The 52,623-nt window shown below is 46.4% G+C and overlaps 15 pseudogenes; 9 read left to right on the plus strand and 6 right to left on the minus strand.

Moving 5' to 3' along the window:
* Positions 1–13,401: 13,401 nt before the first annotated feature.
* Positions 13,402–13,521, minus strand: LOC143957458 (5S ribosomal RNA; annotated as a pseudogene).
* Positions 13,522–13,616: 95 nt separating this feature from the next.
* On the minus strand, positions 13,617–13,735 carry LOC143957405 (5S ribosomal RNA; annotated as a pseudogene).
* Positions 13,736–17,753: 4,018 nt separating this feature from the next.
* On the minus strand, positions 17,754–17,872 carry LOC143957317 (5S ribosomal RNA; annotated as a pseudogene).
* Positions 17,873–20,497: 2,625 nt separating this feature from the next.
* On the minus strand, positions 20,498–20,616 carry LOC143957620 (5S ribosomal RNA; annotated as a pseudogene).
* Positions 20,617–20,717: 101 nt separating this feature from the next.
* Positions 20,718–20,836, minus strand: LOC143957328 (5S ribosomal RNA; annotated as a pseudogene).
* A 322-nt stretch (positions 20,837–21,158) lies between these two features.
* LOC143957362 (5S ribosomal RNA) lies at positions 21,159–21,277 on the minus strand (annotated as a pseudogene).
* A 3,342-nt stretch (positions 21,278–24,619) lies between these two features.
* Positions 24,620–24,738, plus strand: LOC143957392 (5S ribosomal RNA; annotated as a pseudogene).
* Positions 24,739–25,059: 321 nt separating this feature from the next.
* On the plus strand, positions 25,060–25,178 carry LOC143957333 (5S ribosomal RNA; annotated as a pseudogene).
* Positions 25,179–25,277: 99 nt separating this feature from the next.
* LOC143957633 (5S ribosomal RNA) lies at positions 25,278–25,396 on the plus strand (annotated as a pseudogene).
* Positions 25,397–26,761: 1,365 nt separating this feature from the next.
* Positions 26,762–26,880, plus strand: LOC143957422 (5S ribosomal RNA; annotated as a pseudogene).
* A 95-nt stretch (positions 26,881–26,975) lies between these two features.
* LOC143957459 (5S ribosomal RNA) lies at positions 26,976–27,095 on the plus strand (annotated as a pseudogene).
* Positions 27,096–40,728: 13,633 nt separating this feature from the next.
* Positions 40,729–40,847, plus strand: LOC143957530 (5S ribosomal RNA; annotated as a pseudogene).
* A 695-nt stretch (positions 40,848–41,542) lies between these two features.
* LOC143957552 (5S ribosomal RNA) lies at positions 41,543–41,661 on the plus strand (annotated as a pseudogene).
* Positions 41,662–45,144: 3,483 nt separating this feature from the next.
* Positions 45,145–45,263, plus strand: LOC143957349 (5S ribosomal RNA; annotated as a pseudogene).
* Positions 45,264–45,587: 324 nt separating this feature from the next.
* On the plus strand, positions 45,588–45,706 carry LOC143957516 (5S ribosomal RNA; annotated as a pseudogene).
* The last annotated feature ends 6,917 nt before the right edge of the window (positions 45,707–52,623 follow it).

Consider the following 52,623-nt stretch of genomic DNA (forward strand, 5'->3'; position numbering starts at 1 on the left):
ATGTCCTATTGGTCGCCTATATTATACAACAATATGTAGAGAATAAAACTAGTCTTACATCTTAATAAAACAGTTTTATTGCTCAACCAGTATCAGCTGTCATGACAAATAAACGTTTCCACTGTTTTTTTTTTTTTAAACTCCGTTTTTTATTAACAATAGTTGGCACAGACATATATAATTAGTCAGACTGTATACATCTTTGTGTGATATAAACAAGACATGATAAACATTGGCAAGTCATACTACAGTAATTGCCCTGTACCTCAGTTATACCAAAATCGTATACCAATTGTATTTTTTAACGTTTCCACTGTTTGACTCTATTTTCTGTATTACTTCTTTTTCTCCACACCTTATCTGTCACAGTTAAAACACAGTGACAAAACATTTCTTTTTACCGCAGCAAAATGTGAGAAAAGCAGTGTAAGCCGTCTTTCTGCCATATGCAACCATCTCTCGCTACCTCTATACAATAGGTTTCTCTTTCCAGTGGAAACGGAAAACAGTCAGTGTAAGCCGTCTTCGTGCGTAACAAAATTAATGGAACGATTTACACGTTGGAATTTGCAAGCTACGTCAATTTACTCTTAAATAATGTACCTTTGCATTTATCCCTTGACTTTGCAACTTTGACAATACTATCCCTTGATCCCTTTTGTGTATTCACGTTATCTCGACCTATATATACTGCCTCAATATTTTCCTAATTTGTTTTGCTATACTTATTATTATTATATTATAGAGATTACTAACTCTAAATCATTGTAAACCTAACCATAGTTATAATGTCCACAGCTAATTTTACGTTAAAGAAAAATTCACACAAAACCATCTTTTTAAAACCTTTACACATTAAGAGTAATGCAACCATCTCTCGCTACCTCTATGCAATAGGATTCTCTTTCCAGTGGAAACGGAAAACAGTCAGTGTAAGCCGTCTTCTTGATTTACACGTTGGAATTTGCAAGCTACGTCAATTTACTGTTAAATAGAGTACCTTTGCATTTATCCCTTGACTTTGCTACTATCCCTTGATCCCTTTTGTGTATTCACTATATCTCGACCTATACATACTGCCTCAAAATATTCCTAATTTGTTTTGCTATACTTATTATTAATATTTTATAGAGATTACTATCTCTAAATCATTGTAACAAGTTATAATGTCTACAGCTAATTTTACGTTAAAGCAAAAGTCACACAAAACCATCTTTTTAAAACCTTTTACACACTGCACATTAAGATTAATGCAACCATCTCTCGCTACCTCTATGCAATTGGATTCTCTTTCTGACTCTATTTTGTGTATTACTTCTTCTCCACATTAACTGTCACACTGATAACCAAATGGTAACACATAACACTTGCAACACATTTTTTAACAGCGGCAAAATGTGAGAAAATCAGTGGGACGGTTTACTTGATTGAGAAGTGGTTGCAGTAGCAAAGCATAACAATACAGTTTGATTACATTAATAACACATAATGCAACTATTTTACATTCATTTTACATTCACATCATGCATACATCCTAATGTAAGCTGCCTATCACTATTAATGTTCATGGTTACTGATACATTATGCCGATGACCAGTGGAAACGGAAAACAATCAGTGTAAGCCGTCTTCGTGCGTAACATAATTAATGGAACGATTTACACGTTGGAATTTTCAAGCTACGTCAATTTACTCTATTGAACAATGTAAAGGTAAGCTAGATATTTTGTGTATTTCCACTTAAACTCGACCTGTATATACTGTCTCAATATTATCTTTTCTAATTTTGCTAAATTAGATTATAGAGTTTGCTATGTCTAAATCCAGGTTACCTACTCACCTTTATTACGTATACTGCTAATTTTAGGATAATACAAAACCATCTTATTGCTTCTTTACACGCTGCACATATTAAGAGTAATGCAATGCTACCGTGAACAGTTTAATTGCTCGTCTCACATTTAGCTGGTATCTCTCTGCTATAGGAAACTGAATTTGTACTAGAACGATCACTCATCTAATATCAGTCCACTCAGTGCTACCGGGATAACTTTTACATTTAGAGTAATGAAATGATTTCTCAGTCATTTTGGAGCTACTGCAACTAACGCTTCCGATCTCATTTCGACTGCAATACTTAATCTCTGCTATTGCAGAATATTTAGCTGCTTAGCTCACACTTTGCTGTACGTAGCCGTGGCGATTGGCATTTCAACTCTAATTCATATTCACATTTCTAATGCAGTTTGTCTTTTTGCCATGTCATCCTCTGTTAGTTATTATGCTTTCTCATCCTTGTGCTCCAATATTGGGGTATATTCACTACATGATTAAAGACACGTAATGAACTTGATTGATAAAAACCTACACACGTTGTTGCTGTTATTTCGTGTATTTTCACTTAAACCCGTTATAGTTATTTTGCTATATTTATTACTAGTATAAACAGATTACTATCTCTAAATCCTGGTAAACCAGCTCACACTAAACCATCTAATTTCTACCTTACACGCAGCACATATTAACATATTAACATTTAGCCGGTATAGTGAAATAGTAAACGAAATGTGTAGATCACTCATCTAATATCGTCTTTTCAGTGCTGCCGGAACATATTTTAAATTTAGAGTAATGCAACGATTTCTCAGTTTTATGAAGCTACTGCAACTAACGCTTTGAATCTCTTTCCTGATAAATTACGCTCTGCAATATTAAGCCATGTAAATTGTCCTATTGGTCTGCTAACAATGCTATGTATAATAATACAAATCTTTTAAAAGCAATATCGTCTCACTGCAATACTTACACTCTGCATAATATATATGAATAATGCGAATAATGCTAATAATAAAGTCGTCTAAAACACGGCTATAAGTAGAGAATAAAACTATCTTACATCAAAATAAACCATGTACTGCCAAACCAATAACGGCCAATTACTTAACGTCTATCAGTCAATGACTTAACAAAATAAACTTAGCACTCTTTTGCTCTATTTTGAATAGTTGTAGTTCTCCACATTAACTGTCACATTGATATCACCACTGACAACACACCACTTTTTAACAGCACTAAAATATGAAAAAAGCACTTTCTATGTTTCAAAAGTAGTTGCATTAGCAAAAAATAAAGTCCTGTCTTCTTTACACGCTAGCTTTTCTGTATACATTAATCTCTCTGTGTACACCAGCCACTCAATATAGACTAGCCTCTCTGTCTTCTGTATACAGGTGCCCGTAATCTATATACACTAGCCTGCCTTCTTTTTACAATAGTCTCGGTGTCCCAGCCTCTCTGCATACACTAGCCTCACTGAATTCCCCAGACTGTCTTCTGTATACACAAGCCTATCTGTAAAAAAAAATAGCCGGTCTTCTGCATACTCTAGCCTCTCTGTGTAACACAGTCTCTGGATTCCCTAGCCTACATCTCTGCATACCCAGGACCTTCCTCTGTATAATCTAGCCTATCTGTATACACTAGCCTGTCTTTTGTACAAATTAGCTACTCTGTAGCCTGTCTTCTGCATACACTAGCCTCACTGAATTCCCCAGACTGTCTTCTGTATACACAAGCCTATCTGTAAAAAAAAATAGCCGGTCTTCTGCATACTCTAGCCTCTCTGTGTAACACAGTCTCTCTCTGGATTCCCTAGCCTACATCTCTGCATACCCAGGACCTTCCTCTGTATAATCTAGCCTATCTGTATACACTAGCCTGTCTTTTGTACAAATTAGCTTCTCTGTAGCCGGTCTTCTGTGTATACACGATCCTCACTGTCTACTCTTAGTTGTCTTTTGTATACACTAGCATCTCTTTAAACATTAGCTCTCTGTATACCCAAGCCTCTCTGTATACACTAGTCCACCGGTATACACTAGCAAGTCTGCATACACTAGCCTCTCTTTGTAACTCAACTTCTCTCTCTGTATACCTTAGCCTCCATCTCTGCATACCCAGGACGTTCTTCTCTATAATCTAGCCTATTTGTATACACTAGCCTGTCTTTTGTACACATTAGCCTCTCTGTATAAACTAGCCGGTCCTCTGTATACACTAGTCCATCTGTATACACTAGCAAGTATGCGTACTCTAGCCTCTCTCTCTGTATAACTTAGCCTCCATCTCTGCATACCCAGGACGTTCTTCTGTATAATCTAGCCTGTCTGTATAATCTAGCCTATCTGTATACACTAGCCATCCATCTCTGCATACCCTGGACGTTCTTCTGTATATTCTAGCCTATCTGTATACACTAGCCTGTCTTTTGTACACATTAGCCTCTCTGTATAAACTAGCCGGTCCTCTGTATACACTAGTCCATCTGTATACACTAGCAAGTCTGTGTAACCAAGCCTCTCTCTCTGCATACCCTAGCCTCCATCTCTTGCATAAACCAGGACCTTCTTCTGTATAATCTAGCCTATCTGTATACACTAGCCTGTCTTTTGTACACATTAGCCTCTCTGTGTAAACTAGCCGGTCTACTGTATACACTAGTCCATCTGTATACACTAGCAAGTCTGCATACTCCTGCCTCTCTTTGTAACCCAGCCTCGCTCTCTCTCTCTGTATACCATAGCCTCCATCTCTGCATACCAAGGACGTTCTTCTGTATAATCTAGCCTATCTGTATAAACTAGCCTGTCTTTTGTACACATTAACCTCTCTGTATAAACTAGCCGGTCCTCTGTATACACTAGTCCGTCGGTATACACTAGCATCTCTTTATACATTAGCTCTCTGTATACCCAAGCCTCTCTGTATACACTAGTCCACCGGTATACACTAGCAAGTCTGCATACACTAGCCTCTCTTTGTAACCCAACTGCTCTCTCTGCATACCCAGGACGTTCTTCTCTATAATCTAGCCTATTTGTATACACTAGCCTGTCTTTTGTACACATTAGCCTCTCTGTATAAACTAGCCGGTCCTCTGTATACACTAGTCCATCTGTATACACTAGCAAGTATGCGTACTCTAGCCTCTCTCTCTGTATACCTTAGCCTCCATCTCTGCATACCCAGGACGTTCTTCTGTATACTCTAGCCTATCTGTATAATCTAGCCTATCTGTATACACTAGCCATCCATCTCTGCATACCCAGGACGTTCTTCTCTATAATCTAGCCTATTTGTATACACTAGCCTGTCTTTTGTACACATTTGCCTCTCTGTATAAACTAACCGGTCTTCTGTATTACACTAGTCCCCCTGTATACACTAGCAAGTATGCATACTCTAGCCTCTCTCTCTGTATACCCTAGCAAGTCTGCATACTCCTGCCTCTCTGTGTAACCCAGCCTCACTCTCTCTCTGTATACCCTAGCCTCCATCTCTGCATACCCAGGACGTTCTTTTGTATAATCTAGCCTATCTGTATAAACTAGCCTGTCTTTTGTACACATTAGCCTCTCTATATAAACTAGCCGGTCCTCTGTATACACTAGTCTGTCTGTATACATTAGCAAGTCTGTGTAACCAAGCCTCTCTCTCTGCATACCCTAGCCTCCATCTCTTGCATAACCAGGACCTTCTTATGTATAATCTAGCCTATCTGTATACACTAGCCTGTCTTTTGTACACATTAGCCTCTCTGTATAAACTAGCCGGTCTACTGTATACACTAGTCCATCTGTATACACTAGCAAGTCTGCATACTCCTGCCTCTCTGTGTAACACAGTCTCTCTCTCTCTGTATACCCTAGCCTCCATCTCTGCATACCCATGACGTTTTTCTGTATAATCTAGCCTGTGTTTTGTACACTTTAGCCTCTCTGTATAAACTAGCCGGTCTTCTGCATACACGAGTCTCTCTTTATACCCTTGGATGTCTTTTGTATACACTAGCTGCTCTTTATACATTAGCTCTCTGTATACCCAAGCCTCTCTATACACTAGTCCGTCTGTATACACTAGCAAGTCTGCATACACCAGCCTCTCTGTGTAACCCAGCCTCTCTCTCTGCATACCCAAGATGTTCTTCTCTATAATCTAGCCTATTTGTATACACTAGCCTGTCTTTTGCACACATTAGCCTCCCTATATAAACTAGCCGGTCTTCTGTATACACTAGTCCGTCTGTATACACTAGCAAGTATGCATACTCTAGCCTCTCTCTCTGTATACCCTAGCCTCCATCTCTGCATACCCAGGACGTTCTTCTGTATAATCTAGCTTATCTGTATACACTAGTGTATACAGACAGACTAGTGTATACAGAGGACCGACTAATGTGTACAAAAGACAGGCTAATGTGTACAGATAGGCTAGATTATACAGAAGAACGTGCTGGGTATGCAGAGCGCTCAGCTTCAAGGTATGGCCAACGTGAGTAATATGAGGGACACTCCTCACCCCCGCCCCCACCTACCAGATCTGAGTTTCATCCCCTTGCCCTCTCTGCCCCGGTCATCTGGTGGCAGTTTTATGCACTCCCTGGCCCCCACCCATTCATAATCCTTACCAACCTTTCTTTCCGCTGCTCACAGGAACACACTGGATGACTTGTCTAATTAACCAACTTGTACAAGACACAGCTATCCTCCTGTCTGACACCGGTCCCCCTTGGAGGCTTTACCCCTCACTGTTTGGGTGGTCCCTGCCTCTCCCTGGATGCTCCACATACAGTGCCTACAAGTAGTATTCAACCCCCTGCAGATTTAGCAGGTTTACACATTCGGAATTAACTTGGCATTGTGACATTTGGACTGTAGATCAGCCTGGAAGTGTGAAATGCACTGCAGCAAAAAAGAATGTTATTTCTTTGTTTAATTTTTTTTTTAAATAGTGAAAAGTTTATTCAGAGGGTCAATTATTATTCAACCCCTCAATTCAACAGAATTCTGTTTGGTTCCCCTAAAGTATTAAGAAGTAGTTCAGGCACAAAGAACAATGAGCTTCACATGTTTGGATTAATTATCTGTTTTTCCAGCCTTTTCTGACTATTTAAGACCCTCCCCAAACTTGTGAACAGCACTCATACATGGTCAACATGGGAAAGACAAAGGAGCATTCCAAGGCCATCAGAGACAAGATCGTGGAGGGTCACAAGGCTGGCAAGGGGTACAAAACCCTTTCCAAGGAGTTGGGCCTACCTGTCTCCACTGTTGGGAGCATCATCCGGAAGTGGAAGGCTTATGGAACTACTGTTAGCCTTCCACGGGCTGGACAGCCTTTGAAAGTTTCCTCCCGTGCCGAGGCCAGGCTTGTCCAAAGAGTCAAGGCTAACCCAAGGACAACAAGGAAGGAGCTCCGGGAAGATCTCATGGCAGTGGGGACATTGGTTTCAGTCAATACCATAAGTAACGTACTCCACCGCAATGGTCTCCGTTCCAGACGAGCCCGTAAGGTACCTTTACTTTCAAAGCGCCATGTCAAGGCTCGTCTACAGTTTGCTCATGATCACTTGGAGGACTCTGAGACAGACTGGTTCAAGGTTCTCTGGTCTGATGAGACCAAGATCGAGATCTTTGGTGCCAACCACACACGTGACGTTTGGAGACTGGATGGCACTGCATACGACCCAAAGAATACCATCCCTACAGTCAAGCATGGTGGTGGCAGCATCATGCTGTGGGGCTGCTTCTCAGCCAAGGGGCCTGGCCATCTGGTCCGCATCCATGGGAAGATGGATAGCACGGCCTACCTGGAGATTTTGGCCAAGAACCTCCGCTCCTCCATCAAGGACCTTAAGATGGGTCGTCATTTCATCTTCCAACAAGACAACGACTCAAAGCACACAGCCAAGAAAACCAAGGCCTGGTTCAAGAGGGAAAAAATCAAGGTGTTGCAGTGGCCTAGTCAGTCTCCTGACCTTAACCCAATTGAAAACTTGTGGAAGGAGCTCAAGATTAAAGTCCACATGAGACACCCAAAGAACCTAGATAACTTGGAGAAGATCTGCATGGAGGAGTGGGCCAAGATAACTCCAGAGACCTGTGCCGGCCTGATCAGGTCTTATAAAAGACGATTATTAGCTGTAATTGCAAACAAGGGTTATTCCACAAAATATTAAACATAGGGGTTGAATAATAATTGACCCACACTTTTATGTTTAAAATTTATTAAAATTTAACTGAGCAACATAACTTTTTGGTTTGTAAGATTTATGCATCTGTTAATAAATCCTGCTCTTGTTTAAAGTTTGAAGGCTCTAACTTATTTGCATCTTATCAAACCTGCTAAATCTGCAGGGGGTTGAATACTACTTGTAGTCACTGTATACCACAACGACATTGTCAGAGGGGCACCACTTGACAGGACACGGGGCTTTCATTCCGGTGGCATCTCCCATTGGAGGAAGGGATGATGGCCCCAACCCCTTGGCAGCAGGTTCTTTCATGTACAGACCAGGGCGGCTCATCTTCCCTTCTGGAGTCTTCACCTTAGATGGGGGAGTTGCACTTTGGGGGGTCTGAGTGATACCTAATGCGCTGTACTGGAAGGGCTTGACATTCCCGCATATGTGTCCCCTCCCCCTGGATGCGCCCCTTGTCCCCCCCTCTGGCTCCCACCTACTCTTTGCCGACATTGCCTTCTGCAGCTTTCGGGGACCCTGGATGACTTATTTATTGAGCCTATTGGTATGAGACACTGCTTCCCTCCAGGATGACTCTGGACCCCCCTGGAGGATTTACCCCTTACTGTTTGGGCGGTCCCAGCCTCCCTCTGGATTCTCTACACAGCCCCCGATGGCGATGCAGGAGAGACACTAATTGGCGGGCCCCAGGACTGCTGCTCGGGTGAAGCCTCCCATTGGATGGAGGGATGGTGGCACCAGCCCCTTGCCTGCCGGATTTTCCATGCACCGACCAGGGCTGCTCCTCTTTCATCTTGATGTGGTGACCATGGAGGGGAGGAGTTGAAATTTATGGGGTCCGGGTGTTTGCTGGTGGGAGTGCGCTAAAGGACTTGACATTTCTGCATGTTTGTCCCCTCTCCCCTGTTTCCCCCCTCCCTTCCCCCCCTTCCCACCCTTCCCTTCCCTCCTTTCCCTCCCCCTTTCCCCCTTCCACTCCCCCTTTCCCCCCTTCCACTCCCCCTTTCCCCCCTTCCCTGCCCCTTTTCCCCCCGGGGCGTGGACGGGGGAGAGGGGGTAAGGAGAGGACAATCTGCCAAAGGGAGAAATGCATTTGTTCGGGGACTGCATGTACTTTAGGGGTATGGGACGGGGGGTGGTGGATCCCATTCTGTGATGCCTTTTCTGTTGTGACGGGCTCCCTCGTGCATGCCTATGTTTAGGGCGAGCCGAGGAGACCCCTCAGTGCTGACAGTTATATGCTCTACCTCTGTTTTGGTTATACTATTGTTTTTTGTTTCTTTGATGTTACTGATTGTCTTTTATTTGCATACCGGTATCAGACGTGACATTTACCACTGCCGGGACTGGGGGGACTAGGATTCGGGGGCTCCCTCTCCGACCTGTCTACCCAATAACCCAAGTAGGACAGCGCTTTAAACCCAGTGTACATCTGGTAAGCGCTATAGCATAATTGTGCTGTTTTAGTATACCCTTCCTGTACTGTTGAGTGCGGACAACCCTTAATTTCCCTCTCCCCCTGGGGTTGAGGTGCCCGGCCTCTTTTTCCCTTTACCTTTCCTTCCATTTGCCCTTCCTTTCTCCCCCTTAGTTCCCGCCATGCATTACCTACCCAAAACCTACCTTGGTTCAACTTTCTTTGCTTTTCTCTGACGTCCCCCTCCCCCTCCCCGAGGAGCGATGGGAGACTCAGTCAAGGTCACCTCTCTAAACGTTAAGGGACTGAACTCCCCTGAAAAACGGTGGATCCTCCTGGGAAAACTGAACACATCCTGTACTGATGTGGCCTTTATACAAGAAACACATTTTAAAAATACTAGCCTCCCCTTTCTATGGTCGAGATCCTTCCCTAAGGTCTACCACTCTACTAACCCCTCCTCTCCATTCTGATCTCTAGCAGGCTCCCCTGGGTTCTCCAGGATTCTCTGGTGGACCCTGGGGGCCAATATCTTTTTCTTAGGGGCCACATTGGAGAGCGCCTTTTTACATTTGCCACTGTGTACGCTCCCAATGATCACCAAGACACGTTCCTCAGAACTACCCTGCACAGATTATGTGACTTTCGGGAGGGCCAATTGATATTAGGTGGGGACTTTAATGTCCCCTTTCGCCATCGGTTGACACTTCTGCCTCTTGCTCCTCGCTCCCTACCCCTCACCTAGGTCTCTATTCTGGCACCTTAATGAGAGCCTCATCCAGATACCGGAAGTTTTAGCAGATGTGACCAGGGAATTGGACCTTTATTTCCAAGAAAACTAAAGCAGGACTGTGACCCGGGGATAATTTGGGAGGCTCACAAGTCAGTACTCCGCAGGGTACTTATCAGGAACAGCTTGCTAATCTGTTTCGTGAACTTGCCTCTGTGGAAGCGAAACATAAACATACTCCCTTACGGACCTTAGAGATTGAATTGGGGACACTCCATACCCATATTGCTGTCCTACTCCATTATAAAGCGAAAGCGGCACTCCAGTTTTGTCGTAAACTGACGTAGGAGTCAGAGGACAAATGCAGAAAAATCTTAGCCAGGTCGGTAAAGGAGTTGAAATCTGGCTCTTACATACCACAGTTGATAGATGAGAATGGCCAGAGGGCCTCTACCCCAACCCAAATAGTTGAAGTCTTTGAAAAATGTTACTCTGATCTCTACAACCTGCCCGATTCAGGGTCTGGACAGGACTATATAGACAGATATGTAACCGGTTCTGGTCTACCAACCCTCTCATCGGAATCACGGGAGTACTTGAAGGACCCGATCACACTGGAAGAAGTCCAGACGGCCGTGGGACCTCCGAAGGTGGGTAAGGCTCCGGGCCCTGACGGATATACCGCACAATACTTTAAGACCTTCCTCCCTATTCTCGGCCCGCGCTTGGTGAATTTATTTAATACTCTGAGCTCAAATGGGGATTTTCCTGAGGATACCCTTAGAGCCCACATCTCGTTGATACCTAAGGAGGGCAAAGACCCGGGCCTATGTGGGAGCTACAGACCCATTTCCCTCCAAAATTCGGACCTAAAACTATTCTCTAACTCCTCACCACGTGATTGGCACATCACTTGTAGTCCCTTATACATATTGACCAGTTAGGTTTTATTCCCACCAGGGAAGATAGAGACAACACCACTAAGGTGCTTACCCTGATCCGTAAAGCAAAGTCATCTGGGACCCCTTGTCTTTTCATGAGTACTGATGCCGAGAAGGCTTTTGATCGGGTCAAATGGACATTAATGTTCTCGGTCCTTTGCCATATAGGTCTGAGTGAACGGATGCTGGCATGGATAAGTAAGATATACTCACGTACTTACATTCCACCGGACATCGCGCGTACGTTTATGTTGAAATTCCCCCCACCCCTTGTCACTAAGATCCGCAGTTTGCTTCACGGGTGGCATTCTGGCCTCCATTCCTGGTTCAGCAGATGCAATCTCATTAAAATGAACATACTCCCTAAATTTACTTATCTTTTCCAAGCTCTCCCGATCCAGATTCCAGTCCTGTTTTTTAAGCAAGCTCAATCCTTGCTCACTCAATTTAACTGGGCCCACAAAAATCCCAGACTTAAGCGGTCACAGCTGACATTGTCTAAACAACAGGGAGGGTTGGTTCTCCCTAACTTGCGACGCTACTACCTGGCCTCCCATCTGGGGCGTGTATTGGACTGGAATCGAAACAAACTTTCTAAGCTCACTCCCGAATCCCGCTAAGAAGCGCCATGTGGTGCTATAAGTATTTACCCACAGAATTTATGTCACATCCCACTATAGGGGCTTAGTTGAAAGTCAGTCACCTGATCGCTACCCAAAACACACTCACGTCTTTGACTTCCGCCCTATTCCCTATACGTGGCCATCCAACCTTTGAACTGGGGACCCACTTAGAAATTCCAACCTAGACAATGCGTCTAAATTCGTCATTGATGGAAAATGGCCTTCTTTCTCAACCCTAACAGATCCGACAGGGCTTTTCCAACTGCCTTTTTGGAGAGCGGCGCAACGACATCATTTTCTCCTTTCCATCCCCAATCCTCAAACGTTCGCCCGCCCTCAGACGGAGTTTGAGACTCTATGCAGGAGCGAAGGCCCTTTGGCCCACATTCTCTCTCAAACAGATTACCCACACTTAACCTGTCTGGCCAACTGGGAAAAGGACCTTAATTGCTAATTTTCCCCAGCACAGAGACAACGCATTATCACTTTGGCTCTCAAAATGTCGCTGTGCACGAAGATACAGGAGACAAATTTTAAACTTCTCACCAGGTGGTATTTGACACCATCAAAGCTGCAGAAATGTTTCCCCTCTTCCTCGAACATATGCTGGAGGTGTGGATAAGAAGAGGGCACGTTGCTGCACATTTTTTGGTCCTGCCTCAGCTTGGTGGACTTCTGGACAGAGATCCGATGCATGACACAAAAATTCACAGACTTCTCCATCCAGGAAGAGGCTGCATTCTTTCTCTTGTACCATTCACAGATTCCCATTAAGAAGTACAAAAAAATCTATTTTACGGCATGTGATTAATGCGGCGAAATCCTGCATCCCTCTCTATTGGAAAAAATGTTCCCCCCCTTTCATTACTCACTGGCTTAGGAAAATAGAGGACATTAAAAAAAATGGAGGACTTGATCCTCACATCACAAGGTAAACAAGAATTTTTTAAACAAACCTGAGACATCTGGAATACCTTTATATTCTCGCTAGAAGGATGTCGCCTGCTATCGCCTTAGTGCTCTGAGCTTTCCTTGACTGGCCCCTTGGACAGTGGCTGCCATCGTGTCTCGTCCCCTCTTCTCCTTTTCTGATCTTTCAACCCTTCTCTTTTCGGCCTTCCTCCCCTATCTCTCACCCCCTCCACCCCCTCTCTCTTTTGGAAAGAGTGGAAAATTGGGAATGACGGCCCCACACCCCCCTCTGGATGGATTATGCCGGAGGGACCTGGGGTTTGTGTGACCCTGGATCTTGGTACAGTACTTTATCCGTGCCTCGAATCATTGTGATTGATGGAAGGCAGACTCACAGTTGCGAATATACCTGTATCAAGTATTGTTCAGCTGCTTTTTGCTCTGTATTTCTCTGTTGCATTATGTACTTGGGGGACCGTCTTCCCCTATTTGGAGAAAAAATTATATTTGAAAAAAAAAGAAGCCTACGACACCTGGTATTCCCAGGCGGTCTCCCATCCAGGCATTAACCAGGCCGGACCCTGCTTAGCCTCCAAGATCAGATGAGATGGAACAGATTCAGGGTGATGTGGCCGTAGCCAATATCTTCAGGCACTCTCAACTCTCTTGACAAACACCAAGATGGTCACCTTGGAAACAAGCGGAAAAAAATAGGTCAATGGCCACAACATAAAAAGAAGCCTACGGCATCTGGAAATCCCAGGCGGTCTCCCATCCAGGTACTAAACTGGTCCCAACCCTGCTTAGCCTCTGAGATCAGATGAGATTGGGCTCTTTCAGGGTGGTGTGGCCGTAGGAGATTTCTTCAGGCACTCTCAACCTTGACTAACGCCAATATGGTCACCTTGGGAAACAAACAAAAAAATCAAGTCAATGCCAACAACATGAGAAGAAGTCTACAGCACCTAGTATTCCCAGGTGGTCTCCCATCCAGGTATTAACAAGGCCTGACCCTGTTTAGTCTCTGAGATCAGACGAGATCTGGTGCTTTCAGGGTTATGTGGCCATAGGCGAGCTCTTCAAGCACTCTCAACCCTCTTGACAAACACCAAGATGGTCACCTTGGTAAACAAAAAAACAAAAAAACAAGTCAATGCCAACAACATAAAAATAAGCCTCCAGCACCTAGTATTCCCAGGTGGTCTCCAATCCAGGTACTAGCAAGGCCCGACCCTGTTTAGCCTCTGAGATCAGAGGAGATTGGGGCGCTTTCAGGCTTATGTGCCCATAGGCAATCTCTTTGGGCACTCTCAACCCTCTTGACAAATGCCAAGATAGTCACCTTGGGAAACAAGCGAAAAAAAAACAGGTCAATGTCAACAACATAAAAAGAAGACTACGGCACCTGGTATTCCAAAGCCATCTCCCATCCAGGGACTAACTAGGCCCAACCCTTCTTAGCCTCAGAGATGAGAAGAGATAGGGCTCTTTCAGGGTGATGCTGCTGTAAGCGAACTCTTTGGGCACTCTCAACCCTCTTGACAAATGCCAAGATGGTCACCTTGGGAAACAAGCGAAAAAAAAAAAAACGAATCAAGGCCAACAACATAAAAAGAAGCCTACAATAACTGGTATTCCCAGGTGGTCTCCCATCCAGGTACTAACCAGGCCTGACTCTTCTTAGCCTCCAAGATCAGACGAGATTGGGTGCTTTCAGAGTGCTCGGACTCTTTCCCCATCACTAATGGGATGAGGCAGGGGTGCCCTCTGTCTCCCCTAATTTTTATTCTGACACTGGAACCACTTATGTGTCACGTTCGGAATGACCCGAATATTACTGGCATATCCAAACCCTCGGCACACCACAAAATTGCGGCGTACGCTAACGATCTAATTTCTTTCGTCTCCAATCCACACATTTCGCTTCCCAATATACTCGCGGCTCTCCGGCGATACGGCAGCCTATCAAACTATAAAATCAATTGCACCTTTGGCTGTATTGAATATATCGGTCCCGGATGGTGAGGCCAAGAGGCTACGCTCCGCTTTTCCATTCTACTGAGCTGAAAAATCTATACGTTACCTGGGCGTTGACATCGCAGCGGATTTGGCGCAATTGTACCCGCTTAATTTTGTCCCTCTCCTGAATAGACTGAAATCTGATTTGGGAAACTGGCATGCTTTAACACTGACCTGGTTCAGGCGCTGTAATGCATTCAAAATGACGGCCCTCCCGCGGATTTTATACTTGTTCCAGACATTACCGATCCGGTTACCCCCAATTTTTTTCAGACAACTGCAGGTGCTGCTCCGGGACTTTATTTGGCCGCGCAAACTGCCCAGAGCCCGTTTGCAATTGCTTGCCAGACCAAAGGACAAGGGGGGTCTGGGTCTCCCAGATCTGAGACAATACTACAGAGTGACTCTGCTAGCGAGAGTCGTTGATTGGCATTGTAATGGCCCACACAAGCAGTGGGTGGAGATGGAGATTGAGGATGGATCCATTCCCCTATTGACCTCCCCGTGGCTCCTGTCCTCCCTACCAAAAGACCTCAGAGATCACCCCGTAGTGGGAGCTACGTTGGCTGTTGTGCGGAGGTTGTTCCGCTGCACACACATTGCTCCCCTGCCGTCACCAATGACTCCGGTTATAGGTAATCCAGACTTCCCACCGGGATTTACCAACAAGAAACTGCGACAGTTGACAGTGGTGGGGAAACAGCGTCTGGGAGAGGTGTGGCCCTCGGGAGGGCTCCCGACCACGCAAACTGTCGCCAAGCTTTCTGACCCTCCGCTTGACTTGTTTAGTGCTTATCAACTTCATCACTTTCTTCTGGCCATACAAAGGGCCCCCTACACTCCTAGAGACCTGACACCCTATGAATCCATCTGTCACAAAAAGGAACCTGTGCGACACACCCTCTCCCTCCTGTACAACCTATTAAGTAGTCAGGAGGAGGAGTCGACCCCACCATTTATCCACAAATGGGAGAGGGACTTTGGCATCACATTTACCCCACAACAGATAGGCAAGATCCTGACATTAGTACATAAAGCTTCCATCGCAAACCAATATCAAGAATCAGGATACAAGATAGTCTCACGCTGGTATAGAGTCCCATACCTTCTGAATAAAATGAATAGATTGATCCCGGATGTTTGTTGGAGGTGCAATTCAGATACGGGGACCATGGGACACATTTTCTGGGCATGCCCGGACTTGAGGAACTTTTGGGTGGAGGTGACCGAGACGATAAAAACTCTCAGAAATGTAGATATCGCAGACAACCCAGCAGCGTGCCTTCTACACTTGACCGAACAGCCTGTTCGAAAATACAAAAAAAACCTCCCGATGCAACTCCTGAACGCCGCCCGGGCCTGCATTCCCACACTGTGGAGGCAGCCTCAGCCCCCCATCCAAGGTGCTGTGGTATTCCAAAGTCACGACCGGCTCATATTTTACTCTGGTTCACATAGGTCATGATAAGCTGGCTCGCTGTGGTCCCAGTTGCTCTCCATGATTACATTTGTCCGAACAGGGCTGCATTAGTTATACTGTACTACATGTCCGAGGTGGGGTTTCTCTCATTTCTGCATGAAACTCTAGGACTCCCCTCTGAGAACCCAGAGTTATTTGGCTGCCTATTTTTTGTTACCATGTAATTGTGACCCTGGGTCATGCTGTATGGTTGACTGTTATATTTATTTTGTTCTACTTATACTTAATAAAAGAATAAAACAAAAAAAATAAAAATAAGTCAATGCCAACAACTTAAAAAAAGCCTATGGCATCGAGAAATCCCAGGCGTTCTCCCATCCAGGTACTAACCAGGTCCCAACCCGGCTTAGCCTCTGAGATCAAATGAGATTTGGCTCTTTCAGGGTGATGCAGCCATAGTAGATTTTTTCAGGCACGCTCAACCCTCTTGACAAACGCCAAGATGGTCACCTTGGGAAACAAATAAAAAAAAACAAGTCAATGCCAACAACATAAAAAGAAGCCTACCGCACCTAGTATTTCCAGACGGTCTCCCATCCAGGTATTAACAAGGCGCGACCCTTTCTAGCCTCTGAGATCAGCGGAGATTGGGCGCTTTCAGGGTGATGTGCCCATAGGCAATCTCTTTGGGCACTCTCATCCCTCTTGAAAAATGCCAAGATAGTCACCCTGGGAAACAAGCCAAAAAAAAACAGGTCAACGCCAACAACATAAAAAGAAGACTACGGCACCTAGTATTCCAAGGCCGTCTCCCATTCAAGTACTAACTAGGCCCAACCCTTCTTAGCCTCTGAGATCAGAAGAGATAGGGTGCTTTCAGGGTGATGCGGCTGTAAGCGATCTCTTTAGGCACTCTCAACCCTCTTGACAAATGCCAAGATGATCACTTTGGGAAACAAGCGAAAAAAACAGGTCAACACCAACAACATAAAAATAAGCCTGCGGCATCTGGAAAACCCAGGCGGTCTCCCATCCAGGTACAAACCAGGCCCAACCCTGCTTAGCTTCTGAGACCAAACGAGATTGGGCGCTTTCAGGGTGTTGTGCTCGTAGGCAATTTCTTTGTGCACTCTCAACCCTCTTGACACATGCCAAGATGGTCACCTTGGGAAACAAGGGAAAATAAAACAGGTCAACGCCGACAACATAAAAAGAAGACTACGGCACCTAGTATTCCAAGGCCGTCTCCCATTCAAGTACTAACTAGGCCCAACCCTTCTTAGCCTCTGAGATCAGAAGAGATAGGGTGCTTTCAGGGTGATGCGGCTGTAAGCGATCTCTTTAGGCACTCTCAACCCTCTTGACAAATGCCAAGATGATCACTTTGGGAAACAAGCGAAAAAAACAGGTCAACACCAACAACATAAAAATAAGCCTGCGGTATCTGGAAAACCCAGGCGGTCTCCCATCCAGGTACAAACCAGGCCCAACCCTGCTTAGCTTCTGAGACCAAACGAGATTGGGCGCTTTCAGGGTGTTGTGCTCGTAGGCAATTTCTTTGTGCACTCTCAACCCTCTTGACACATGCCAAGATGGTCACCTTGGGAAACAAGGGAAAATAAAACAGGTCAACGCCGACAACATAATGAGAAGCCTACGGCACCTGGTATTCCCAAGCTGTCTCCCATCCAGGTACTAACCAGGCCCATCGCTGCTTAGCCTCCGAGATCAGATGAGATTGGGCTCTTTCAGGGTGATTTGGCTGTAGGCACTCTCTTTGGGCACTCTGAAGCCTCTTGACAAAGGCCAAGATGGTCACCTTGGGAAACAAGCTAAAAAAAACAGGTCAAAGCCAACAACATAAAAAGAAGCCTACGGCATCCAGTATTCCCAGGCGATCTCCCAATCAAGACACTAACCAGACCAGATCCTACTATGGCACCTGGTCTTCCCAGGCAGTCTCCCATCAAGGTACAAACCAGGCCTGACGCTGCTTAGCCTCTGAAATCAGACGAGATCGGGTGCTTTCAGGTTGATGTGGCCGTAAGCATTCTCTTCAAGACACGCCCAACCCTCTTGACAAACGCCAAGATGGTCGCCTTGAGAAACAAGCAAAAAAAACAGGTCAAAGCCAACAACATAAAAAGAAGCCTATGGGCTTACAGCGGACCCTAAGAGATGGGACCCACTAGCTCTGTCATGGTTCGGACGCTGTAATATGAACGCAATGCCACGACTTCTGTATCTACTACAAGCCTTACCTATCAAAATACCCCAGACTTTCTTTCATGCGGATCGCTCAACCTTTATCAAGTTGACTGGTGCTGGTGTTCTGCCATATACTGTCCGGCCATGATATAGTGTCTGCGCCGTACTGCGCATGTGCAGTACGGAGCAGACGAAGCTTCGGAAAATCTCCGAAGCCGAACGGCGCCTGCGCGGTGAGTGGAGGTGGTAGCCCCACCATCCAAGCGGACATAGGGTTGTGAATATTAGAGGGCCCCTCGCAGGCGAGCTTAGCTCGCCACGCTTCGGGCTCAGCCTCGCTGCGCTCGGCTCTTTTATATTCTTACTCTATGTCCACTTGGATAGTGGGGATAGAAACTGGACTCAGTGCGCAGGCGCCGTTCATGCTCGGCAATTTTCGGAATCTGTGTTGCTGTGTACTGCACATGCGCAGCACACAGCGGACACTATCCGATGGGGGACCATATGTGATAGGACACCGGCATGGGGAACTGAAGCTATGGGTCAAGCTAGAGCAGGAGATGGTGCGGGTTCCACTGACTGGTCTGCCTTGGGCGGGGAGGCCATTGGAGCCCTGTGTGACTACTCACCCGTTAATTGGCCCCTCGCTCGCCGAGATGGATAGTTTTTTTCACCTTTCCCACCTGACTAACTTCCCTTCTCCTATGACCCCAATTATTGGACATCCTAGATTCCCTCCGGGCCTGTCTGACCAGGCCTTTACCAGGCAAGCCCCGAAAGGGCTTCTGAGAGCAGCCCTATTTCTTGGACCCACGGGCTTGATTCCCATGGGGACCATACTGCTAGAGCAAGTACCTGTTGCATTGGATAGCTGGAGAGCTAGACAGCTAATCCATTTCCTCGGATCACTACCTAACCATTCGTTCTTCTCTAGACAATTCCACCCCTTCGAGGAACTTTGCCTGGATGATGGCCCAGTTCGTGGTTTCCTCTCTAGGTCCTACCAAATCCTGACAGACGCACAATCCTCCACGGATCCACCCTTCCTAGCTAAATGGAAAAGGGACTTACAAACTACATTCTCCAAACCACAGAAGGACAGAATACTCTTTTTCGCCCATAAGTCGTCACTCTGCAGTAAATATCAGGAGATCTCATATAAGCTGATCACACGCTGGTATCGTACACCGGTGGTGTTGGCCAAAATATTCCCCGGTCAATCTGACCGCTGCTGTCGCTGCGGGCAACAGGCTGGCACCATTCTCCACATTTTCTGGGAATGCCCTAAATTACAAACATTCTGGCAGCCTGTCCTGAGACTCATCCACAAGTTCACAGACATTTCCTTAGCCAATGATCCCACAGCAGTTCTTCTCAATCTAACTCCTATGTCGAGAAAGCGTTATCATAAGTCCTTACTTAAACATCTCCTCAATGCAGCTAGGGCCTGTATCCCAAGTCAGTGGAAAGAGCAATCTGCTCCAATGGTGACCCAGTGGTTCGCAAGGGTAAATGATATTGAACGAATGGAAGACCTGACTGCCACAATGAGGGATAAAACGGAGGAGCATGGGAACAGATGGTTCTACTGGACCCAGTTTCGCTTTTCGGAAGAATACCTCCGCGAGACATAGTAAGCTCATGGTGATCGTTGGAGATCGCTGTTCCAAACGTTGGACAGCTGATGAGCTGGTGAGCCGAGGGCGTCTCTTGCTCCCTGGGAGGGGACCCCATCCTATCCACTCTACCCACGACACCCCCTTACCCCTTCTTTTCCTTTTCTGCCATTTCCTTCCCCAATCTTCTCTTTCCCCTTCTCCCTCCTTTCAGTTCTACTATTTCCCTTCTTAACTCAAAAAAGGGAAAAGAAAATGGTATGTTCCGACCCCATTTGACTACTACACAATTCTCTTCCCCTATCTATGGATATCTAAACTCTTCGAGGATAGCAGGGCTAGTATCAATAATATTTTACGTGGTAGAGGATCCCAACGAGATGGAGCTTTAATCTCATCTTGATATGACCGCAAAGCTGTACACATGCTATTCTCCTCGGACTTCTTACCATTGGCTCTGATATCCATGCAATATGATAGTTTGTTTGTAACTATTTGTATCACACATTCTGTGAAGTTGCCTTTGCATTGTATGTTGCATACTACTAAATAAAAAAAAATAAAAAAAAGAAGCCTATGGCACCTGGTATTCCCAGGCGGTCTCCCATCCAGGTACTAACCAGGCCCGACACTGTTTAGCATCCGAGATCAGACGAGATTGGGTGCTTTCAGGGTGATGGGGCCGTAGGTAATCTCTTCGGGCACTCTCAACCCTCTTGACATACGCCAAGATGGTCACCTTGGGAAACAAGTGAAAAAAAAAACAGGTCAAGGCCAACAACATAAAAAGAAGCCTACAGCACCTAGTATTCCCAGGTGGTCTCCAATCCAGGTACTAGCAAGGCCCAACCCTGTTTAGCTTCTGAGATCAGAGGAGATCGGGTGCTTTCAGGGTTATGTGCCCATAGGCAATCTCTTTGGGCATTCTCAACCCTCTTGACAAATGCCAAGATAGTCACCTTGAGATACAAGCGATAAAAAACAGGTCAATGTCAACAACATAAAAAGAAGAATACGGCACCTGGTATTCCAACGCCATCTCCCATCCAGGTACTAACTAGGCCCAACCCTTCTTAGCCTCAGAAAAGAGAATAGATAGGGCTCTTTCAGGGTGATGCTGCTGTAAGCGATCTGTTTGGGCACTCTCAACCCTCTTGACAAATGCCAAGATGGTCACCTTGGGAAACAAGCAAAAAAAAAGAAAACGAATCAACGCCAACAACATAAAAAGAAGCCTACAATAACTGGTAATCCCAGGTGGTCTCCCATCCAGGTACTAACCAGGCCCGACTCTTCTTAGCCTCCAAGATCAGACGAGATTGGGTGCTTTCAGAGTGATGTGGCCATGGGCAATCTCTTCAGGCACTCTCAACCCTCTTGACAAACACCAAGATGGTCACTTTGGGAAATAAGCGAAAAAAAACCAGGTCAACGCCAACAACATAAAAAAAAGTCTACGACACCTGGTATTCCCAGGCGGTCTCCCATCCAGGTACTAACAAGGCCCGACTCTATTAGCCTCCAACATCAAACGAGATCGGGTGCTTTCAGGGTGATGTGCCCTTAGGCAATCTCTTCAGGCACTTTCAACCCTCTTGACAAACGCCAAGATGGTCACCTTGACAAACAAGCAAAAAAATAAAAATAAGTCGGAAGCTAGAGACAATACGGCCCGAGTCCTCAATTTAATCCATGCGGCGCATGTACAGGGAAGGCCCTTGCTTATGTTGTCAACGGATGCGGAGAAGGCCTTTGACAAGGTGGCCTGGCACTTTATGCAGGCCACCCTGGAACATATAGGTCTTGGCCCCAACATGATGAGCTGGGTAATGTCGCTTTACTCCACGCCATCGGCAGCGGTACGGGTGACCGAGTGGTGCTCGGACTCCATCTTTATGTTGTTCCCCATCACTAATGGGACGAGGCAAGGGTGCTCTCTGTCTCCCCTAATTTTAATTCTGACACTGGAACCACTTATGTGTCACGTTCGGAATGACCCGAATATTACTGGCATATCCAAACCCTCGGCACACCACAAAATTGCGGCGTACGCTGACGATCTAATTTTTTCCGTCTCCAATCCACACATTTTGCTTCCCAAAATACTTGCGTCTCTACAGCGACACGGCAGCCTATCAAACTATAAAAACAATTGCGCCAAGTCGGCTGTATTGAATATATCGGTCCCGGATGGTGAGGCCAAGAGGCTCCGCTCCTCTTTTCCATTCTACTGGGCTGAAAAATCTATACGTTAACTGGGCGTTGACATCGCAGCCGATTTATCGCAATTGTACCTGCTTAATTTTGTCCCTCTGCTGGATAGACTGAAATCTAATTTGGGAAACTGGCATGCTTTAACACTGACCTGGTTTGGGCGCTGTAATGCATTCAAAATGATGGCCCTCCCTCGGATCTTATACATGTTCCAGACATTACCGATCCGGTTACCCCCAATTTTTTTCAGACAACTGCAGGTGCTGCTCCGGGACTTTATTTGGGCGCGCAAACTGCCCAAAGCCCATTTGCAATTGCTTGCCAGACCAAAGGACAAGGGGGGTCTGGGTCTCCCAGATCTCAGACAATACCACAGAGTGACTCTGCTAGCGAGAGTCGTTGATTGGCATTGTAATGGCCCACACAAGCAGTGGGTGGAGATGGAGATTGAGGATGGATCCATTCCCCTATTGACCTCCCCGTGGCTCCTGTCCTCCCTACCAAAAGACCTCAGAGGTCACCCCGTAGTGGGAGCTACGTTGGCTGTTGTGCGGAGGTTGTTCCGCTGCACACACATTGCTCCCCTGCCATCACCAATGACTCCGGTTATAGCTAATCCAGACTTCCCACCGGGATTTACCAACAAGAAACTGCGACAGTTGACAGTGGTGGGGAAACAGCGTCTGGGAGAGGTGTGGCCCACGGGAGGGCTCCCGACCACGCAAACTGTCGCCGAGCTTTCTGACCCTCCGCTTGACTTGTTTAGTGCTTATCAACTTTGTCACTTTCTTCTGGCCATACAAAGGGCCCCCTACACTCCTAGAGACCTGACACCCTATGAATCCATCTGTCACAAAAGGGAACCTGTGCGACACACCCTCTCCCTCCTGTACAACCTATTGAGTAGTCAGGAGGAGGAGTCGACCCCCACCATTTATCCACAAATGGGAGAGGGACTTAGGCATCACATTTACCCCACAACAGATAGGGAAGATCCTGACCTTAGTACATAAAGCTTCCATCGCAAACCAATATCAAGATACAAGATAGTCTCACGCTGGTATAGAGTCCCATACCTTCTGAATAAAATGGATAGATCGATCCCGGATGTTTGTTGGAGGTGAAATTCAGATATGGGGACCATGGGACACCTTTTCTGGGCATGCCCGACCTTGAGGAACTTTTGGGTTCCCAGTAGCGTGCCTTCTACACTTGACCGAACAGCCTGTTCGAAAATATAAAAAAACCCTCACGATGCAACTCCTGAATGCCGCCCGGGCCTGCATTCCCGCACTGTGGAGGCAGCCTCAGCCCCCATCCAAGGTGCTGTGGTATTCCAAAGTCAATCATATTCTCCGGATGGAAGAATTGACCGCCACCCTTCACGCGCCCAAATAAAGTCCCGGAGCAGCACCTGCAGTTGTCTGAAAAACAATTGGGGGTAACCGGATCGGTAATGTCTGGAACATGTATAAGATCCGAGGGAGGGCCATCATTTTGAATGCATTACAGCGCCCGAACCAGGTCAGTGTTAAAGCATGCCAGTTTCCCAAATCAGATTTCAGTCTATCCAGGAGAGGGACAAAATTAAGCAGGTACAATTGCGCTAAATCCGCTGCGATGTCAACGCCCAGTTAACGTATAGATTTTTCAGCCCAGTAGAATGGAAAAGAGGAGCGGAGCCTCTTGGCCTCACCATCCGGGACCGATATATTCAATACAGCCGACTTGGCGCAATTGTTTTTATAGTTTGATAGGCTGCCGTGTCGCTGTAGAGACGCAAGTATTTTGGGAAGCAAAATGTGTGGATTGGAGACGGAAAAAATTAGATCGTCAGCGTACGCCGCAATTTTGTGGTGTGCCGAGGGTTTGGATATGCCAGTAATATTCGGGTCATTCCGAACGTGACACATAAGTGGTTCCAGTGTCAGAATTAAAATTAGGGGAGACAGAGAGCACCCCTGCCTCGTCCCATTAGTGATGGGGAAAGAGTCCGAGCACCACTCGGTCACCCGTACCGCTGCCGATGGCGTGGAGTAAAGCGACATTACCCAGCTCATCATGTTGGGGCCAAGACCTATATGTTCCAGGGTGGCCTGCATAAAGTGCCAGGCCACCTTGTCAAAGGCCTTCTCCGCATCCGTTGACAACATAAGCAAGGGCCTTCCCTGTACATGCGCCGCATGGATTAAATTGAGGACTCGGGCCGTATTGTCTCTAGCTTCCGACTTATTTTTATTTTTTTGCTTGTTTGCCAAGGTGACCATCTTGGCGTTTGTCAAGAGGGTTGAAAGTGCCTGAAGAGATTGCCTACGGGCACATCACCCTGAAAGTACCCGATCTCGTTTGATGTTGGAGGCTAATAGAGTCGGGCCTTGTTAGTACCTGGATGGGAGACCGCCTGGGAAAACCAGGTGTCGTAGACTTCTTTTTATGTTGTTGGCGTTGACCAAGAGGGTTGAGAGTGCCTGAAGAGATTGCCTATGGCCACATAACTCTGAAAGCACCCAATCTCATCTGATCTTGGAGGCTAAGAAGAGTCGGGCCTGGTTAGTACCTGGATGGGAGACCACCTGGGATTACCAGTTATTGTAGGCTTCTTTTTATGTTGTTGGCGTTGATTCGTTTTCTTTTTTTTGCTTGTTTCCCAAGGTGACCATCTTGGCATTTGTCAAGAGGGTTGAGAGTGCCCAAAGAGATCGCTTACAGCAGCATCACCCTGAAAGAGCCCTATCTCTTCTCTTTTCTGAGGCTAAGAAGGGTTGGGCCTAGTTAGTACCTGGATGGGAGATGGCGTTGGAATACCAGGTGCCGTATTCTTCTTTTTATGTTGTTGACATTGACCTGTTTTTTATCGCTTGTATCTCAAGGTGACTATCTTGGCATTTGTCAAGAGGGTTGAGAATGCCCAAAGAGATTGCCTATGGACACATAACCCTGAAAGCACCCGATCTCCTCTGATCTCAGAAGCTAAACAGGGTTGGGCCTTGCTAGTACCTGGATTGGAGACCACCTGGGAATACTAGGTGCTGTAGGCTTCTTTTTATGTTGTTGGCCTTGACCTGTTTTTTTTTACTTGTTTCCCAAGGTGACCATCTTGGCGTATGTCAAGAGGGTTGAGAGTGCCCAAAGAGATTACCTACGGCCCCATCACCCTGAAAGCACCCAATCTCGTCTGATCTCGGATGCTAAACAGTGTCGGGCCTGGTTAGTACCTGGATGGGAGACCGCCTGGGAATACCAGGTGCCATAGGCTTCTGTTTTTTTTATTTTTTATTTAGTAGTATGCAACATACAATGCAAAGGCAACTTCACAGAATGTGTGATACAAATAGTTACAAACAAACGATCATATTGTATGGATATCAGTGCCAATGGTAAGAAGTCCGAGGAGAATAGCATGTGTACAGCTTTGCGGTCATATCAAGATGAGATTAAAGCTCCATCTCGTTGGGATCCTCTACCACGTAAAATATTATTGATACTAGCCCTGCTATCCTCGAAGAGTTTAGATATCCATAGATAGGGGAAGAGTATTGTGTAGTAGTCAAATGGGGTCGGAACATACCATTTTCTTTTCCCTTTTTTGAGTTAAGAAGGGAAATAGTAGAACTGAAAGGAGGGAGAAGGGGAAAGAGAAGATTGGGGAAGGAAATGGCAGAAAAGGAAAAGAAGGGGTAAGGGGGTGTCGTGGGTAGAGTGGATAGGATGGGGTCCCCTCCCAGGGAGCAAGAGACGCCCTCGGCTCACCAGCTCATCAGCTGTCCAACGTTTGGAACAGCGATCTCCAACGATCACCATGAGCTTACTATGTCTCGCGGAGGTATTCTTCCGAAAAGCGAAACTGGGTCCAGTAGAACCATCTGTTCCCATGCTCCTCCGTTTTATCCCTCATTGTGGCAGTCAGGTCTTCCATTCGTTCAATATCATTTACCCTTGCGAACCACTGGGTCACCATTGGAGCAGATTGCTCTTTCCACTGACTTGGGATACAGGCCCTAGCTGCATTGAGGAGATGTTTAAGTAAGGACTTATGATAACGCTTTCTCGACATAGGAGTTAGATTGAGAAGAACTGCTGTGGGATCATTGGCTAAGGAAATGTCTGTGAACTTGTGGATGAGTCTCAGGACAGGCTGCCAGAATGTTTGTAATTTAGGGCATTCCCAGAAAATGTGGAGAATGGTGCCAGCCTGTTGCCCGCAGCGACAGCAGCGGTCAGATTGACCGGGGAATATTTTGGAATGGTTGTCATGGACACACCGGTGGGAGATGGCTTTGGAATACCAGGTGCCGTAGTCTTCTTTTTATGTTGTTGACATTGACCTGTTTTTTTTTCGCTTGTTTCCCAAGGTGACTATCTTGGCATTTGTCAAGAGGGTTGAGAGTGCCCAAAGAGATTACCTATGGGCACATAAGCCTGAAAGCGCCCGATCTCCTCTGATCTCAGAGGCTAAACAGGGTCGGGCCTTGCTAGTACCTGGATTGGAGACCACCTGGGAATACTAGGTGCTGGAGGCTTATTTTTATGTTGTTGGCGTTGATTTGTTTTTTTGTTTTTTTGTTTACCAAGGTGACCATCTTGGTGTTTGTCAAGAGGGTTGAGAGTGCTTGAAGAGCTCGCCTATGGCCACATAACCCTGAAAGCACCAGATCTCGTCTGATCTCAGAGACTAAACAGGGTCGGGCCTTGTTAATACCTGGATGGGAGACCACCTGGGAATACTAGGTGCTGTAGACTTCTTCTCATGTTGTTGGCGTTGACTTGATTTTTTTGTTTGTTTCCCAAGGTGACCATATTGGCGTTAGTCAAGGTTGAGAGTGCCTGAAGAAATCTCCTACGGCCACACCACCCTGAAAGAGCCCAATCTCATCTGATCTCAGAGGCTAAGCAGGGTTGGGACCAGTTTAGTACCTGGATGGGAGACCGCCTGGGATTTCCAGATGCCGTAGGCTTCTTTTTATGTTGTGGCCATTGACCTATTTTTTTCCACTTGTTTCCAAGGTGACCATCTTGGTGTTTGTCAAGAGAGTTGAGAGTGCCTGAAGATATTGGCTACGGTCACATCACCCTGAATCTGTTCCATCTCATCTGATCTTGGAGGCTAAGCAGGGTCCGGCCTGGTTAATGCCTGGATGGGAGACCGCCTGGGAATACCAGGTGTCATAGGCTTCTTTTTTTTTCAAATATAATTTTTTCTCCAAATAGGGGAAGACGGTCCCCCGAGTACATAATGCAACAGAGAAATACAGAGCAAAAAGCAGCTGAACAATACTTGATACAGGTATATTCGCAACTGTGAGTCTGCCTTCCATCAATCACAATGATTCGAGGCACGGATAAAGTACTGTACCAAGATCCAGGGTCACACAAACCCCAGGTCCCTCCGGCATAATCCATCCAGAGGGGGGTGTGGGGCCGTCATTCCCAATTTTCCACTCTTTCCAAAAGAGAGAGGGGGTGGAGGGGGTGAGAGATAGGGGAGGAAGGCCGAAAAGAGAAGGGTTGAAAGATCAGAAAAGGAGAAGAGGGGACAAGACACGATGGCAGCCACTGTCCAAGGGGCCAGTCAAGGAAAGCTCAGAGCACTAAGGCGATAGCAGGCGACATCCTTCCAGCGAGAATATAAAGGTATTCCAGATGTCTCAGGTTTGTTTAAAAAATTCTTGTTTACCTTGTGATGTGAGGATCAAGTCCTCCATTTTTTTTAATGTTCTCTATTTTCCTAAGCCAGTTCCCCCCCTTACGAAAGTTCCCCCCCTTACGAAAGAGGGGGAACATTTTTTCCAATAGAGAGGGATGCAGGATTTCGCCGCATTTATCACATGCCATAAAATAGATTTTTTTGTACTTCTTAATGGGAATCTGTGAATGGTACAAGAGAAAGAATGCAGCCTCTTCCTGGATGGAGAAGTCTGTGAATTTTTGTGTCATGCATCGGATCTCTGTCCAGAAGTCCACCAAGCTGAGGCAGGACCAAAAAATGTGCAGCAACGTGCCCTCTTCTTTTCCACACCTCCAGCATATGTTCGAGGAAGAGGGGAAACATTTCTGCAGCTTTGATGGTGTCAAATACCACCTGGTGAGAAGTTTAAAATTCGTCTCCTGTATCTTCGTGCACAGCGACATTTTGAGAGCCAAAGTGATAATGCGTTGTCTCTGTGCTGGGGAAAATTAGCAATTAAGGTCCTTTTCCCAGTTGGCCAGACAGGTTAAGTGTGGGTAATCTGTTTGAGAGAGAATGTGGGCCAAAGGGCCTTCGCTCCTGCATAGAGTCTCGAACTCCGTCTGAGGGCGGGTGAACGTTTGAGGATTGGGGATGGAATGGAGAAAATGATGTCGTTGCGCCGCTCTCCAAAAAGGCAGTTGGAAAGCCCTGTCGGATCTGTTAGGGTTGAGAAAGAAGGCCATTTTCCATCAATGACGAATTTAGACGCATTGTCTAGGTTGGAATTTCTAAGTGGGTCCCCAGTTCAAAGGTTGGATGGCCACGTATAGGGAATAGGGGGGAAGTCAAAGACGTGAGTGTGTTTTGGGTAGCGATCAGGTGACTGACTTTCAACTAAGCCCCTATAGTGGGATGTGACATAAATTCTGTGGGTAAATACTTATAGCACCACATGGCGCTTCTTAGCGGGATTCGGGAGTGAGCTTAGAAAATTTGTTTCGATTCCAGTCCAATACACGCCCCAGATGGGAGGCCAGGTAGTAGCATCGCAAGTTAGGGAGAACCAACCCTCCCTGTTGTTTAGACAATGTCAGCTGTGACCGCTTAAGTCTGGGATTTTTGTGGGCCCAGTTAAATTGAGTGAGCAAGGATTGAGCTTGCTTAAAAAAACAGGACTGGAATCTGGATCGGGAGAGCTTGGAAAAGATAAGTAAATTTAGGGAGTATGTTCATTTTAATGAGATTGCATCTGCTGAACCAGGAATGGAGGCCAGAATGCCACCCGTGAAGCAAACTGCGGATCTTAGTGACAAGGGGTGGGGGGAAGTTCAACATAAACGTACGCGCGATGTCCGGTGGAATGTAAGTACGTGAGTATATCTTACTTATCCATGCCAGCATCCGTTCACTCAGACCTATATGGCGAAGGACCGAGAACATTAATGTCCATTTGACCCGATCAAAAGCCTTCTCGGCATCAGTACTCATGAAAAGACAAGGGGTCCCAGATGACTTTGCTTTACGGATCAGGGTAAGCACCTTAGTGGTGTTGTCCCTATCTTCCCTGGTGGGAATAAAACCTAACTGGTCAATATGTATAAGGGACTACAAGTAATGTGCCAATCACGTGGCGAGGAGTTAGAGAATAGTTTTAGGACCGAATTTTGGAGGGAAATGGGTCTGTAGCTCCCACATAGGCCCGGGTCTTTGCCCTCCTTAGGTATCAACGAGATGTGGGCTCTAAGGGTATCCTCAGGAAAATCCCCATTCGAGCTCAGAGTATTAAATAAATTCACCAAGCGCGGGCCGAGAATAGGGAGGAAGGTCTTAAAGTATTGTGCGGTATATCCGTCAGGGCCCGGAGCCTTACCCACCTTCGGAGGTCCCACGGCCGTCTGGACTTCTTCCAGTGTGATCGGGTCCTCCAAGTACTCCCGTGATTCCGATGAGAGGGTTGGTAGACCAGAACCGGTTACATATCTGTCTATATTGTCCTGTCCAGACCCTGAATCGGGCAGGTTGTAGAGATCAGAGTAACATTTTTCAAAGACTTCGACTATTTGGGTTGGGGTAGAGGCCCTCTGGCCATTCTCATCTATCAACTGTGGTATGTAAGAGCCAGATTTCAACTCCTTTACCGACCTGGCTAAGATTTTTCTGCATTTGTCCTCTGACTCCTACGTCAGTTTACGACAAAACTGGAGTGCCGCTTTCGCTTTATAATGGAGTAGGACAGCAATATGGGTATGGAGTGTCCCCAATTCAATCTCTAAGGTCCGTAAGGGGGTATGTTTATGTTTCGCTTCCACAGAGGCAAGTTCACGAAACAGATTAGCAAGCTGTTCCTTCCGTGTTCGTTTGATGCGCGCCCCGTGCCTGATAAGTACCCTGCGGAGTACTGACTTGTGAGCCTCCCAAATTATCCCCGGGTCACAGTCCTGCTTTAGTTTTCTTGGAAATAAAGGTCCAATTCCCTGGTCACATCTGCTAAAACTTCCGGTATCTGGAGCAGGCTCTCATTAAGGTGCCAGAATAGAGACCTAGGTGAGGGGTAGGGAGCGAGGAGCAAGAGGCAGAAGTGTCAACCGATGGCGAAAGGGGACATTAAAGTCCCCACCTAATATCAATTGGCCCTCCCGAAAGTCACATCATCTGTGCAGGGTAGTTCTGAGGAACGTGTCTTGGTGATCATTGGGAGCGTACACAGTGGCAAATGTAAAAAGGCGCTCTCCAATGTGGCCCCTAAGAAAAAGATATTGGCCCCCAGGGTCCACCAGAGAATCCTGGAGAACCCAGGGGAGCCTGCTAGAGATCAGAATGGAGAGGAGGGGTTAGTAGAGTGGTAGACCTTAGGGAAGGATCTCGACCATAGAAAGGGGAGGCTAGTATTTTTAAAATGTGTTTCTTGTATAAAGGCCACATCAGTACAGGATGTGTTCAGTTCTCACAGGAGGATCCACCGTTTTTCAGGGGAGTTCAGTCCCTTAATGTTTAGAGAGGTGACCTTGACTGAGTCTGCCATCGCTCCTCGGGGAGGGGGGGGGGGACATCAGAGAAAAGCAAAGAAAGTTGAACCAAGGTAGGTTTTGGGTAGGTAATGCATGGTGGGAACTAAGGGGGAGAAAGGAAGGGCAAATGCAAGGAAAGGTAAAGGGAAAAAGAGGCCGGGCACCTCAACCCCAGGGGGAGAGGGAAATTAAGGGTTGTCCGCACTCAACAGTACAGGAAGGGTATACTAAAACAGCACAATTATGCTATAGCGCTTACCAGATGTACACTGGGTTTAACGCGCTGTCCTACTTGGGTAATTGGGTAGACAGGTTGGAGAGGGAGCCCCCGAATCCTAGTCCCCCCAGCCCCGGCAGTGGTAAATGTCACGTCTGATACCGGTATGCAAATAAAAGACAATCAGTAACATCAAAGAAACAAAAAACAATAGTATAACCAAAACAGAGGTAGAGCATATAACTGTTAGCACTGAGGGGTCTCCTCGGCTCGCCCTAAACGTAGGCATGCACGAGGGAGCCCGTCACAACAGAAAAGGCATCACAGAATGGGATCCACCACCCCCCTGTCCCATACCCCTAAAGTACATGCAGTCCCCAAACAAATGCCTTTCTCCCTTTGGCAGATTGTCCTCTCCTTACCCCCTCTCCCCCGTCCACGCCCCGGGGGGAAAAGGGGCAGGGAAGGGGGGAAAGGGGGAGTGGAAGGGGGGAAAGGGGGAGTGGAAGGGGGAAAGGGGGAGTGGAAGGGGGAAAGGGGGAGGGAAAGGAGGGAAGGGAAGGGTGGGAAGGGGGGGAAGGGAAGGGTGGGAAGGGGGGGAAGGGAGGGGGGAAACAGGGGAGAGGGGACAAACATGCAGAAATGTCAAGTCCTTTAGCGCACTCCCACCAGCAAACACCCGGACCCCATAAATTTCAACTCCTCCCCTCCATGGTCACCACATCAAGATGAAAGAGAAGCAGCCCTGGTCGGTGCATGGAAAATCCGGCAGGCAAGGGGCTGGTGCCACCATCCCTCCATCCAATGGGAGACTTCACCTGAGCAGCAGTCCTGGGGCCCGCCAATTAGTGTCTCTCCTGCATCTCCAGAGGGAGGCTGGGACTGCCCAAACAGTAAGGGGTAAATCCTCCAGGGGGGTCCAGAGTCACCCTGGAGGGAAGCAGTGTCTCGTACCAATAGGCTCAATAAATAAGTCATCCAGGGTCCCCGAAAGCTGCAGAAGGCAATGTCGGCAAAGAGTAGGTGGGAGCCAGAGGGGGGGACAAGGGGCACATCCAGGAGGAGGGGACACATATGCGGGAATGTCAAGCCCTTCCAGTACAGCGCATTAGGTATCACTCAGACCCCTCAAAGTGCAAATCCCCCATCTAAGGTCAAGACTCCAGAAGGGAAGATGAGCCGCCCTGGTCTGTACATGAAAGAACCTGCTGCCAAGGGGTTGGGGCCATCATCCCTTCCTCCAATGGGAGATGCCACCGGCATGACAGCCCCGTGTCCTGTCAAGTGGTGCCCCTCTGACAATGTCGTTGTGGTATATGTGGAGCATCCAGGGAGAGGCAGGGACCACCCAAACAGTGAGGGGTAAAGCCTCCAAGGGGGACCGGTGTCAGACAGGAGGATAGCGGTGTCTTGTACAAGTTGGTTAATTAGAAAAGTCATCCAGTGTGTTTCTGTGAGCAGCGGAAAGAAAGGTCGGTAAGGATTATGAATGGGTGGGGGCCAGGGAGTGCATAAAACTGCCACCAGATGACCGGGGCAGAGAGGGCAAGGGGATGAAAGTCAGATCTGGTAGGTGGGGGCGGGGGTGAGGAGTGTCCCTCATATTACTCACGTTGGCCATACCTTGAAGCTGAGCGCTCTGCATACCCAGGACGTTCTTCTGTATAATCTAGCCTATCTGTACACATTAGTCGGTCCTCTGTATACACTAGTCTGTCTGTATACACTAGTGTATACAGATAGGCTAGATTATACAGAAGAACGTCCTGGGTATGCAGAGATGGAGGCTAGGGTATACAGAGAGAGAGACTGTGTTACACAGAGAGGCAGGAGTATGCAGACTTGCTAGTGTATACAGATGGACTAGTGTATACAGTAGACCGGCTAGTTTATACAGAGAGGCTAATGTGTACAAAAGACAGGCTAGTTTATACAGATAGGCTAGATTATACAAAAGAACGTCCTGGATATGCAGAGATGGAGGCTAGGGTATACAGAGAGAGAGTGAGGCTGGGTTACACAGAGAGGCAGGAGTATGCAGACTTGCTAGGGTATACAGAGAGAGAGGCTAGAGTATGCATACTTGCTAGTGTATACAGGCGGACTAGTGTATACAGAAGACCGGTTAGTTTAAACAGAGAGGCAAATGTGTACAAAAGACAGGCTAGTGTATACAAATAGGCTAGATTATAGAGAAGAACGTCCTGGGTATGCAGAGATGGATGGCTAGTGTATACAGATAGGCTAGATTATACAGATAGGCTAGATTATACAGAAGAACGTCCTGGGTATGCAGAGATGGAGGCTAAGGTATACAGAGAGAGAGGCTAGAGTACGCATACTTGCTAGTGTATACAGATGGACTAGTGTATACAGAGGACCGGCTAGTTTATACAGAGAGGCTAATGTGTACAAAAGACAGGCTAGTGTATACAAATAGGCTAGATTATAGAGAAGAACGTCCTGGGTATGCAGAGAGAGAAGTTGGGTTACAAAGAGAGGCTAGTGTATGCAGACTTGCTAGTGTATACCGGTGGACTAGTGTATACAGAGAGGCTTGGGTATACAGAGAGCTAATGTATAAAGAGATGCTAGTGTATACCGACGGACTAGTGTATACAGAGGACCGGCTAGTTTATACAGAGAGGTTAATGTGTACAAAAGACAGGATAGTTTATACAGATAGGCTAGATTATACAGAAGAACGTCCTGGGTATGCAGAGATGGAGGCTAGGGTATACAGAGAGAGAGAGCGAGGGTGGGTTACACAGAGAGGCAGGAGTATGCAGACTTGCTAGTGTATACAGATGGACTAGTGTATACAGTAGACCGGCTAGTTTACACAGAGAGGCTAATGTGTACAAAAGACAGGCTAGTGTATACAGATAGGCTAGATTATACAGAAGAAGGTCCTGGTTTATGTAAGAGATGGAGGCTAGTGTATGCAGAGAGAGAGGCTTGGTTCCACAGACTTGCTAGTGTATACCGACGGACTAGTGTATACAGAGGACCGGCTAGTTTATACAGAGAGGTTAATGTGTACAAAAGACAGGATAGTTTATACAGATAGGCTAGATTATAAAGAAGAACGTCCTGGGTATGCAGAGATGTAGTCTAGGGTATACAGAGAGAGAGAGCGAGGCTGGGTTACACAGAGAGGCAGGAGTATGCAGACTTGCTAGTGTATACAGATGGACTAGTGTATACAGAGGACCGGCTAGTTTATACAGAGAGGCTAATGTGTACAAAAGACAGGCTAGTGTATACAGATAGGCTAGATTATACAGAAGAACGTCCTGGGTATGTAGAGATGGATGCAACTACTTTTGAAACATATAAAGTGCTTTTTTCATATTTTGGTGCTGTTAAAAAGTGGTGTGTTGTCAGTGGTGATATCAATGTGACAGTTAATGTGGAGAACTACAACTATTCAAAATAGAGCAAAAGAGTGCTAAAGTTTAACTTGTTAAGTCATTGACTGATAGACGTTAAGTAATTGGCCGTTATTGGTTTGGCAGTACATGGTTTATTTTGATGTAAGATAGTTTTATTCTCTACTTATAGCCGAGTTTTAGACGACTTTCTTATTAGCATTATTCGCATTATTCATATATATTATGCAGAGTGTAAGTATTGCAGTGAGACGATATTGCTTTTAAAAGATTTGTATTATTATACATAGCATTGTTAGCAGACCAATAGGACAATTTACATGGCTTAATATTGCAGAGCGTAATTTATCAGGAAAGAGATCCAAAGCGTTAGTTGCAGTAGCTTCATAAAACTGAGATATCGTTGCATTACTCTAAATTTAAAAGTTGTTCCGGTAGCACTGAAAAGACGATATTAGATGAGTGATCTACACATTTCGTTTACTATTTCACTATACCGGCTAAATGTTAATATGTTAATATGTGCTGCGTGTAAGGTAGAAATTAGATGGTTTAGTGTGAGCTGGTTTACCAGGATTTAGAGATAGTAATCTGTTTATACTAGTAATAAATATAGCAAAATAACTATAACGGGCTTAAGTGGAAATACACGAAATAACAGCAACAACGTGTGTAGGTTTTTATCAATCAAGTTAATTACGTGTCAGCAGCTAAATATTCTGCAATAGCAGAGATTAAGTATTGCAGTCGAAATGAGATCGGAAGCGTTAGTTGCAGTAGCTCCAAAATGACTGAGAAATCATTTCATTACTCTAAATTTAAAATTTATCCCGGTAGCACTGAGTGGACTGATATTAGATGAGTGATCGTTCTAGTACAAATTCAGTTTCCTATAGCAGAGAGATACCAGTTAAGTGTTCACGGTAGCATTGCATTACTCTTAACATGTGCAGCGTGTAAAGAAGCAATAAGATGGTTTTGTATTATACTAAAATTAGCAGTATACGTAATAAAGGTGAGTAGGTAACCTGGATTTAGACATAGCAAACTCTATAATCTAATTTAGCAAAATTAGAAAGGATAATATTGAGACAGTATATACAGGTAGAGTTTAAGTGGAAATACACAAAATATCTAGCTTACCTTTACATTGTTCAATAGAGCGTTGCAAAGTAATACCAAGGCAAAATGTCGGAATAGCAATTAGATGAGATGATTGCTGTAATCATGAAATATCAGCAACGACTAGGTTTCTATCGGATGAGAAAGTATAATAACTGGCAAAGTATGACATGGCAAAGAGACAAATTGCATTAGAGATGTGAGATGGACATGAAATGTCAATCCCCATTAGTTACTTACATGTAAACGCGGCTACATACAGCAAAGTGTGAGCTAAGCAGCTAAAGGGTATTTAAGAGTAAATTGACGTAGCTTGAAAATTCCAACGTGTAAATCGTTCCATTAATTATGCTACGCACGAAGACGGCTTACACTGACTGTTTTCCGTTTCCACTGGTCATCGGCATAATGTATCAGTAACCATGAACATTAATAGTGATAGACAGCTTACATTAGGATGTATGCATGATGTGAATGTAAAATGAATGTAAAATAGTTGCATTATGTGTTATTAATGTAATCAAACTGTACTGCTTTGCTTTGCTACTGCAACCACTTCTCAATCAAGTAAACCGTCCCACTGCTTTTCTCACATTTTGCCGCAGTTAAAAAATGTGTTGCAAGTGTTATGTGTTACAAATGGTTCTCAGTGTGACAGTTAATGTGGAGAAGAAGTAATACACAAAATAGAGTCAGAAAGAGAATCCTATTGCATAGAGGTAGCGAGAGATGGTTGCATTAATCTTAATGTGCAGTGTATAAAAGGTTTTAAAAAGATGGTTTTGTGTGACTTTTGCTTTAACGTAAAATTAGCTGTAGACATTATAACTTGTTACAATGATTTAGAGATAGTAATCTCTATAAAATAATAATAATAAGTATAGCAAAACAAATTAGGAAAATTTTGAGGCAGTATGTATAGGTCGAGATATAGTGAATACACAAAAGGGATCAAGGGATAGTAGCAAAGTCAAGGGATAAATGCAAAGGTACTCTATTTAACAGTAAATTGACGTAGCTTGCAAATTTCAACGTGTAAATCGCTCCATTAATTTTGCTGCGCACTAAGACGGCTTACACTGACTGTTTTCCGTTTCCACTGGAAAGAGAATCCTATTGCATAGAGGTAGCGAGAGATGGTTGCATTAATCTTAATGTGCAGTGTGTAAAAGGTTTTAAAAAGATGGTTTTGTGTGAATTTTGCTTTAACGTAAAATTAGCTGTAGACATTATAACTATGGTTAGGTTTACAAAGATTTAGAGTTAGTAATCTCTATAATATAATAATAATAAGTATAGCAAAACAAATTAGGAAAATATTGAGGCAGCATATATAGGTCGAGATAAAGTGAATACACAAAAGGGATCAAGGGATAGTTGCAAAGTCAAGGGATAAATGCAAAGGTACTCTATTTAATAGTAAATTGACGTAGCTTGCAAATTCTAACGTGTAAATCGTTCCATTTATTTTGTTACGCACGAAGACGGCTTACACTGACTGTTTTCCGTTTCCACTGGAAAGAGAATCCTATTGCATAGAGGTTGCGAGAGATGGTTGCATATGGCAGAAAGACGGCTTACACTGCTTTTCTCACATTTTGCTGCGGTAAAAAGAAATGTTTTGTCACTGTGTTTTAACTGTGACAGATAAGGTGGAGAAAAAGAAGTAATACAGTACATGACAGCTGATACTGGTTGAGTAATAAAACTGTTTTATTAAGATGTAAGACTAGTTTTATTCTCTACATATAGGCTTTTCAGAGAGTTGTATAATATAGGCGACCAATAGGACATTTAAATGGCTTAATATTGTAGGGAGGAAGTATCGCAGTTCAAAGGTAAGAGATTGAAAGCTTAGCTTGAAAATGGCCGAGAAATAGTTGCGTTGGTCTAAATTTAAAGGATATGCCGGTACCAATGAGAAAGCTTATATTAGACTAGTTGATCTTTGCATTACACAATCCTATTATTATTATTATTATTATTATTATTATTAAGATCATAGTGCAGAGAGATACTCAGTTAATGTCAGAGATACTCGGTCAATGTCAGAAAAGCAATAAAACTGTTTACATCGTTAGAGAGCGATAGTTACATTACTCTTAGTATGTGCCGCATGTCTGGTAGCAAATGGATGGTTTTGTGAACATTTTGCATTAAGGTACAATTAACGGTAGAACTCATGGAAGTGAATAGATTTAAGCGGATTTTGAGATGGTACTCTCCATTTCTAATAAGAAATAAAGAAAAATAAGTCAGGATGGTGTGTCAGGACTGTCACATACTCACAGTTCCGGTACAAATATGCAAAATAGAGCAAAAGAGTACATGGTTTATTTTGATGTATGATAGTTTTATTGCATGCTTGATGTGGATGATTAAAATCGTGTAGTGATCTATATTTAGCATAAGAATGAAAAGGCATAACCTGGCAATGAGACAAACTCCATTAGAGATGTGAGCTAGATGAAATGATGAGATGTCTCTGTATAGCCCAGATTGTCTTCTGTTATCACTTAGCCTACCCTCTAAATTCACTAGCCTCTCTATATACACCAGTATGTTTACACTAGCCGGTCTTCTGCATACAATAGCCTGTCTTCGATATACACTAGCCTATGTTCTGAATACACTAGCCCGTCTTCTGTCTTCTGTATGCCCTAGCCTGTCTTCTGTATACATTAGTCTCTCTGTATAAACTAGCATCTCTGTATACCCCAAACTGTCTTCTGTAAAAACGTGTCTCTCTTTATAGCCTGTCTAGCCTTTCTTCTGTACACACTAGCTTCTCTGTATACACTAACCAGGCTTCTATATACAATAGCTTCACTCTATGCACTAGCCTCTCTGTATAATCTAGCCTCTCTATATACCCTAGATAGTGTTCTGCATCTCCGTAGTGGTAGCCTCTCCGTAGAAGCCAGCCTTTATTCTGTATTCACTACCCTTTCTTCTGTATGCTGTAGTCTTCTATATATACTAGCTTCTCTGTACACCCTTGCATCTCTGTAATACACTAAACCCTCTGTATACCACAGCCTGTCTTCTGTATACACTAGACTGTAAACACTAGCTAGAATACACCAGCCTGTCTTCTGTACCCACTAGAATCTCTGTATACACTACCCAGTCTTCTGTATACACTGTCGGCTTGGATGTATACCCAAGCCTGTCTTCTGTATACACTAGTCTCTCTAGATGCACGGTCCTATCTGTATACACTCGACTCTCTCTATACACTAACCTCTCTATATACACTAACATCTTTGTATATACTAGCCTCTCTTTAAATTAGCCTCTCTGTGTACCCAGCCTCATTGTTTACTCTAGCATCTCTGTATACTCAAGCCTACCTGCTTACACGAGTCTGTATTCTGTATTCACTAGCCTGTATTCACTAGCCTTATATATACTAGCTTCTCGCTTCTCTGTACACCCTTGCATCTCTGTACACTAGACTCTCTGAATACACTAAACCCTCAGTATACCACAGCCTGTCTTCTGTATACATTAGACTGTAAAAACTAGCTAGAATACACCAGCCTGTCTTCTTTACCCAATAGACTCTCTGTATGCACTACTCAGTCTTCTGTATACACTGTCAGCTTTGATGTATACCCAAGCCTGTCTTCTGTATACACTAGTTTCTCTATATGCACTGTCCTTTCTGTATACTCTCGACCCTCTCTATACATTAACCTCTCTATATACACTAACATCTTTGTATATACTAGCCTCTCTTTAAATTAGCCTCTCTGTGTACCCCAGCCTCACTGTTTACTCTAGCATCTCTGTATACTCAAGCCTATCTACATACACGAGTCTTCTGTATTGTGTATTAACTTGCCTTTCTTCTGTATGCTGTAGTCTTCTATATATACCAGCTTCTCTGTACACTCTTGCATCTCTGTAAACACTGTGTAAACTAGCCAATCTTATGTATACACTCGCCGACTGTATACACTAGACTCTCTGAATACACTAAACTCTCTGTATACCACAGCCTGTCTTCTGTATACACTAGACTGTAAAAACTAGCTAGAATACACCAGCCTGTCTTCTGTACCCACTAGACTCTCTGTATACACTACCCAGTCTTCTGTATAGAATGTCAGCTTTCATGTATACCCTTTCTGTATACACTAGCTTCTCTATATGCACTGTCCTTTCTGTATACACTCGACTCTCTCTATATACACTAACATCTTTGTATTTGTCTTTAAACTAGCCTCTCTGTGTACCCCAGCCTCACTGTTTACTCTAGCATCTCTGTATACTCAAGCCTATCTACATACACGAAACCTGTATTCTGTATTCACTAGCCTTTCTTCTGTATGCTGTAGTCTTCTATATATACCAGCTTCTCTGTACACCCTAGCACTGTAACAGTACTAGGTTCCTGTATTACAGAAACAGAACACCAGCAATAAGGTGTATACTGTGCAGGAGGCACACAACACCGACTCTAACTTCTGCACTGCAGATGCATGTATTGCAGAAATTGAACACCAGTAATAAAGGGTAGCTTCAGGTGTGTACTGTGCAGGAGGCACATAACACCCACTGTAACAGTGCTAGGTTCCCAAGCAGTAAAGACACTGTCCCTGCCTATCGTCCTCTTTCCCTGACCACCGCAACACACTATACAAGGCCGCCGTGCTGGCGGCCTTATATAGTGTGGGGTGTGTACTAAACCCCCCTGAGCTATAATTGGCCACAGGAATCCTGCCTGTGGTGAATTGTGGCTCTCCTCACACAGGATGTCACACCTGTTCTTATTATATAGAACCTATTATGCTCCTCGTAAACTTTTTCAGTTTGGCCGAACGGCCGGACGCAAGTTGCCCCCGGTGCGAGAACATGGGGGGAGACATGATGCACATGTTTTGGAGATGCCCGAAGTTGATCCGCTACTGGACAGAGGTGACAGGAACCATTGATCGGGTGGTTGGAACCTCTACCAGGATGGAGGCGAAGTATTGTCTCCTGGGATTAGTTGAAGGAGTTGGAAACCCGGGAAGTAGCCAGATGGCAGTTCTGAGATGCCTATTTCAGGCAAGGAAACTGATTGCCCAACCCTGCTTAGCCTCCAATGTTGGCAATGACTTGTTTTTTTTCGCTTGTTTCCCAAGATGACCATGTTGGCGTTTGTCAAGATGGTTGAGAGTGCCCGAAGAGATCGCCTATGGCCCCATCACCTTGAAAGTGCCTGATCTTGTCTGATCTCGGAGGCTAAGCATTGTCGGGCCTGATTAGTAACTGGATGGGAGACCAACTGGGAATACCAGGTGCCGTAGGATTCTTTTTATGTTGTTGGCGTTGACATGTTTTTTTTTTTCCGCTTGTTTCCCAAGGTGATCATCTTGGCATTTGTCAAGAGGGCTGAGAGAGCCCAAAGAAATCTCCTATGGCCACATCCCCCTGAAAGCGCCCGATCTCATCTGATCTCAGAGGCTAAGCAGGGTCCGGGCTGGATAGTACCTAATTAAAGGTGCCGTAGGAATCTTTTTATATTGTTGGCTTTGACCTGTTTTTCTTTCGCTTGTTTCCCAAGGTGACCATTTTAGCATCAGTCAAGAGTTTTGAGTATGTCCCAAAGCGTTCGCCTGAGGTCACATCACCATTAAAGCGCCCGATCTCAGAGGCTAAGCAGGGTCTGGGTCAGATGGGAGACCGCCAGGGTCTATGTTGTTGGCGTTGACCTTTTTTTTTTCACTTGTTTCCCAAGATAACCATCTTGGTATTTGTCAAGAGGGTTGAGAGTGTCTAAATAGAACACCTATGGCCACATCACCCTGAAAGTGCACAATCTCATCTGATCTCGGAGGCCTTGCAGTGTACGGCCTGGTTAATACCTGTATGGGAGACCATCTGTGAATACCAGGTGCCGCAGGCTTCTTTTTATGTTGTTGGCGTTTACCTGTTTATTTTTGCTTGTTTCCCAAGGTGACCATCTTGGCGTTTAACAAGAGGGTTGAGAGTGCCCAAACAGATCATCTACGGCCCCATCACCCTGAAAGCGCCCAATCTCATCTGATCTCAGAGGCTAAATAGTGTCGGGCCTGGTTAGTACCTGGATGGGAGACCGCCTGGAAATACCAGGTGCCATAGGCTTCTTTTTTTGTTGTTGGCTTTGAACTGTTTTTTTCGCTTGTTTCTCAAGGCGACCATCTTCGCGTTTGTCAAGAGGGTTGGGCGTGTCTTGAAGAGAACGCTTACGGCCACATCACCCTGAAAGCACCCGATCTCGTCTGATTTCAGAGGCTTAGCAGCATCAGGCCTGGTTAGTACCTGGATGGGAGACTGCCTGGGAAGACCAGGTGACATAGAAGGATCTGGCCTGGTTAGTGTCTTGATTGGGAGATCGCCTGGGAATTCCGGATGCCGTAGGCTTCTCTTTATGTTGTTGGCTTTGACCTGTTTTTTTTAGCATGCATTTGATCTCAGAGGCTAAGCAGGGTTGGGACATGGTTAGTACATGGATGGGAGACCGCCTGGGATTTCTCGATGCCATAGGCTTTAGTTTTAAGTTGTTGGCATTGACTTATTTTTTTTATTTTTATTATTCTTTTATTAAGTAGAACAACATAAATATAACAGTCAACCATACAGCATGACCCAGGGTCACAATTACATGCTAACAAAAAATAGGCAGCCAAATAACTCTGGGTTCTCAGAGGGGAGTCCTACAGTTTAATGCAGAAAATAGAGAAACCCCACCTCCGACATGTAGTACAGTATAACTAGTGCAGCTCCGTTCGGACAAATGTAATCATGGAGAACAACTGGGACCACAGCGAGCCAGCTTATCATGACCTACGTGAACCAGAGTAAAATATGAGCCGGTCATGTCCAGAACCCTGGGGTTCTTCTGGGTCCCGAAGGCTAGTAAGGAGACAAGGCATAGTCAAAAGGGAGGACGGGGGAAGAAGAGAGTGCAAAGACGGAGAGAGAGGAGGTGGGGGGATGGCGGCGGGGAAAAAAAGAAAAATAAAGACAAAAAGGGAGGGGGGGAATGCCACCCAGGGCAGACATGGCCTACGTAGGTAAACGTTAGATGTTCAGTCGTTTTCTGGGACGGAGGCACTGCTCACCTCCCGAATGTAGTCTCGAGTACCAGTAAAATACCTCCAGGGCCTCCATGTAACACTAAATGCCTCTTCAGTGTTGTGAAGGGTGGCGGTCAATTCTTCCATCCGGAGAATATGATTGACTTTGGAATACCACAGCACCTTGGATGGGGGCTGAGGCTGCCTCCACAGTGCGGGAATGCAGGCCCGGGCGGCATTCAGGAGGTGCATCGTGAGGGGTTTTTTGTATTTTCGAACAGGCTGTTCGGTCAAGTGTAGAAGGCACGCTACTGGGAACCCAAAAGTTCCTCAAGGTCGGGCATGCCCAGAAAAGGTGTCCCATGGTCCCCATATCTGAATTTCACCTCCAACAAACATCCGGGATCGATCTATCCATTTTATTCAGAAGGTATGGGACTCTATACCAGCGTGAGACTATCTTGTATCTTGATATTGGTTTGCGATGGAAGCTTTATGTACTAAGGTCAGGATCTTCCCTATCTGTTGTGGGGTAAATGTGATGCCTAAGTCCCTCTCCCATTTGTGGATAAATGGTGGGGGTCGACTCCTCCTCCTGACTACTCAATAGGTTGTACAGGAGGGAGAGGGTGTGTCGCACAGGTTCCCTTTTGTGACAGATGGATTTATAGGGTGTCAGGTCTCTAGGAGTGTAGGGGGCCCTTTGTATGGCCAGAAGAAAGTGACGAAGTTGATAAGCACTAAACAAGTCAAGCGGAGGGTCAGAAAGCTCGCCGACAGTTTGCGTGGTCGGGAGCCCTCCCGTGGGCCACACCTCTCCCAGACGCTGTTTCCCCACCACTGTCAACTGTCGCAGTTTCTTGTTGGTAAATCCCGGTGGGAAGTCTGGATTACCTATAACCGGAGTCATTGGTGATGGCAGGGGAGCAATGTGTGTGCAGCGGAACAACCTCCGCACAACAGCCAACGTAGCTCCCACTACGGGGTGACCTCTAAGGTCTTTTGGTAGGGAGGACAGGAGCCACGGGGAGGTCAATAGGGGAATGGATCCATCCTCAATCTCCATCTCCACCCACTGCTTGTGTGGGCCATTACAATGCCAATCAACGACTCTCGCTAGCAGAGTCACTCTGTAGTATTGTCTGAGATCTGGGAGACCCAGACCCCCCTTGTCCTTTGGTCTGGCAAGCAATTGCAAACGGGCTCTGGGCAGTTTGCGCTCCCAAATAAAGTCCCGGAGCAGCACCTGCAGTTGTCTGAAAAAAATTGGGGGTAACCGGATCGGTAATGTCTGGAACATGTATAAGATCCGAGGGAGGGCCATCATTTTGAATGCATTACAGCGCCCGAACCAGGTCAGTGTTAAAGCATGCTAGTTTCCCAAATCAGATTTCAGTCTATCCAGGAGAGGGACAAAATTAAGCAGGTACAATTGCGCTAAATCCGCTGCGATGTCAACGCCCAGTTAACGTATAGATTTTTCAGCCCAGTAGAATGGAAAAGAGGAGCGGAGCCTCTTGGCCTCACCATCCGGGACCGATATATTCAATACATATAGGCTGCCGTGTCGCTCTAGAGACGCAAGTATTTTGGGTAGCAAAATGTGTGGATTGGAGACGGAAAAAATTAGATCGTCAGCGTACGCCGCAATTTTGTGGTGTGCCGAGGGTTTGGATATGCCAGTAATATTCGGGTCATTCCGAACGTGACAAATAAGTGGTTCCAGTGTCAGAATTAAAATTAGGGGAGACAGAGGGCACCCCTGCCTCGTCCCATTAGTGATGGGGAAAGAGTCCGAGCACCACTCGGTCACCCGTACGGCTGCCGATGGCGTGGAGTAAAGCGACATTACCCAGCTCATCATGTTGGGGCCAAGACCTATATGTTCCAGGGTGGCCTGCATAAAGTGCCAGGCCACCCTGTCAAAGGCCTTCTCCGCATCCGTTGACAACATAAGCAAGGGCCTTCCCTGTACATGCGCCGCATGGATTAAATTGAGGACTCGGGCCGTATTGTCTCTAGCTTCCGACTTATTTTTATTTTTTTGCTTGTTTCCCAAGGTGACCATCTTGGCGTTTGTCAAGAGGGTTGAAAGTGCCTGAAGAGATTGCCTACGGGCACATCACCCTGAAAGCACCCGATCTCGTTTGATGTTGGAGGCTAATAGAGTCGGGCCTTGTTAGTACCTGGATGGGAGACCACCTGGGATTACCAGTTATTGTAGGCTTCTTTTTATGTTGTTGGCGTTGATTCGTTTTCTTTTTTTTGCTTGTTTCCCAAGGTGACCATCTTGGCGTTTGTCAAGAGGGTTGAAAGTGCCTGAAGAGATTGCCTACGGGCACATCACCCTGAAAGCACCCGATCTCGTTTGATGTTGGAGGCTAATAGAGTCGGGCCTTGTTAGTACCTGGATGGGAGACCACCTGGGATTACCAGTTATTGTAGGCTTCTTTTTATCTTGTTGGCGTTGACCTGTGTTTTTTTCGCTTATTTCCCAAAGTGACCATCTTGGTGTTTGTCAAGAGGGTTGAGAGTGCCTGAGGAGATTGCCTATGGCCACATCACTCTAAAAGCACCCAATCTCGTCTGATCTTGGAGGCTAAGAAGAGTCGGGCCTGGTTAGTACCTGGATGGGAGACCAAGTGGGATTACCAGTTATTGTAGGCTTCTTTTTATGTTGTTGGCGTTGATTCGTTTTCTTTTTTTTGCTTGTTTCCCAAGGTGACCATCTTGGCATTTGTCAAGAGTGTTGAGAGTGCCCAAAGAGATCGCTTACAGCAGCATCACCCTGAAAGAGCCCTATCTCTTCTCTTTTATGAGGCTAAGAAGGGTTGGGCCTAGTTTGTACCTGGATGGGAGATGGCGTTGGAATACCAGGTGCCGTATTCTTCTTTTTATGTTGTTGACATTGACCTGTTTTTTTTTTTCACTTGTTTCCCAAGGTGACCATCTTGGCATTTGTCAAGAGGGTTGAGAGTGCCCGAAGAGATCACCTATGGCCCCATCACCATGAAAGCGCCCAATCTCATCTGATCTCAGATGCTAAACAGTGTCGGGCCTGGTTAGTACCTGGATGGAAGACTGCCTGGGAATACCAGGTGCCATAGGCTTCTGTTTTTTTTGTTTTTTTATTTAGTAGTATGCGACATACAATGCAAAGGCAACTTCACAGAATGTGTGATACAAATAGTTACAAACAAACGATCATATTGCATGGATATCAGAGCCAATGGTAAGAAGTCTGAGGAGAATAGCACGTGTACAGCTTTGCGGTCATATCAAGATGAGATTAAAGCTCCATCTCGTTGGGATCCTCTACCACTTAAAATATTATTGATACTAGCCCTGCTACCCTCGAAGAGTTTAGATATCCATAGATAGGGGAAGAGTATTGTGTAGTAGTCAAATGGGGTCGGAACATACCATTTTCTTTTCCCTTTTTTGAGTTAAGAAGGGAAATAGTAGAACTGAAAGGAGGGAGAAGGGGAAAGAGAAGATTGGGGAAGGAAATGGCAGAAAAGGAAAAGAAGGGGTAAGGGGGTGTCGTGGGTAGAGTGGATAGGGTGGGGTCCCCTCCCAGGGAGCAAGAGACGCGCTCGGCTCACCAGCTCATCAGCTGTCCAACGTTTGGAACAGCGATCTCCAACGATCACCATGAGCTTACTATGTCTCGCGGAGGTATTCTTCCGAAAAGCGAAACTGGGTCCAGTAGAACCATCTGTTCCCATGCTCCTCCGTTTTATCCCTCATTGTGGCAGTCAGGTCTTCCATTCGTTCAATATCATTTACCCTTGCGAACCACTGGGTCACCATTGGAGCAGATTGCTCTTTCCACTGACTTGGGATGCAGGCCCTAGCTGCATTGAGGAGATGTTTAAGTAAGGACTTATGATAACGCTTTCTCGACATAGGAGTTAGATTGAGAAGAACTGCTGCGGGATCATTGGCTAAGGAAATGTCTGTGAACTTGTGGATGAGTCTCAGGACAGGCTGCCCGAATGTTTGTAATTTAGGGCATTCCCAGAAAATGTGGAGAATGGTGCCAGTCTGTTGCCCACAGCGACAGCAGCGGTCAGATTGACCGGGGAATATTTTGGCCAACACCACCGGTGTACGATACCAGCGTGTGATCAGCTTATATGAGATCTCCTGATATTTACTGCAGAGTGACGACTTATGGGCGAAAAAGAGTATTCTGTCCTTCTGTGGTTTGGAGAATGTAGTTTGTAAGTCCCTTTTCCATTTAGCTAGGAAGGGTGGATCCGTGGAGGATTGTGCGTCTGTCAGGATTTGGTAGGACCTAGAGAGGGAACCACGAATTGGGCCATCATCCAGGCAAAGTTCCTCGAAGGGGTGGAATTGTCTAGAGAAGAACGAATGGTTAGGTAGTGATCCGAGGAAATGGATTAGCTGTCTAGCTCTCCAGCTATCCAATGCAACAGGTACTTGCTCTAGCAGTATGGTCCCCATGGGAATCAAGCCCGTGGGTCCAAGAAATAGGGCTGCTCTCAGAAGCCCTTTCGGGGCTTGCCTGGTAAAGGCATGGTCAGACAGGCCCGGAGGGAATCTAGGATGTCCAATAATTGGGGTTAAAGGAGAAGGGAAGTTAGTCAGGTGGGAAAGGTGAAAAAAACGATCCATCTCGGCGAGCGAGGGGCCAATTAACGGGTGAGTAGTCACACAGGGCTCCAATGGCCTCCCCGCCCAAGGCAGACCAGCCAGTGGAACCCGCGCCATCTCCTGCTCTAGCTTGACCCATAGCTTCAGTTCCCCATGCCGGTGTCTTATCACATATGGTCCCCCATCGGATAGTGTCCGCTGTGTACTGCGCATGCGCAGTACACAGCAACACAGATTCCGAAAATTGCCGAGCATGAACGGCGCCTGCGCACTGAGTCCAGGTTCTATCCCCACTATCCAAGTGAACATAGAGTAAGAATATAAAAGAGCCGAGCGCAGCGAGGCCGAGCCCGAAGCGTGGCGAGCAAAGCTCGCCTGCGAGGGACACTCTAATATTCACAACCCTATGTCCGCTTGGATGGTGGGGCTACCACCTCCACTCACCGCGCAGGCGCCGTTCAGCTTCTGAGATTTTCCGAAGCTTCGCCTGCTCCGTACTGCGCATGCGCAGTACGGCGCGGACACTATATCATGGCCGGACAGTATATGGCAGAACACCGGCACCAGTCAACCACCGGTGTCATGTGCGTCGCTGTGTAATATAGAGCAGGGTCCGGGAAGCCAATACCTCCCCGCAATTTCTGTCGCAATAGCATTGCCCTACCAATACGCATATGTTTTCCGCGCCAGAGGAACTTGATAAAGATTGAGCGAACCGCATGAAAGAAAGTCTGGGGTATTTTGATAGGTAAGGCTTGTAGTAGATACAGAAGTCGTGGCATCGCGTTCATCTTCAACACATTACAGCGTCCGAACCATGACAGAGCTAGTGGGTCCCATCTTTTAAGGTCCGCTGTAAGCCCATAGGCTTCTTTTTATGTTGTTTTTTGCTTGTTTCTCAAGGCGACCATCTTGGCGTTTGTCAAGAGGGATGGGCGTGTCTTGAAGAGAACACTTACGGCCACATCAACCTGAAAGCACCCGATGTCGTCTGATTTCAGAGGCTAAGCAGCGTCAGGCCTGGTTAGTACCTGGATGGGAGACTCCCTGGGAAGACCAGGTGCCATAGAAGGATCTGGTCTGGTTAGTGTCTTTTTTTTTTTTTTTATTCTTTATTTACGGATTGCAGGTAATACAGAGACAAACTGTAAAAGACATAGATCCCTCAGTTTTCCAGGTTAACAAAAATACATAGTTAATACTTCGTGGGGGACCGGGGGAAACCTAACAACTTATGTCAGCAGCAGCCCCAGCCGTGGCTAGGCCACCACATTATCCCACTCTAATGATCTGGCACCCCAGTGTCTACTTATAAACCAGGGCAGTCCGCGGGGCGATCCCCCTCAAGGCCCAGACTGAGGGGACTCTAACATCGGTCACCTTCATTCTATTGGTCAAAGAGCTCAGCCGGGACCACCCCGAGGGCCGCCAACCCCTGGCTGGGAAATCGAGGGAACAAAACGAAAAGATCCTTGCAATCACCATGTATTTTAATTATACTTGGGAGTTAGGGGGTAGGGAAAGAGGGGGGAACAAATGGGCAGGAGAAGGGGATGGGGGTAGAAAGAATGAAAGTTATAGGGGGCTAACAGTGCTACGAGGCAGACGGGGGAGAGAGTGAACCAGGGTGGTATACGAGAAGGGAGAGAAAGAAAGAGGAGTCCGATGGGTTCCCACGGCCGGACCCTTCCCTCTATACACGTGCCAGAGCCTACAGATAGGATCTGTATGCGTCGGAAAACCTGAACAGGCTCCAAGACAACCAACGAGCAGTGTGCTCTTCCTCCCTGTCGCCTAACGCTGATGTGAGCTGTTCCATACGGTAGATGTCGCAAACTCTTGCAAACCAGTGAGACATCAGTGGAGCGGCCTGCTGTTTCCACATGCTAGGTATACATGCCCTGGCCCCACTCAGAAGATGTTTTAAGAGAGATTTATGGTACTTCTTGCTCGAAAGTGGGGTCAGATTGAGGAAGATCGCAGCTGGGTTGTTCTGGAGATCAATAGCCGTGAGGTCATAAATGATATTGAGAACCTGTCTCCAGAAATGGGCCAGTTGAGGGCATTCCCAGAAGATATGTAGTAACGTGCCGGCTTGTTCACCGCATCTCCAGCACAAAGGGCTGTGACCGGGAAACATAGCCGCCAGGACAGTGGGGGTCCTGTACCATCGGGTCAAAATTTTATAAGCTATTTCCTGGTATTTACTACATAGGGATGACTTGTGCGCAAAAATAAGCGCGCGGTTCTTCTGGTCTGGCGAGAGCCGGACATGCAGGTCTCGCTCCCATTTTTCCACGAACACCAGGTTACCCTGGGAGAGTTAGTCCAGTAGGATGCGATATGACAGGGAAAGAGACCCTCGGGTCGGTCCCTCTCCTGAGCATACCTCCTCAAATGATGTTAGGGGTCTGCGGAATTCGCCACTGTTTGGCAAACATTTCAAGAAGTGGGAGAGTTGGGCAAGCTTCCACTGTCCCAGGGCCGTGGTTGCTAACGCCTCGTACATAGTGGAGACCGCTGTCCACGTCTTGGGCCAAGAAAAGAAGAGGCCCGCACAAGGTCCCGGTCAGGGTCGAGGCGGAAAGACTTTTCCGTCATGCCGGGTTCAAAGCGTGGGTGTCCAATAATAGGAGTCATGGGCGAAGGGAAACTGGGCATGCCCGTCAGGGTAAAATATCTGTCTAGCTCTTGTAACGTTGGCTCAATGAGTGGGTGTGCCCGCGTCGCTCCCGACCAGCCCGGTCCACTCCAGGGCAAACCTGGAAATGGTACGGATTCACGCTCCAGACGAACCCACAGCTTATCCTTCAGGTGTCTGCACCAGTCAACTACTCTGTTCATGTGCACCGCCGTATAGTACCATGCCGGATCTGGGAGGCCAATCCCTCCCTTGTCTTTTGATCTGAGCAGTAATGTTCGGCTGAGTCTTGGAGGCCTGCCCTGCCATACGTATCGAATAAAGATGGAGCGCATGGCTTTAAAAAATGATTGGGGGATTTTTATCGGTAAGGCTTGTAATAGGTTACATTCATTTTGAGCACATTGCATCTCCCAAACCAAGAGGTCGCCAACTTTGACCACCTCTCTAGATCTACGGCAACATTTTTTAGAAGCGGCTGGAAATTCAATTGGAAAATCAGATGTGGGTCCGGGGGAACCTTGATACCCAGATATTGTATAGCCCCAGTTGCCCAACGAAAGGGAAAATTAGTGCTTAGACTCGTCTGGGCGTTGGTAGACAGGGAGACGTTGAGTGCTTCCGATTTCTGTAAGTTAATTTTAAAATTTGACAGGGCTCCATATCGTCTTATTTCCGCTAAGAGATTCGGCAATGTAATGTGAGGCTCCGAGACATAGAACAAGAGGTCATCTGCAAAGGCTGCGACCTTATGGTGGTGTGAGGGGGTGTCCAGTCCCTTGATGTCTATGTTCTGCCTGATGTGGTGCAGCAAGGGTTCAAGCGATAGGACAAACAAAAGGGGGGACAACGGGCATCCCTGCCTCGTTCCATTGCCAATAGTGAAACGCGACGAGGCAAACCCATTGACCCTAACCATCGCCGTCGGTGACGAGTAAAGAGCTGTAACCCATGAAAGCATGGGGGGGGGGTACACCCAAGCTTCGCAGGGTGGCTAGCAAAAAAGGCCAGCTCACCCTGTCAAACGCTTTTTCTGCGTCCACAGAGAGCAACATAATCGGTAGTTTAAGGCGTCTGGCGCGTTCTATAACATTGATTGTCCTGGTAGTGTTGTCTCGGGCTTCCCTGTTACGAATAAACCCCACCTGATCCAGAGGTATCAGGCGTTGGAGAATGGGCGCCAACCGCTCCGCCAGTATCTTAGTGAAGAGCTTAAGGTCGCTGTTTAATAAGGAGATGGGCCTGTAGTTCGCACAGAGAAGCGGATCCTTCTCCGGCTTGGGTATGACCGAGATGCTTGCCTGCAACAGCTCCGGTGGAAAGGTCTGGCCCTCCAATAGGGCGTTAGAAGCTGACACAAACGGCGTGGACAACAGGGAGAGGAAGGCCTTATAATAAGGGACCGTAAACCCATCTGGGCCTGGTGCCTTGCCCTTGGGTGAGTCTCTTAACGCTGCCGACAATTCCTCCGGGGAGATAGGTTGCGAGAGAAGTTCTATCTCTTCCTGTGTCAGCGACGGGAGGTTTGCCGAAGCTAGGTACTCGTCAATGGCCGCTGTGCCGGCCTGGAGGGCGTCTCCTGAGTCTCGGGGGTGCAAGTTATAAAGGGCTTCATAGAAAGATCGGAAACACTCCGCTATCTCCCGTGAATCATGAAGCTTGGCACCCGAAGGGGAGGTTATGGTTGGAATGAAGGACGCGTTGCGTTGGGCACGCAGGGAGTTCGCTAGGGACCTACTACACTTGACTCCATATTCATAATACGTCCTGCGGACCCACATGAGTCTGGTTCTAGCCTGAAAGAGAGAGAAATCTCTGATTTGTTCTCTAAGATCTCTCACCTCCACCTCCAGCGCAGCAGTCGGCTGGGATTTGTGTCGTTGTTCACACGCATGCAACTTGGCAATAAGTTTGGAGAGAGCCTCAGTTTTGGCCACTTTGAGTCTATGACCATGTTTAATAAGAATGCCCCTAATGTAGCATTTATGAGCCGCCCATAACATGAGGGGGTTGGAAACAGAATCACGGTTATGATCAAAGTAACTTTCTAATTCCCTAAGCAGGTCTGCGTGGGTCTCAGGGTCCTTCAGGAGAGACTCGTTCAGTCTCCACCAGGACTGACCACGCGACTCCTGTTGTAGCTTCAGCATCAAAGAAATCGGGGCATGGTCAGACAGGGCTATGTGGCCTATCTGAGCGTCCCAAGATGGTCACCTTGGGAAACAAGCTAAAAAAAACAGGTCAAAGCCAACAACATAAAAAGAAGCCTACGGCATCCAGTATTCCCAGGCGATCTCCCAATCAAGACACTAACCAGGGTGGGCGTGACCTAGGCATGAAGGAGTGAGGACGCTCTTTTCCGGAGCTCCCGGTCCGTGACCCCTCCACACCCCTTTACCACAGTCTGGTCGCATATTTCGGCATCGCCGACATCCCCGCGCTTCGGCGGAACACAGCCAGCCGAGCGGGGTCCGCCGCTGCTGCCATGGACAGGTACTTGGTCCCGCTGCAGCCTCCGGCCTCCACGCCGGATCCAGCCAAGATGGCGCCCGCGGCCTCCGGCGCTCCAGGACACGCGGTACAGAGGGAAGGTGAGCAGACTGCTATGCAGGGACACAACATGCCCCCGTTCTCCCCGCCTAGTGACTTGTCCCCGTGTCTCCCCCGCTCACTGTCCATGGCCTCGCTTGACAGCCCGGACCATAGCGGCCTGCCACCCTGGTTCCCTCACAACTCCCAACTGTCCCAGAGACCCTCCCGCAGTGG

Source organism: Lithobates pipiens, unplaced genomic scaffold, assembly GCF_037356315.1.
Source record: "Lithobates pipiens isolate NorthernLeopardFrog02 unplaced genomic scaffold, aLitPip1_a1.2 Scaffold_52, whole genome shotgun sequence".
NCBI classification, from domain to species: Eukaryota; Metazoa; Chordata; class Amphibia; order Anura; family Ranidae; genus Lithobates; species Lithobates pipiens.